The sequence below is a fragment of the Mytilus galloprovincialis genome, chromosome 6 (assembly GCF_965363235.1).
Source record: "Mytilus galloprovincialis chromosome 6, xbMytGall1.hap1.1, whole genome shotgun sequence".
Lineage (NCBI taxonomy): Eukaryota > Metazoa > Mollusca > Bivalvia > Mytilida > Mytilidae > Mytilus > Mytilus galloprovincialis.
In genome coordinates, this window is record NC_134843.1 from 99,942,792 (window position 1) to 99,996,124 (window position 53,333).

Consider the following 53,333-nt stretch of genomic DNA (forward strand, 5'->3'; position numbering starts at 1 on the left):
TAAAAAATATTTGAATTGTATTGCAACTGTGTTTCGAAAATACTTATAACTGTTTTTAAGAATAATTTCAAAATCATATTTTTGTTGCTGTTAAACATGAAAATAAAACTAACATGTCATGAGCCTACACATAGCTTGGTGGTTGGATATTGATCATGTGTTTATATCATGTCGTATTTAACACATTAGAAAATTATTTAAATCTTATTTTGGCTGTTCAAAAGATCAACTGAAGCCGAATGTAATTTCACATACAGTTAAATCATATATCTATCTTCATTTAAATCAGTGTTAAAGTTTCTTTCGATAATGAACAAGACTATGTTGAAATAATTGACAGCATTGGGGGAATAGAGGACAAAAGGTTTATGTAATTGCAATGGCAAAGTTATTTTGACCCCTTATACTAGTAGATAAAAATGTCTGGGTATCGAAAATAGCATATTTAGATTTTTTCATACCATATATTTTATATATGTGTTGACGTGAATATCAACAATATCAATAATGTGATCATTTTATAAATTTCCTGTTTACAAAACTTTGAATTTCGTATAACTAAGCATTTACTTTATAAATATTTTGATATGAGCGTCACTGATGAGTCTTATGTAGACGAAACGCGCGCCTGGCGTACTAACTTATAATCCTGGTACTTTTGATAACGTTTTACACAACTGGGTCGATATCAATGCCACTGCTGGTGGAAGTTTCGTCCCCGAGGGCGTATCACCAACTTCGGTGTTGACATGAATATCAATAATGTGATCATTTTAGAAATTTCCTGTTTACAAAACTTTGATTTTTTCGTAAAACTAAGGATTTTTTTATCCCAGGAATAGATTACCTTAGCTGTATTTGGCACAATGTTTTGGAATTTTGGATCCTCAATGCTCTTTATTAAGACGACTTATTGAGAAGGGATATAGTTACTATACTGTTGTCAGGTCATTAAAGATTGCATATTTTGTCGTTAATATTGATTCACTTATAGGGTCTTTGCATCGGAACTAAACCCATTTATCTAAAAACCAGTTGTTGGCATGACACGGGTTATGTTCTTTATATATCTTATGATGGTATGATACTAAACCCCTTACGGGAAGAACTGTGCCTTATATGCATATGATGAAATCATAATCTTTCAATCAGTTCAATTGAAGTCTGGAGCTGGCATGTCAGTTAACTGCCAGTAGTCTGTTGTTATTTATGTATTATTGTCATTTTGTTTATTTTCTTTGGTTACATCTTCTGACATCAAACTCGGACTTCTCTTGAATCAGCAAAACACTTTCAGTCGGATTTGAGAACGTGCTACTTTGAACAGATTAAAAAATTAAGGCCGATCGAAAACGTTTATAATAAATCCATGCATATTGCAGCGACCAATCCATATCATGCTATATTGAAGTGACACACCCTTCAATAAAATGCAAAGAAATTCAAAATAAAAATGCTCTTACTAGAAGAATACTGTTGCACCGTATTGTCATTTTTTTTACTCAAGAATATCTCATTCTTAACTTTTTCAATGAGAAAATATAAACGTCGCAAAGTTTTAGCCATGGCTGAATAACTCTTAACTGATACAATTGCAATTGTCCAACCCATTAACATACTTTTTTCCCATAATTTTCACTCAAACGTGGTGTTATTCACGCTATATTACAATTATGAAATATTTACTAATATCAATTCATTTTTCAGAACCAAAGTACTATTATGTGTCCTTTAAATGATATCGTAAATGGTTTGTTTCGCCTTTTACTTAAAAATTGCTATGCGTATAAGCTGAAATAATACAAACTTGTGCGACGCCTTTTAGTTTTACTGAAAACTGCGCAGACTATGAAATGTTTTTACAGGTGAAAAATATTCTATGATAGATATCATTTTGTCAGACACTTTTCTTTTTTTTTTTTGGTTCTGATAAAATCAAAAAAATCTGTATATTGAATAGCGTTTAACATAAGATTGTGCGTTTTACTCTTAACAGACGTATAAACTACCAATTCAACAGACCAAGCGTCCATATAGCAGCATACTCAATATAGATTAACCGACCAATCTCTCGGTAAGCCGAGTGTCGGCCGTGTAAATGATTTATTAAAACCGGCGTTGTACCTAAGTTCATGCAACAATAGTTTACATGTGTTACAATTTCGTAAAGGTAAAAAAGGGAATCGAACGTAATTTTAAAGAAGAGAGATCTCGTACTTCGACAGGACAAGATTTGGATAGATTATTTTTTCTCTGTCTATTATATGTATATCATGAATTCGAGTTTGTACTCGTGTGTTGGTACTTTCTTATCAGTAGTTATGCTCAAGCATAAGACTGAAAAAACATGAACAGTATTTAATTACATCATATAACAAATATCTAGATTCATTTTTCGATAAAAATATCCTCAATTTTATTTTACCAGCACATTTGTGTTTGTAATTCTATTAAGTAAATTTCAATAGCTTTTAATTATTCAACTGTCATTTTGTACTCTTTGATGCCGACATTTCAGAATTTTCCGACTCCCATCTTCGTTAACATATAGTTTAGAAAAATCGAATCCACTATGGTCTAAGAAACAGTTGTGGTGTTCTTTCTGTTGTTTTTGTTTTCTTAACCGGGACTCATAAAGTTTATTGACTCTTTGTGAGGGTTGCACTGATTGCTTGGCGATTTCACTCTCTTGGAAGACTTCATGTTGTACAATTGTTCCTTCATGTGGGTATATTTTACGGTCACTTTGTGATTTATTAAGCATCATCCACACACAGTAAGATAAGATGGTAAATAATAATCCGATTACATAGCCTATAGAACCTAGCAACATTTTCTTCGATTTTTTTGTGTGCTTCGACTGTTGAACAAAACAGGAACACTCAGAATATTCTAGAACGGAGCAGCCCTGGAAATAGAAAAAAAAAAACGTTTCAGGGTGCACGCGGGTATAAATCATTCTTTTGAAATATAGGACTTCGCTATTTTTTCTCTAAATAAAATTCATCCTATACTTAATAGAAACGTAAAATAAAAATATGGTGTCAGCTCACAATCTGCCTTTGAAAGAAGCATGCGTTTTTGTTTAGGCAAACTTTTTTCTGTTGAACAAATATGAGAAAAAACGTAATATGGAAATAAAACAAAATAAAAAAAAGAAAGAAATTACAGAAATCGCTGAAATTTTACAATAGTTAAGTTTAAGTAAAGCTTATTAGAAAAATATAGGTCGCCGATGAGTTAAAAAAAAAAGGTAGTTCAATCTTAATGCAACAAAATGACAATTCCTCAACAAAGGGAGATAATTTGGCGTTTTTTCGGTGATATAAACATTTTAAAAATCACCCCTGGCCGAAAACCACTTGATTTTTTTGGTTGATGTTTTTACCATAACTAGAAGTAACAACTAATAGTGAGTTAAGCATAAGCTTTAATAAAAAAAAAAGTGATTTTCTTTGCTGATTTTTTTGTACACTAGAGTCTCATTTAGGTTAACACAATCAAAAGGGACAAACAAAACAACATCCCCACACGCAGAACGATACACGTAGTAAACACGAGCAAGATCTTACTAATATATACTGATAACATGGATAAGGAGAACACACTAATTTACTTATATCAGTTTGAATTTCTGTACTTATAATAACATTTCAATTTAACCGTTATGAGCAATGTTTTTGGTGAATTATAAAATCCCCTGACGGTAAATTCAAATCAGGGTTACACAACTATCTGGAAAGTATGGGTCTTTCTGTTCAAACTGCGTGATTCCCCCTTTCAATTCTCAGTGATAATGATACACGGATTAACATGTGTATACAATTATAAATCTTTACGACTCAAATGTATTTCTTTACAATTATAGCAGTCCATCATTCTGTTCATACTCATATTTTAGCATTTTCCAAGTTCTTATTATTCAGAGGATATTTCTGATGTTTTTACACTTTTAAAACAATTTGGATGTGCACTGTTTAACGTTTTACATATGGTTGGTACTGTATTTTTTTCATTAGTAGTTAATGTCTCTGAACTTGTTTCAGTAACTGCAAATACTGTAAGATCAATAATATGTTTTTTTGTTTTTTAGCTATCTGTTGTTTTGTTGTGGGCTTGATATCGATTTGATGAGTCAGAAACTTTTCACAGTTTGTTTGTTAGTTCAGGTTTTGGTGCCCACAAACATGTTTAAACCCATTACATTTTGTATGCACCTGTCCAAATTCAGTAACCTATAATTTCGTGGATGCAGTTTGATGTTGTAAATATAATATTTGTTTTTCGTTTATTTGTTTGACCATCAATTGGTTTTACTGTTTGCATAGTTTTAAATTTAGTCATAAGGAATTCGCAATCATAACACATTTTGAAATTTTAATATACACTCTGCATCTCCTGTTTAGCACATATGACTTTACCTCAGATTCATTAGTTTGTCTTTCCTCGCATATATCACCGAACCAGGAATCTATACATTCACATTTAAATCCATCATAATTGTTAATACATACACCATCATGTAAACAGGGGTGCGAGGAGCAATGATCCATTCCTACAAACAGCAATATTGTTTTATATTAAAAAAACAAACGTATTAAAAACAATTAAAAAACAAAATTGATTGTTGCGTTCCATCTATGATCTTTCTTCACTCTTATGATACAGATCTTATTTACGAATTCCTATTCAATACAAAATAGAAGTAACATTTTATTACATTTGAACTATACGTTATGGTACTAGATGGTGTCGTTTCATTGATAAATTCATAGTATACATATTTTTATATTTGAGACACTGATGACTGCATCTATCACTTTTACCTAAAATCATTGACATCTAAAACTAGCAAGTTTTTTCTTCATATCATGAATACCATCAAGGGTTCATATGGATACGTTTTGAACTATTGATTTAACGATCTTATTCGGAACTAAAAATAATTCGACTAACTATTTTAGTGTTATTTTTTTGACTCGTTATTTGGTTTACTTCAAAGGCGACTGAGCCCTCCGGCTTTCTTTTCAGCTTTTTTTTAAAATGTTTTGTTGATAGTAGTTAACGCTTTGTCTTTTATTTATTGTGGCTATGGAATTCTGTAATCTTGATCGACTTACAATTCTTTAAGCTTATTTAATGTTTTGTTTTACTTTTAATATGAAAGGAAGGGATTCCCTTATGTTTATTTCAAGTTTTGTTTATGATATATCACATGATAAATGGATTCATATTGTAACTCTTTACATGTTATGTTACGACTTACGATGTTCACAATGTTGTCCTGTAGAAGCATTTGAACAGTGACAACTGTACCCATTGATAAGATCTATGCATGTTCCATTATTCCTACATGGATTACTGGTGCATTCGTTTATAGCTGAAAGTATACACATTCGGCATTTAGAATAAATTGTAATGACCTTTTACTAATTTTTCTACGTTAAACAATCTTTTTTTTTATGTGGATACAAGACGAATGAGCTGTACTAATACATGTATGTCAAAATAATAAAAGGAATTTAGTATAGTGAACTTGTTTTAAATGAAGGCTTTCATTAGCCTGGAAACTTTTCATAACACAACTCTTTTTAATACACTCACTATTGTAAATTAACCAAAACTATGTCACTACTAAATCTAGTCATGTAGGGATCGCTGTTGATATTATATATTTTATTTTGTAAAATACCTATTTGACATTGATTTCCAGTAAACCCAGGTAAACAGGCACAGTCCCATCCTGGTGTTCTATCAATACATGTAGCATTGTTGTAACAAGGATCGCTTTTACATTCATCTATATCTGAAATTCAATGACACTGAGATAATTAGAAGGTCCGTCGCTACGATCAGCATATACATACTATATATATTCAATGTTAAAGTGTATTAGAGAAATTTCAAAACAATGAATGATGTTTGATTTTCGATTCAGTTGATGTCATATGATTGTAAAGCTATCGAAACAAAATTGTGGCTTTTATTTCACAGAACATCTTTCCTTACTCAATTTATTTGGACATTTTGTAGATCTTGTAAAGCCGATTATTTTTCTGTTTTTGAGCTTTTCGTTTTAACATATATATTATTCTTTGTGAGATTATAGGAAAAACTTAAAAACTAATTTACATTTTTATTTAACGACAAGCCATTCAGTTGTTTCGATACTTGGCAATGTTTGTCCATTTTTGTTAAAAAAAATAATAAAAGGGTATCTCGAGAATTAGTCACAATTGTCATGAGGTAAATATTTTTTTCTAGCATTTTTAACACTCATCATGACCTGTGAACGCCAGACGTGCGTCTATAAAAAGCTCATCAGTGACGATAAAGACAATAAATATGTTTCACCCTTTTGTACTATTTTTAGCCACGGTAGGGATATTGGTTGTTTGGCAGGACCAACAATCATGAACCTTAAGGAAAATACTATATTCAGTGAATTGACAAATGTCAGTACATTAGCAATGCATTTTATAGAGAAACATATATACATATAGTATACAAGTACAGCCTTTGTTTGATGTAAATATGAGGACATACCGACCTGAAAGAAATATTATATGTTATTCAGGTCTCAGACAGGGTATATACTGTGACATTCCCGGCTTAGAGTTTATATCCCCTGAGCCGAAGGCGAAGGTGATATACGCCCTAAGCCGGGAATGTCACAGTATATACCCTTTCGGAGACCTGAATTACACATATATTACGGATTACCCCTGACTTAATGTTATTTTCCAGTGCAGGTATTTGTTGATAACACATATATTGAAAAACCCAACCTGATATGTTCAGCATACGTGAAGGATTTTCTAATTTGCTGTGAACATAATTTTATCGTGTATGTAATAATTTATAATAACACTTTTAAAATTAAATTTAATTATCAAAAGTGTAAATTGCGTGATTTTGTATGAAACATGTATTATTGATAAAAGCACGTCATTATTTTCCCTCTCTGAGCCTCTGACAGTCTGATAGCTTTTGACTACGTCACATAGTAACCGGTGTTATGATGACGTTTTTGAGGTTCCAATTGGGGATAAAAACGTCGTATATACCCCGGCAGTTTCCTGAATATATACTGACATCTCTGTGTTGTTATTCAATCACAAACCTCGACACATTTGTAATCCGTAATATATTGATATATTTCCTCATATTGACCAGATACAAAGGTTACACTTGTTACACATATATTTTTGAATATATGATCAATTTCAACATGCCTGTAATAGAGATCGGTCATTTAAAAACGTATCAACAGTATCGTATACTTTAACGTATCCGCATCTGCAGATATATCAAAACATATTATATGATCCCGAGCTTAATTAAGTATAGGAAGATGTGGTGTGAGTGCCAATGAGCAACTCTCTATCCAAATAACAAATTATAAAAGTAAAACATTATAGGTCAATGTACGGCCTTCAACACGGAGCCTTGGCTCACACCGAACAACAAGCTATAAAGGGCCCCACATTTACTAGTTTAAAACCATTCAAACGGGAAAACCAGCAGTCTAATCTATATAAAAAAACGAGAAACACGTATAAATTACATAAACAAACGACTACTACTGTACATCAGATTCCTGACTTAGGACATGTGCAATCATTTGCAGCGGGATTAAACGTTTTAATGGATCCAAACCGTCTCCTTTTTCTGAAACAATAGCATAACATCACAACATAGAAATACACACGGTAAAATATTAATTGGAAGACCATTTATACGTTTTGCCTTATTTTTTAAAAATCTAATTGGAATCTTTTCGGAAAAATCAAACATTCACTTTCAATATTTGCGATAGTGGTGTTTTGGAGGTCTCAGAGGCATATTTTCAGGAGGCACGCCCTCCCCCCTTTGTGGGAAAACTTTGTGGTTGTTTATATAGGGAATTTCTGAACCAAGACTGGAGTGGGCCCCCTCTTTGGCAGTCAGTGGGTCCCCATCTTATGAAAATTTCTGGATCCGCCACTGGGACTATCAACTACTTTTACATGCTCTTAAAAAGGGCCAATGTGGGGCAGGTACACGAATATTGTACACAATCCTTTAATATTCTAGTTAAACAATATTTCAAGATTTTACATGAATAAACACAAACTAATCAAATGTACTATCTTATATACACATGTAAGGAACTTTGAATATTGTTCATTTGCAATTTTATCATAAAAGGTAATAGAAACACGAGTTGTCTTCAGATGTCATGTAAATACATTTAAAAAAGAAATGTAATGAGTATCACTCTATTTGTCAATTAACAATTTGGTTCTAAGTGAGCACAAGTTAATACCCAAACAAACGATTTTACCGTGTTCACTCCTATCATGCGTGTAAACTGTTCCTAATATCCAGAATATTTTAAAAAAAGGAATGACATGTTCCATAAAAAAATTGGATATTTCCTAATTGTTTTGTTCTTTTTTTTGCATAAGAAATAAATCATCTGCCTATTTTGCATTATTGAAAGTACATAAAATTAGAGCTCCAAAGTCGGATCCAGGGGAGGGGGCCTGGGTTCCCGCTCCCCCTTACGTTGGAAAAATTTGGTTGATTATATAGGCAATCACTGAAGCATGATTGGAGCGGCCCCCCCTAATGTCAGTCAGAGAGCCCCCCCTTAGGAAAAGTTCTGGATCTAAGCTCGGGAACACATACTGTTTTTCGGTATACCTGCAGATGCGGAAACGTCAACGTATATTATACGGTTGATACGTCTCTAAATGACCGACCTCTATTAGAGTACAAAGGATTTAGGTTTTAAAATTTGAATATAAGGTAGTTGTCAGGATTATAATTTAATACGCTAGACGCGCGTTTCGTCTACATAAGACTCATCAGTGACGCTCAGATGAAAATAGTCATTAAACCAAACAAATACACAGTTAAAGAGCATTGCGGACACGAACTTCCAAAACGTTGTGCCAAATACGGCTAAGGTAATCTATGCCTGGGATATAAACATTCTTAGAATTTCGAAAAATTCATACTTTTATAAACAGTAAATTTCTAAAATTATCACATAATTTATATTATGTCAACACCGAAGTGCTGTCAACTGGGCTGGTGATAACCTCGGGAACGAAGCGTTCACCAGCTGTTGCATCGACCCAGTGGTGTAATTAATCATCAAAGGTATCAGGACGCGCGTTTTGTCTTCATAGGACTCATCAGTATATTTCAGAAATGATTGTGCAGTATCAATTTTAAATCTGCTGTTTGTATTCCACCTTTGAAAAACAGTTTAACATTCATCCACAAAAGTTATATTATATAACATAACATATGTATGACAGAATACTGTATCTTTACCTTTTAAAACAATAATCTCAAGAAATCTATTCCACTTTTTTAATTTCTAACATTTCGATTTTATATATATGTTTAAAAATGAATTTTGTGACACTCGTATTGTTTCGTGTATTATCTTTATATTTTGTTTTGTTGATGACAAACGTTAAAACGAATGATTGTAAGCGTTCACGTTAACAAATCTAAATATTCTATAATATTGTCATGTGTTATATTCTTATTCTCTTTTGTTAGTGTATAAACCTTTTAACAGGTTAAATGAAATACAAATTACTCACCTATCTGACACTTATTTCCGGCATATCCTTGTTGGCACTCACAGGTATATGAATTATTCTTGTCTCTACACGTTCCTCCGTTCATGCATGGGTTACTCTGACATTCATCGATATCTAAAAGACAATTGTAATAATCAAAAGTATATCATACGAATTAATTTAACCTCTAAATCCTAAATATGTAAACACAAATATATTGTAATTCAAATGTTTGTCACTGGCATACACATTAAACGACACAATCTTTTCATTCAGTTTCAGACGTTTGATATGCATCAACATCTGATAATTTAAAAGTTGAATCATTTCAATATATGTGTAATAACAAAGAGAAAGAAGGGATAATAATAAGGTTTATTTCATTTTGCTTTATCCGTATTCCCTTTTTTTCGTAAACTTTATATAATTAATTATTTTGTGTTTGATACTGACCGATCTGACAATCATTTCCAGTATAGCCGGCCTTGCAATGACATCTATAGTCATTTACTAAATCCAAACAATGTCCATGGTGCTGACAGGGAGAGCTATAACATTCATTAATATCTAAAAGTATACAAAAGTGTTCATATCTTTACTTTTCTACTATGATATACAATGCAATTGTTGACCACATTTATTTGAAAGCATATTTAAATCATTATATGGTCTGATTCAAACTGAAAGACTTTTCACTTTATAATATAAAATACCTATTTGACACTGATTTCCGGAAAATCCAGGTAAGCAGGTGCAATTCCATCCAGGTATTCTATCAATACATGTAGCATTGTTGTAACATGGATCGCTTTGACATTCATCTATATCTGAAATTCAATGACACTGAACAGGTATATAAAGCCCAGTCAACATGAATATATAATGTATATTAATGTTAAACTAGACATAATAAATAAAAACTAGAAAATAAGTATAAGTATTAGTAAACATATACACGTTTTTAAAATGCCAATGACTTCTAAAAGAAGCCATCCGATGATTTCGATAAAACAGGCCTTTTTTCTGATTTTTGCAATGTTAAGGTTCTACTTAGTTTTCTAGCGAGATAATAGGCAACAATTCGAAAATTAAAAAGAAAATTATCTTCTAATAAAAGCATATCAATTTTACTGACTATAAAATATACATTTCTTTCGATGAACATTTGCTGTCATAGAATTTACGATCAGATTTTATTTATGAATATTTATATTCATCTTGAAAAGTTCTGATTCCTTGTCCAGATTTGACGATACTTTATGTCCTTTTTTGTTTGATTAGCTTTATATCGTCCGTGTTTGTTTTGTTTTCGTTGAAATATTTTGACCTGGAGCATCGCCGAAGAGACATTAATGGTACTTTCTAATTGGTCCAGGTATTCTAACAATAGATGTTACATTGTTACTTACCTGTCTGACAGCTGTTTCCGGTATATCCAGGTAGACAGAAACAGCTCCATCCAGAAGTTCTATCAATACATGTAGCATTGTTGTTACATGGATCGCTTTGGCATTCATCTATATCTAAAATTTAATGAAACTTGGATAATAAAAAAGTCTGTCGATAAAGTCAGTATTAACGTACTATTCATTTGTTATTGGACACAATTAAAGGTATCTTGTTATAATCGTTGCTAACCTGTTTGACATTGATTTCCAGTAAATCCGGGTAAACAGGTGCAGTTCCATCCGGGTGTTCTATCAGTACATGTAGCATTGTTGTAACATGGATTGCTTTGACATTCATCTATATCTGAAATTCAATGACACTGAACAGTTATTGAAAGATCAGTCAGCATGGATATATTATTTACATAAATTTACTGTTAAAGTAGAAAAGAGTACATGCTGTTTACAGTTTCTACCTATTTGTTTTATAACCGGCATTACACACAAAAACTAGAAATTTAGTAAAAATATACACGTTTCCAAAAGTCAATAACTCGAGATAAAAGGTAACATTTCTGAAATTAAAAATCAGATTATAAGAGGACATTTATCTTCTGATAAAAGCAAATTGATTTTACTGACTGGAAAAAAAAATTTTGCTGTTTAATCATTTTTGTTCAATCATCTTTTATTAAGAAATATGTATATTCACCTTGAAAATTCTGATTCCTAGTCAAAATTTGGTTATACTTTGTGTTAAAAAAGGACGCAGACCCAGTGATAAAAAATAGTATATTACACACAACATAGAAAAAATCAAACTGTGCACCACGAACCCTACAATATCTTTGGAAGGAAATCCGGTGCTCGAAGCAAAATCGTCAGTTAAGATCAAAATCTCACATACAAAGTGAAAAAACACTGTCTTAAGTTCATACGTTCAAAGAGATTTACTTAGATTTGCGTCATCAAGAACGACCAAAGACAAATATAAGAACAGAAACAGTTAAAAAGCTTTTGAATGACAGAAAACCTAAAGTGGTATTTTTGGCGGAATATATTTATAAAATATAACAATATACAAGCATTTTACCATGATAATCTATCTTATCAAGTAGGACTATGTTGGATATTTAAAAAGAATCAACATGCAAAACTCAATTAAATATTCAAAGGATCATCTATTTAAAATTTGAATAAAACTAGGTAGGTGGTTTTGGTTTGACGACTACAGCATAGAGGCAACAACAGTATACCGCTGTTCAATTGTCATACATCGAATGAGAGAAAACAAATCCGGGTTACAATTTAAACCCGAAGGAAATACATCAACTATACGAGCGTGCGACGACGACAACGGTAGAACGGCAATGCATTTAATAGCTTAACTTTTAAAATAAATCATAAAAAAACTAAGACTTCAACTCTGGAAAAGTTTTTTTGTCGTAGCTGTACATAAGAGGGACAAAAGATACCAGAGGGACAGTCAAACGCATTAATCGAAAATAAACTGACAACGCCGTGACTAAAAATTAAAAGCACAAACAGACAAAAAATAGTACACATGACACAACACAACATAGAAAACCAAAGAATAAACAACACAAACTTCACCAAAAACTAGGGGTGATTTCAGGTGCTCCGGAAGGGTAAGCAGACCCTGCTCAACATGTTGCACCCGTCGTGTTGCTTATGAGATAACAAATCCGGTAAATAGTTTGATTCGGTAGGTCACATTTATGAAAGACAAGGGAGTTGTAGTTACGAAGAAAGGAACATATCCAATATCATTTGAATATAACGGTCAACCAACTCAATCGTTTCGGTTCTTGTGCATCCTTGGCGTGTAGATATTCAGATTTGAGAGTTTCTGATAAAAGGTAGATTCTTCTCTCTAGGATAAGCTCAAAATTATCTTACTTCAATAATCATAATTGTGAGTACTTTTCTGCCTGCAATATCACAGCAAGAGTATGTTTTATTACAACATACCATAAGACAATCTTAAAAACAATCGAACTTGGCTGACATATATAAATATGACCTTACCTTTTTACGGGCATTGATTGCCAAATTTCAGGAAAAATAATAACTTAAGCATTATTAGAAATTTGTTCGTTTGTTTCTCTGTCCCATTTCTCTGTTTATTTATGCAGCCCTGTCGTGTAATGTTGTCATTGTAATGTTATATTTAACACTGTCATTAAAGCGAGAGGTTTGGCATGTTACAAAACCAGGTTCAACCCACCATTTTTTTCATAAATTGCCCTGTATCAAGTTAGGAAAATGGCCATTGTTACATTATAGTTCGTTTCTGTGTGTGTTACATTTAAGTGTCGAGTCTCTGTTGTCTCGTAGTTCTCTTATATTTGATACGTTTTCATCAGTTTTAGTTTGTAACCCGGATTTGTTTTTTTCTTTTTCGCTTGATGAATTTTGAACAGCGGTATACTTCTTTTGCCTTTAGTTATTACAACCTCTGCTATTACCCCTTTTCTAGAAAACTGAAAGTCCTGAAGGGGGTATTACAAGTCATTATGCCAATACGTCTATTCAGTAAGAAAATATTGCATACATAATATTTTAAAATTGTTAGATAAAGACATAGATCTTTCTCAAGTACAGCTCTGATGCTTTACGCCTTATCTTCAGACTAGAAATAAAAGTAGCCATTGTATTTGTTGCAGAAAAAATTGTACCGTTTAAACAAGCCATTTTCTTGTCGTCTCCTTATCATTATGTGTAGGAAGAGGGGAAATTGTAGAACTTGAAGAACTTTTAGTTCTTTTTTTACTATTTAAAAAGAATACGCTCCATGATACATGTTCTACGTTGTGGGGATCGAGGTTTTCTTATTATTTTGAGATCTTATGTTAAAGTTTGTTTCTAACTTTTTTATAGAAAAAAAAACATATTACTCACCTATCTGACAATTATTTCCAGCATATCCTTGTTGACAATCACATGTATACGAATTATGCATGTCTCTACACGTCGCTCCATTCATGCATGGGCCACTCAGACATTCATCGAGATCTAAAATAGCAGTTTTATATCATTCATAGTATATTAAACGAATAATTGTATTAATTTTCCAAATAATAGAAAAGTATAGGTTTTTTTTGTCATTGTCGTATTACCCGATATATATATTTGTACTAGCTGTTCCAACAAACAGTTTCATACATTTATATGCATTCTTATCTAATAAGTTAATGGTTGGTAAATCATTTAAAGATATTGACAAGAACTACATGACATTTCTAAGCGAAAGAAATCTATGATAAAAATAAGATGTTTTTTCCATACTTACTTTTCAATTTATTTATATAATGAAGAATTTTGTGTTTGATACTGACCTGCCTGACAGTCATGTCCAGTAAATCCGGCCACGCAGTGACATTGATAGTCATTCGGTAAATTCAAACAAATTCCATGGTGCTGACAGGGAGAGCTACGACATTTATTAACATCTGAAATAATGACACAAAGCAATCAAATGAGCACATAATAGTTCTGTTCTTTTGACGTCTTTAAAGTTAATTGCAAGGAACGAGGAAGCTATCGACTCAAATGTTTGTAACGGTCATGTTTTGCCATCGGAACATTTAAAGATGCCGTTATGATTTTGTTGGTTTTTTTTATAACTGTTTCATAGCAGACATGTTATAATTTAGTTATCACACAGTTGTCTTCTTCGCCGCGTGACACAAACCTGACTGCTACGTATACATGCGAGAGGACGTGTACATTCAATGAACCGTGACACGGATGCAGATATTCAAACAACCCTTCTCTGAATACAAGATGAAAATAGATAACGACCACATGTTTCCGTGAGCTTCAAGCAGTCAAATCTTAACTTACATGTGTAGTTTTAGTTGGTGTAACTGCCGATATCATCTAATAAATTTAGTATATGAATTTCTGTCAGATATTGTAAAAGTCATATCAACTATCAAGTTTTAGAGCCAGCCATTAAAAAAATGGTCATTATATTCTATTGAATCGATGACACGATTTTAAAAATATGCTTCAAAATACACTTGTCACAGGATACATGTATACATTGTTATATTTGCACTTTATATATACTTTTAGTCCGCAAAATCAAGGGAAGATAAATCTGTTAAAACGCAAGTTACCTGTTTCACAAAGTAAACCAGTAAATCCAGAAAGACAATTACAACGCCATGTTGACAATCCAACTGAATCTTCGCATGTACCATGGTGAAGACAAACTTGTCCATCACATTCGTTCACCACTATAAATATAACATAATTGAATAGTCATCAAGCTTCTTGTCATGTTATACAGCTTGTTATGGACAGTTATAGTTTTTATTTAACACATTTAATGTAGGTGTGATTATTTTCCAATATAAAAAGATATATTCATAAATTGACGAGCATGCCTTTCATCATACATGCATGCATTCAGAAAAGGGAACATGTTGATAGCAAATTCCATAGCACATGGGAATCTTTTATGACAAATGGCAGAAAAAATAATCTCAATGTTTAGAAAATTTGTACAAAAATACAATTTCTCTCATCTAATCAAAATACAGTATTACTACATAATGTGAAATCATTTTTATAATTTATCTAGTATATGAAAGAAATTGTGCATTGTTTGATATCAGACGTTTATCTGAAAATTTTATTTCAGACAGAAAACATATTAAGGAATAGGTTTAAAACAAAAGAAAAAACTCCTGCATAAACATTGATAAACGGAATTTCAAATGAGGAATTGATCACTTGTACGAACTTTTGATCTTTTCTTGTTAATTCAACTTATGTAATATATGATATGATCCCATAGAAGCTGTAACCAAGGCTGGTACAAGCTGATTCTAACACGCTATCTCTTATTGAAAATTGTTATTTCACATTATAAATAAAGATTGTTAACTGAACGAATAAAATGTATCTGCAAAAGCATTAATAAATTGCTATTTCTAACTCAGCAACAATACAGCCACCGTGTTCGTATGAAAACGAAAGAATAAACAAACTAAGAAATGTTTTTACAGGTAAAAAGTAATTAAAGTGATTACTTATGTTCCAATGGGTTTAATTTTAATTTTTATTGTTTGTATTTCATTCGGGGATGGATTCGTTTGGATCAAGAACGAACGGATAATATCATGATACTATTTTGAAATATAATTTTAAAATGCCGAAACTTACAAGGAGACTGCTCGAGAAAAGCAAGGTCAACATGGAATATATATTTTCCTGGAATTCCAACATTAGACATGTGTGTTATATTGATTATTTCTGGTGTACGGGAGCTGGGTATAGCATAATAATGGATTCCATCTCCAGCATCGAATCCAACCTTTTGAAGAAATTAAAGAGGATTAATAACACATATACGGTTTGAAAAAAATAAAATCACCAAAATCGTGGAAAATTGAAAAAGGAAAGTTCCTAATCAAAAGACAAAATGAAAATCGCAAACACATCAAACGAATAGATAACAACTGTGATATTCCTGACTTGGTACTGGCTATTTCATATGTAGAAAGAAAATGGTGGATAAAACCTGGTTTTAAAGCTAGCTAAACATCTCACATGTATGACAGTCGCTTCAAATTCCATTATATTGACAGCGATGTGTGAACAAAACAAACAGACAAATTAGGTACAAATGTCAAAATAAGGGGTGTATTGTGTTATAATCTTAACATAAATGATATACATAGTAGAACAAGCGTTCTCTTTGTTTTAGAATGCCGTATGTTCATGATGATTGTCATAATTTAAATACCGCAATCCTAAACTGAAACTAAGAATCACCATCAAAATAACATATGTAGAAATATGTTTAAAAGTTATTTTTTTGTACCTGTGCAGGTATGCCTCCTAGACCGGTTGAGGCGTCTCCCGAATTTGATGTTCCAGTTGTCCATTGCACCTTGTAATAATTCAGTATCACGAATGAATGTTCTCCGTCAGTAACTAGAACACACTGGAAAGTACACCGCTAAAATAACAAAACGGTGTATATAAATTAATTATTACTGCCACTGCAATTCTCATCTGAGATTGAAAAAGGGAGGTTTATTGCACTATGATATAATTGATTTATATAAGAAGTAGAAAAAGACAAGGATACAAAAAAAATTCTGAAAGTAAACAGTAAATGAGGATAAACATTTAAGCACATATATTTCTGTAAGACAGGATGTTTAATTACACAAATTTAATAATTTATATCTGATTGGTTAAATTTTGTTAAAACAAATAAAGGTTGGTTTATTACTTAAAATTGTAAACTCCGTACACTCTTTTCGCCTGGCGCTCGTTTTAAAACAACTCCATAAACACATTAAATTGAAATTGAAAAGAATATTAAAAAAAAACCGCACAGTTATGCCAATTTTTACATCTTACAAGATTTATCCCCATCAAGAAAAATGATAAAAAAAGCTATTCAAGATGTAAAAATACGTGAGGAGCTAAATGAACAAACGGATCACGAGATAAACAAGTTAACGCATGTACAGTTAACTTTGCATGAAGAGGTCAAAACGCTCAACAGAGGTTTCCCGATTTGCTACGTATCAGGTACGGTTGGTACTTAACACAACCGTTGGTGCTGTTTTGGAGGTATCATTTAACGCATGAAATTATTTTATTAATGAAATTTAGCGAATTTATTTACGTATCACCAAAAAACTAGCTTAACGATTTATTTGAAAGCGATTTTAACGTTTCTAGAACACTTTGTTTATGATTCTAAATGGAATAACTCTGACCTTATGATTCTTAATGGAATAATAAAGGCAACAGTAGTATACCGCTGTTCAAAACTCATAAATCCATGGACAAAAAACAAAATCGGGGTAACAAACCAAAACCGAGCGAAACGCATTAAATATAAGAGGAGAACAACGACACAACACCGAAACGCAACACACACAGAAACAGACCAATCATCAGACAAAACACCACGAGAATAACAAATGTAACATGAAAACCAAATACATGAATTTGGGATAGACAAGTACCGTGCCACGTCTTATCTCAATATCTCAAAAATAAGAGAAAACACAAACGACTCAACGTTAAAATGCAACACAAAGAGAAACGAACAATATTATAACAATGACCATCTTCCTGACTTGGTACAGGACACTTTTAAAGGGGAATAAAAGTGGTGGGTTGAACCTGGTTTTAAGGCATGCAAAACCTCGCACTTTAATGGCAAAGTTAAATAATAACTTTGTTATCCACAAGTGCATGAATCAAACAGACCTTAAACGAACTGAGTTGAAATTGACACGACCTTTAGATTCTAAATATAGATTTGTGTTTCTGTTAGTTATACGTATTTTGTTTTGGTTCTTATTTTTATATAGACAAAAAGATTGTTTTCCTACAGACAAATGAATTATGATTAAAATAATAACTATAAACTACTGTGGTGTAGTTGTTAGTGCATCGGACTACTAACACAAAAGTTCCGTGTTCGATTCCCGTCTGGGATGAAAATTCAGGGACTGATTTGATTGAAAAATCAGTATTTACTATTCGGTTGTCAATAAAAAAAAAACATTTCTTTAATCATCTAATTCCATTGACAAGAATAATTGTCATATGATTATAAAGAGGCGGATTTAGGGAGGGGACAGGGGGCACGGGAAAGGGGGTCCGCCCCCTTTTCTAGTAAAAAAAGATTAATAATAAAGGGAAGCATGACAGGAGCAGCCCCCTTTTTGGGAGTCAGTGGTCCTCAACTTATGAAAATTTCTGGATCCGCCACAGTTATCATGACTAAAATACAGTTGTACTGACACTTGTGTTCTTTGAATATTTTATGTGTGTATCGTTTATTTGATACTTCCTACTTTTAACTTTTGGTAAAAATTCTCATACGTCTGAACGATGATTTTTACAACTTGCAGAAAAAATATAAGTATGGTATAAAAAATAATGAATTTGAACAACTAAAATAATCTACTGTATCAATTTGAAATTATATCAAACTGGAAAGAAATTCTCCTGTCAACTTATTAAACACAAGTTCCTTCATGAAAAGTTGTTCCTACGTGTTTGTATGTATTCACTCTGCAGTATCTTGCATACACTTTCTATAAAATTAGCGACCTCATTACTGAAACAGGTTTTGTATTTAACTTTAACATTTCACATTTTGAATGGGGGCAATTTTGAATGTAAAAATAGCTCTTATTCTATTATCTTTTCTTAAAACCTACCCCTAAAATATGCCCCCAAAAAAGTACATTGACATTAAGGACATATATGAATTAGTTTGAAAAGATCAATGCTGGCTCCCAGTTCGTAATACGGCGGGTACGGTAGCAAATTGGGAAACCTCTAACAGCCAATGTCTGCAATTTATACTTTAAATTATTATTGTGACAAAGTACAGACAACAAATATATCTTTATGAACTGACAATTCCAAATCAGTGGTAGCTTCCAAAAACTAGTACATTAACAAAATATCTCAAAATTGAATATCCTAAATTTCAATGAAACTGAAATACAGCGCTTTAGATAATAATTGATAGGATCCAAAACCAAAATGTGCAACCAACGTTATATTTTTTTTATAACAAATGATTTCATACAGCGATGATGCTAAATATATTCTTATAATTGAGATACATACAATCTTATATCTTTAACATTTGACCAAGATTTTGTTCACATTTGCACTTTCTAAACAGAAATAAATGTTCAGTTACAAATGATTCTGATTTGCAGCACAACACATATTCATACCTTTCTCTTGCCGGTGGTATCAGCTCCGTAAAATGCAACGTTACTCCAAGTTGTTACAAATGCCCAGCTTGCATTGAAACCTGATTGTCGAGGGAAACTCGAATGAATTTCGGTTGAGGCTTTCTGAAGTAATACCGAGTCTTGTGTTTCCCTATACCACACATCTCCTCCTTTTGTGGTATCAATATCTCCCCAGTAAATAGCAACTATCTGGCTGTTTTGTTGGTATGGAAATGGAGAAGGTGTATAACTGCTTAGAGAAGACAGAAATGTCAAATCTCCGTTGGTATTTACCTAATAAAAGTAGATTATATACCTGTCAATAAGTTTTAAAATGATTTGAATTACATTTTTCTGCAACATAGATACAAAAGTATGTAAAGAGAGCCGATAGACAAGCTTGATAAGTCAGGAATATGACATCTATTGTTATTTAATAGTTCTTTTCCATGTATGTTGGATTCGTTTTGTTGCACTTAAGTGTTTCTTTTGATCCGTTGTTTTCAGATCCACGAGAGTTTGATTGGTTACGATTTCAGAACATTTTTGGCGTACAAGAATCTAGCTGAAGAACTTGACAAGGAAGATAGAGTCAGACAATTGGCTACATTCATAACTTATAGTTTTCCATATTTCATTCAATTTCTACCAAATGAAGAAATTTTAGACAAAAAATACTTCTGTAAATGGTTTATCTTAAAATTGGTTGACATAGTTACCAATGAGAATCACCGTTCACTGTTGTCTTTTTAATGTCAATATGGAAATGTTTCTTCTTAGAATGTTGTGTGACTCCAAGGAGTCAGAGAAAGTTTATAGAATTTGCATCATTGCTTGTGATGATGAAGATAATGAATAGACAAAAGAAAACCTTTGAAGAAACAAAGAGGTTTTCCATGTTTATGAAGTTATTCAGGCTGATCTTTGGACAAAGTGGACGCATGAATTGAGTTTACTGTGTACTGAGTACTTACAAAAAGGGATCTGTGACTGGTGTTGAAAAACGGAAAGGATGAATTGATGTGAATTTCACTAGAACTTCCGTCGTCGTTCTGAGGTAACGGTGTATCATGAGATGGTGTGTCATACGGATAAAACATACTAAGTGGAATACTCATGCATGCTTTTAGCAGAGCAACTAAGACAAACCAAACACGTGCGAGTTCTATGGTATAAGAGTTATGAAATGACCGTATTACCTCAATATATTCATATATAACGGAAGTTTAAGCCGAAAAACTAAAAAAAGAACGAATATAATGCACCAATCAAAAAGAAATATTTTTCAATTTTATGATTAAACTTTAGTATACAAAGAAATATACTATATACGTGACTGTGACTATTTGACCAATACCATATTTCTTCCTGTATACAGTCAGTAGAAAAATAAATATATGTATTGTTATTGATCAATATATAGTGCGAAATCAAACAGAAGTTTTGTAAGTAACAAGTAAACGAGTGGAATGCAGTCGTTTTGTCAGAATGATTTCGTTCAAATTAGTCAATTTTTGAAGATTAATCTTTTAAAAAATCAATATATAAGTTTGCACTTCGGGTTGTTAGAAATAAACTACGCATACCGTTTGATAATGAATTATTATAGATTGTTAAAATATCGCACTGCAGGTGTTTAGTGAGTGAGTAAATCGTATTAATTATTATTATGAAAACGGTTGCGCTTTTATTCGTACCATTACATTGTTTTTACGTTTTAACAACTTCAACTTGCAAAGTGCGCAGAAAAAAAATATTTTTGTAAATAGTTTTCTTTCTGAAAATATTAACTAGCTTAAGTTCAAAGGGAATCAATTTTAACCTATTCATTGTTTATGTATGTGTCTGGTGAACTACATTAGACAGGTGCCACATGCAGGGCAGGATCTGCTTACCCTTCCGGAGCACCAGAGATCACCCCTTGGTTTTGGTGGGGTTCGTTTTGCTTAGTCTTTAGTTTTCTAGGTTTTGCCTTCTGTACTTATTTGTCTGTTTGTCTTTTAATTTTTAGTCAACGCGTTGCCAGTTTATTTTCAATCTATGATTTTGATTGTCCCTCTTGTATCTTTTATATTCCTGGTTTTTGATGAACGTCTATTAACACGGGTGCGATTCACTTTTGGTGGATATCTTGTAACGGGGTTTCATTATCTTAGTAGTCAACTCTTTTGTATTAATATAAAATATCATTGATATGGTCAGTTTTTGTTGAGTCATTGTTTAGAAAATATTAATATAAAACTTATTCATAACACCCATATTTTTCTATCCTAATGCAGATTTGGCTTTTTTATCATTTGAAAAACCTGTTTGGAACTGTATGTTGTTATGATATTGTAATTATGTTATATAAATGATATTGTAATTATTGTATTTATTTATGTTGGCCTGATTTGTGTTGTGTGGCCTGATAGTTGTTTACAGAATAATCTTAGAACTGTGCAGTTTAGAAATCACTGGAACAATTACAGAATGATTGGAACTTTCCAGAATGATCCTAATAAAAGATGCGTTATATAAACTTCTACATTTTACTAGAAACTTCTGTTGTAACTTTCTAGGATGTTCCATTATAGACTGTTCTAGAATCTTCCATGACAACTATATATATATACAGACACTAAAGTTAAACTCTCACTCTTGGACTTAGATTTAGACATCGATAGACATTAATATTCATAGCATTTGGATTGACACTTTTATTCTACAAACAACATCATACTGGATCGTGACCTTAGTAGTGAACGTAATATTCAGATTGGATTCCTAGAAGATTTCCGAATACAGATAAAGATAAAAGATTGGACTCATATTTTGACAGTTAAGTTGACAGTAATATTTGTGTAATACTTCTTGTAAACTTTTATATAATAAATATTGTTAAATTTTACTATTGATTTGTGTCTTTTGTTGGCTACAATTAAAAGGTAATTTCTGGCCGTAACAGAAATTGGGGGCTCGTCCGGGAGCTTGAAAATATCATATTCAAAATTTGTTTAGTAATTTTTATTATAACTAGCCAACAAAATTCTATAAAATGGCATTTGATGCCGGTAAATTTTTGAAAACGCCAGACCTGGAGGGGTTTGATAATTTAAAGAAAGAGGAATTAGTGTTGCTTGCTCAACATCTGAAATTAGATTTTAAAGTATCTATGAGAAAACAAATTATAAAAAATTTAGTTATAGACAAATTAGTTGACGCAGAAATTTTAGGTGAAGAGGCTCTTGAACTTAAGGTCGAAAATATTGACGCCTTTAAATTAAAACAGCTTGAATTAGAACATGAACTCAAATTAAAAGAACTGGAGATAAGAAAAGAAGATGAACTTAAATTAAAACAAGATGAACTTAAATTTAAACAAGATGAACTTAAATTAAAACAGGCAGAACTAGAAATGAAGGAAAGGTTGGAAATGGATAAAAAGGAAAAAGAAGATGAATTAAAATTAAAAGAACTTAAAATGAGGGGAAGGCTAGAGATGGAGAAACTAAAACTTGAAATGGTCAAAGAAGAAAGCAACACTAAAGTCCAGTTGAAATCAGAATATTTTGATGCAGCAAAAAATATACGTTTGGTTCCCAGATTTTGTGAAAAAAAACAGTCGATAAATATTTTCCACAGTTTGAGAAAATTGCTCATAATTTGAATTGACCAAAGCCATATTGGACTACAATGCTACAAAGTGTTTTTGATGGTAATGCCGCTGAAATATACTCCGCACTTCCATCAGAAAAAAGTTCCGATTATGACACGGTGAAACAGGAAGTTTTGAAAGCTTATGAGCTAGTACCAGAAGCATATAGACAGAAATTTAGATCTTATAAAAAGTTTGATTCGCAAACCTATGTGGAACTTGCTCGAGAAAAAGAAGATCTATTTGACAAATGGCATACTTCAAAGAAAACAGATAACAATTTTGATAACCTAAGACAATTGATGTTATTAGAAGAGTTCAAACAATGTGTTCATTTAGACTTAAAAACACATTAAGACGACAAAACTGTTGGGACAATACATGATGCAGCTGTAATTTCAGATAATTACACCCTTTCACATAAAAGAAGTTTCAAGGGTCAAAATGTTAATTCTTCAAGTGGAAATTACAAAAATCAAAGCACTGAGCGTACTAATAGTAAGCCTGTTGCACAGAATAAGAGTCAGTCCAGTTATAATATGTCTAGTCCAAAATTTGATACTTTTGAGAAGAAGTCACTGATTTGTGCTTATTGTAAGAAAAATGGTCACCTGATGGCTGATTGTTTTAGACTCCAGAAGAAGAATAAACGAGATAATAAGCCAAAGTCCAGTGCTTGTACGACACCTTATATTACCAGTACGTTGGAATGTCCTGCGAGTCAGGCTTTTAAGTCCAGTTTTTGTGATTACATGGAGGAATATAAACCCTTTATGTCTGATGGGTTTATTTCTATTGTTGATGATACCACTCAGCCTATTAAGATTTTACGGGACACTGGAGCTTCTCAGTCTTTATTGTTAGAAGGTGTGTTGCCTTTGTCCGAGAAGATTTCCGTTTTGTTACAAGGTGTAGAGTTAGGTTGTATAGATGTTCCTCTCCATCGTATTTATCTGAAGTCAGATTTGATAACTGGACCAGTTGTTGTGGGTGTTCGTCCTAATCTCCCTGTTGAGGGTGTTACATTATTACTAGGAAATGATCTAGCTAGGAACAAAGTGGTTGCTGAATCAATTGCTACCAGTGAACCGGTGGTGGATGTTAAATTACCTGAAGATGATGCTGAATTCTATCTAGACTGTTGCCTTTGTCCGAGAAGATTTCCGTTTTGTTACAAGGTGTAGAGTTAGGTTGTATAGATGTTCCTCTCCATCGTATTTATCTGAAGTCAGATTTGATAACTGGACCAGTTGTTGTGGGTGTTCGTCCTAATCTCCCTGTTGAGGGTGTTACATTATTACTAGGAAATGATCTAGCTAGGAACAAAGTGGTTGCTGAATCAATTGCTACCAGTGAACCGGTGGTGGATGTTAAATTACCTGAAGATGATGCTGAATTCTATCCAGCTTGTGTTGTCACTAGAGCGATGGCTACAAAACAACAAGATGAGGATTTGCAAGAAAACCAGCTTGATTACATGGACCTTTCTGACACTTTCCTAGCCGCCATTGAAGGTCCTGGTAGCTCAGAAAAGGCCATAACAAGACCACCTCATGTTAACAAGAACGTTATTATGCCATGGCCAGACATAAACAGCCATTCATTAAACAGAAAGAACCTTTCCGAAGAACAAAATAAAGACCCTGAGGTTCTTCAGCTCTGCAAGAGGGCTCAACCACAAGAGGAAGCAGACAAAGTGGCTGAATGCTATTTCCATCAGGACGGAATTTTAATGAGGAAGTGGAGGCCTCCTGATGCTACCCCAAAAGAGGAATGGAGAGTGGTATACCAAGTGGTGGTGCCTAAAGTTTATAGGCAAGAAATTATTGGTCTTGCCCATGACACCCCCTTGGATGGACACTTAGGTATAAGGAAGACTTGCCTTAAGATCTTGCAGCATTTCTACTGGCCAAGACTTAGATATGATGTTGCAGAATACTGCAAATCATGTCATATATGCCAGGTTGTTGGTAAGCCTAACCAAAAAATACCACCAGCACCACTTCTGCCTATTCCAACCTTTAACGAACCTTTCAGCAGAGTTCTAATTGACTGCGTTGGACCTTTACCAAAGACCAAAACTGGAAATGCGTATTTATTGACAATCATGTGTACATCCACTCGCTTTCCTGAGGCTATTCCGCTAAGAAATATCAAGACACCTACTATTGTCAAAGCACTTATCCAATTTTTACATTAGTAGGACTTCCTAAGTCTGTACAGTCTGACCAGGGATCAAATTTCATGTCAGGTTTATTTCAGCAAGTCGTGTACCAGTTAGGGATTGCTCAGTATAGATCAAGTGTGTACCATCCAGAATCTCAAGGTGCCTTAGAACGTTTTCATCAAACATTGAAGAACATGATTAGAACTTTTTGTCTTCAATTTGACAGAGACTGGGATGATGGAGTTCACTTTCTACTTTTTGCAGTCCGAGAGGCTGTTCAAGAATCCCTTGGATTTAGTCCCTTTGAGTTGGTATTTGGCCATACTGTAAGGGGATCGTTAAAATTGATTAAGGAAAAGTGGCTTACTGAACATACTGACTTGAATTTTCAGACTATGTATCTAGATTTAAAGAAAAAATGTATACTGCTTGTCAAATTGCTCAGAAAAACTTAAAAAAATACAGAACAAGATGAAAATTTGGTATGATAAAGATGCCAGGGCTAGAGTTTTTGAGCCTGGTGATAAGGTACTTGTATTTTTGCCAGTCCCTGGACATCCTTTACAGGCTAAATATTGTGGTCCTTATACAATAAAGAGTAAAATCAATGATTTGAATCATATTGTAAAAACTCCAGGTCGGCGTAAACAAAACAGAGTGTGTCATATTAATATGTTAAAACCATATTTTGAGCGTACTAATGAATGTGAGAGTAAACCAGTTACCACTTTAGGCATGGTTAAATTTGAGAACAATCATGACAAACCAGATGTAATTGAACCACCTTTTAGTTCTAAAACTATGGAAGAGACAGTTAAATTGAAAAATTCAGAAATTTTGTCAAATTTAGACTCAAAAATTGCACATCTGTCTTTTGATCGTAGAGAAGAAATAAAAACTTTGGTATTTTCTTTTCAAAATCTTTTTCCAGATGTGCCAAACAAAACCACTGCTGTTTGTCATGATGTTGATGTAGGAGATGCTTCTCCCATTAAGCAAAATCCTTACCGGCTCAATCCACTCAAACTTGAAGTTATGAGAAAAGAAATTAAATATATGCTTGACAATGATATTATTGAGCCGAGTAACAGTGAATGGAGCTCGCCTTGTCTCCTTGTGCCAAAACCAGATAAAACCTTTCGTTTCGTGACTGATTTCAGAAAAGTAAATTCAGTCTCAAAATCTGATTCCTATCCGATTCCAAGGATAGACGATTGTATTGACAACATTGGTCAAGCAAAATTTGTGAGCAAATTTGATTTGTTGAAAGGTTATTCGCAAGTTCCATTGACACAGAGAGCTTGTGAAATATCAGCTTTTGTTACACCAGATGGCTTATTTCAATATACTGTAATGCCATTTGGCATGAAAAGTGCACCAGCTATATTTCAAAGAATGATCAATAATGTTATAAAAGATTTAAACTGTTGTTATGCCTATATTGATGATCTAATTATATGTAGTGATAGCTGGGAACAGCATTTAACACATTTGTATGATACTTTTGATAGATTGTCACAATCAAATTTGACTATTAATCTTGGTAAAAGTGAATTTTGTCAGGCCACTGTTGATTATTTAGGGCATACAGTTGGCCAAGGTCAAGTGAAACCTATTATGGCTAAAGTGGAAGCCATTTCCAAATTTCCTCCTCCTACAAATAGAAAACAACTTATGAGATATTTAGGCATGATTGGATTTTACAGAAAATTTTGTTCAAATTTTGCTACTGTGGTTCAACCATTGACTCATCTTTTACGAAAAGATTCTAAATTTATCTGGAGTGAAAATTGTCAAAACGCTTTTGAAAATAGCAAATCACTTTTAATTAATAGTCCAGTTCTGATTACTCCAGACTTTGAAAAACAATTTAAACTTGCCGTTGATGCAAGCGATGTAGGAATTGGAGCTGTTTTATATCAAGAGACAGATGATACTGTTGAGAAACCTATATCATATTTTTCCAAGAAATTAGATAAACATCAGAAAAATTATTCAACTATTGAAAAAGAGTGTTTTGCAATGTTGTCAGCACTTCAACATTTTGATGTATATTTGAAACCCACTGTATATCCTATTCTTGTTTGTACTGATCATAATCCTCTCACCTTCATACATAAAATGAGAAACAACAATCAGAGGTTGACTAGGTGGAGTTTGTTGTTACAGGAATATGATGTAATTGTAAAACATATTAAGGGTAAAGATAATGTAATAGCAGATGCTTTATCTAGAGCTTATTAAAACACTTTGTATATACTATGTATTTTTGTTCATAATATTCATGATCAGTTTTTGTTACACTAAAACTTCTTTAAAGGGGGGAGGTGTTATGATATTGTAATTATGTTATATAAATGATATTGTAATTATGTTATATAAATGATATTGTAATTATTGTATTTATTTATGTTGGCCTGATTTGTGTTGTGTGGCCTGATAGTTGTTTACAGAATAATCTTAGAACTGTGCAGTTTAGAAATCACTGGAACAATTACAGAATGATTGGAACTTTCCAGAATGATCCTAATAAAAGATGCGTTATATAAACTTCTACATTTTACTAGAAACTTCTGTTGTAACTCTCTAGGATGTTCCATTATAGACTGTTCTAGAATCTTCCATGACAACTATATATATATACAGACACTAAAGTTAAACTCTCACTCTTGGACTTAGATTTAGACATCGATAGACATTAATATTCATAGCATTTGGATTGACACTTTTATTCTACAAACAACATCATACTGGATTGTGACCTTAGTAGTGAACGTAATATTCAGATTGGATTCCTAGAAGATTTCCGAATACAGATAAAGATAAAAGATTGGACTCATATTTTGACAGTTAAGTTGACAGTAATATTTGTGTAATACTTCTTGTAAACTTTAATATAATAAATATTGTTAAATTTTACTATTGATTTGTGTCTTTTGTTGGCTACAATTTAGAGGTAATTTCTGGCCGTAACAATGTGTTGAATTTTCTTTGATTTTGTTATTCAGTTAGTCTCTTACAAATCATCCACAACTGATGTGACTGATTAGACGAATGCGCGAAATGTGTAATTTATCTACAATTAGGTAACTCTGATAAAAGAGTTTTGTAATTAGTTGATAAAACCATAGAATTCAACATAGTTCTAGCTACAATATATTGTGTTTTAAAAGCATTCTGTTAAGAAAATATCATCAATTTATTTTGAATTGTATGCTTTTAATTCATTGGCTTAAAACTATCAATTTTTTCAGTATTGTATTGTTTCATCTTTTGCATATATGTTTTATATGTATTGTTATCCCCTCTACGGCACATTTTTGTTTTCATTGTTAGTGGTCGTTCATTAACCTGCAATTGTTCACATTATTATTTTTAGAAAGACATTTTTGTGATAATCATACCACAGCTACTGACTTAAAAAAGTAAAACAAGTAAAACAAATGTTATAACATGATACTTTGATTTATTTGATTATATTATGTCATTTCTAAAAGGACAACAACCTTGAACGTAAAACAAATAAAAAAATATAAACCATGCCTTTGCACAAATGTACGTGATTTTTACGTCTCGAAGGGATTTTAATGAAATTGAGAATAGAAATGGGCATATGTCAAAGAGACAACAACCCAACCAAAGAGCAGAAAACAGCCGAAGTTCCCCATTTGGTCTTGAATTTAGCGAGAAAATCCCGAACTGGGGGCGGGCCTCAGCTGCCCCTAAATAATAATGTGTAATAGTTCAGTGAAAATAGACGTCATACTAAACTCCAAAATATACAAATGAACTAAAATGAAAAAAAAAACCATACAAGACTAACAAATACCAGAAGCACCTGACTTGTAACAGACGCAGAAATGTAATGTCATGTTGCTTCTTAGATTGTTTTGGCTATCATTGTTATGTCCTCTTGATGGTCGTAAATCAATTTAAAAGAAAAATACCTGCACTATTCAATTTGACACATCAAAGCATTTCTGCGTTACTGACCATTTAGATGATAGGACTTCTATTTAACTTGCATTTGATAGGAATATCACATATGAGCATCAACGTTTGTCACTGAATATAATTACCGACACATCACTAAATGTAATTTAATAATTCCACACTTCTTACTAACCAAACTAGATTGAATATAATTGTATCCAGATAATTATCATAAAATATGTAAAATTGATGGAAGCATATGAACAGTAAGGACGGGCTCTTAAATAGACTGAAGTAACGTGACTGTCCAAGACAGTTGATACAAAGTTTTATATTCTTCCGGTTGGAAATAAGTACAACTACAAAATGAGTAATGAAACATGTGTCGCGTCGTGAATCAAGGCAAGATAGCATATGATCATGCATGCTTTTAGCTTTCTTTTAACTTTCTTTTGAAATGAACGCGTCGGAATGCTTATTGATATCATTTGGTTATTCGATACTAATCGCACCCTAACGACTGCTTGTTATATCCTGTAGATAATTGCAATACACAGAGGTATTTCTACAAAAAACAAAAAAAATAGTCCTTTAGCTACTGTCACAGAAAAGGACATGTCACAAAATATTTTAACAACCTGGAAGCAATCAGTTACTTCCCCTTTTGCATATACTATGGCTACTACAATACATGTATATCAATAAGATTTTTTATTTTGTTAACATATTGGCTACATTTAGAAGGAATAAAATAAAGTACAAAATCGACCATTTTAAATTGTCCATCGAGAATCGACTAAGTTCATTTCTATACTGTAGTAAAACAATCAGTAGAGAACAAAACCATTATTAGGTCAGAGTTTTTCCATTTCTAAAACTCGGCACTGTATGTAGCCAAAAGGTTAGACTTAATTAATATAATTACGAAGTCTTGTTAATAAAGGCAGCAGTAGTATACTGCTGTTCGAAATTCATAAATCGATAGAGAAAAATCAAATCCGGGTTACAAACCAAAGCCGAGGGAAACACATCAAATATAAGAGGAGCACAACGACACAACAGAAAGGAAACATTAAAATGTAACACACACAGAATCGAACTTTAATATAACAATGGCCATTTTTCTGACTTGGTACTGGACATTATAATAAAAAAAATGGTTGATTGAACCTGGTCTTGTAGCAATGGACATTCAAACTCTTAAGTCGAAAAAAGCCTACAACGCCATGGTTAAAAAAGAAAAAATACAACAGACACACAATAGTACTGATCATTGGTATAAGATGTATAATATTTGTAAAAATCCGATGTTCCGTTTACGCTGTACGAGCTTTAAAAAGTTAGTACGGAACACATTGGAGGTATTCAACACGTCGATTATTGAAGACAATTTTGTTTCGAAGAGGAGATGATATTTACAGCATTACTCTGAAAGTCTCTTTGAAGTTGAACAGAAAAAAACACACATACATAGAAACTAAAGATACAACATGAACATTCAAACGCTTAAGTCAAAAATAAACCGACAACATCATGACTAAAATAGAAAAAATAAACCTACAACGTCATGGCTAAAATAGAAAAAAAATAAACCGACAACGTCATGACTGAGAAAGAAAAAATTAACCTGCCAACGCCATGGCTGAGAAAGCAAAAAAAAACCTACAACGCCATGGCTGAGAAAGAAAAAATACAGACAGAGCCATGGCTAAGAAAGAAAAAATAAACCGACAACGTCATGACTGAGAAAGAAAAAGACACACAATAGTACACGAAACACAACACAGAAAAGCAAAGGCAGAGCAACACGAATCCCAAGTATGTTCTTTCTCATTTGTAGAAATTTCCCTAAACTCGGACTATTGAAGGCATCAATTGAATATACTACTAGTATCAATGGTGTATTTAATACTTACAAAAAGCGACCTATGACTAGTGTTGAAAAATGGAAACGATGAACTGATGTGAATTTCACTTGAACTGCCGTCGTCGTTCGGAGGTAAACGATTGTCATGAGATGGATTGCCATATGGATAAAACATGCTAAGTGGAATAGCGGAGCATGCATTAAAAAAGGCAAAAGATATCAACCACACACTAGTGATTTTCATTGTGTAAGAATAATAAGGTGACTGCTTCACCTCAATATATATTCAATTTTTGCGGAAGATAAAGCGTTAAAAATCTAGACCAAATCAAATGCACCAATCAAAAATATTTACTTTATTTTTATGATTAGTCATTACGTGAATTACTTGACAGTAGATATTTGACCAATGTAACAACTCTTCCTGTACATGTATACAATCAGTCGAGAAACAGAACCATTTATCAGTATATATCAAGGAATAGTGCAACAAGTTTTGTTAGTAATTACTGATCGAATGGAATGCAGTCGTTTTCACGTAATGTTTGGTCCTAAAATAGCCGATTTTGGTACATTAATCTATGCCACTAAGTTAGATTTACTGATCGTTTTACATAACACACATTAACTGTTTGATTAACCTTTCTTATACATTGGATTAATTTCACACCGTTGGTCTGTTTGTAAGTAAGTAAACCGGTCTTCCTTGTAAATACTTCGGCAACTGTCATGAGTGTATTGTTTATAATTGCAATGTTTATGAGTTTGGTAATTTACTCCTTGGTTTTGATTGTTATTGTATTTGGTAAGTTTAAAATAATAACATAAACTGTCAAAGTGTGCAATATGAATTATTATTATCAAACATTTAGAGATAAAATCTGTCAAACACATCATTGTAATGAGAATATTTTTAATTGACGACTTTTTAACTATATGGCAGTTGTTCTTGGCCTTATATTTGTACTAAAATAATTGTATAGAGATGTATTAATGTTCATCATAAATTAAGTCTGCGAATTCAAGTAATATTTTTGATTTGTTTGTACTATTTCGAAGATCTAAAATGTTTCATTAACAGAATTAATCAAACATTCATATACATTTTGTAAATACAATATCACAAAATACCTGTGATATTATTTACAGCATGTAGAATGAAGTTTCTGATACCTTTCTATTTAGGTTTTTTTATCCTGTTTCACTGTGATGGTACAACGATCAGTACTAACAATTCAAAATTCTTATACCAGGTATAAACTACCTTAGCTGTATTGGGCACAAATGTTTGGAATTTTGGGTCCTCAATGCTCTTCAACTTTGTACTTGTAGCTTTTAAACTATTTTTATCTGAGCGTCACTGAGGAGTTTTACATAGACGAAACGCGCGTCTGGTGTGAAAAAAATATAAGCATTTTTCCTTCGATACCTATTTGAACTCTTCTCCAATATGATTTGCAATTAGTTAAACGGGTTTGAGGTACCGTAGTATAAGTCTGTTATCTTTAATGAGCGTCTATAACGACTGATTCGGTGCCACCTAATATGCTACATGTTTTGACTCTAGGGCTACATTTTCCCAGTAGTCAACAATTTTGTTTTGACAAAAGTTGGTCAAGAACTTCTAACTCGTCATGCTATTCACATTAGTTTTTAATTTACACTGCAATTCCTATGATTCGATAGCAAATATTGATTATTGGTTACTATATATCAAGGCTGGTTACTATTTTCTCCTATCTCATCTCAAAGAGACACCGAAATTATACTACCCATCATGAACTAAAACAGGTTCTTTATACAAAGTTTAACTGAAATACCCAAATCCAAGTGTAAAACATATTTGGGAACTAGTTATCCCAATTTAATCTGGATGCTGTGTAATATGGAGTGAGTTCATCATCAAATTCTATTTTTCATTGTAGGCTCTTTAATTGTAGGTCTAAAAAAATGTTTAAACACCGGGACAGTTTTGACTGACTGTTTGAGTAGTAGTACAGGTTCAATACAAAACATTGCACTTTCAAATTTCTTAGAGTAGTTGACTAAATGCACATTTGAAATAGGGTATATGTGTTGGATTGCTAATATAAACAAGCAATTCATCTTTAAAATGTAAAAAAACACAAACAGTTTTGCATCTTCAGTATATCATCATCGTAATCTATATAACTGATCTTTCATCCTGTCAGATTTTTTTCTGGCCAAATGACTTGACAAACCTGTATACATGTATAAAATCTCAACCACTAGCATTTATTTTGGGTCGGAATAACAGTTAGGACATGAACAACTGGATAACTGTAGCATTGCCAATTAAAGATAGTCCTGCTTACTAAATACAATTTTCCGAATTGTTCAATACAAATAAATAATAGTCAGAATTATTTGCACATCTGGAGAAAATAGGACTTCAATGACATACTCCTAATACAGATCATTTTTGTTTCGATACTTTGGTTCTATTCTCCTTTATCGATTTACAAAATAAGTCAACGATAAAACCACTATTGCCTTATGTTGTTAGTACAAACCTAGTTCACTAAGTTCGGTGTTATCACTTTTAGTGTTAAGTACTAGTGTAATGAAATAAATCTTTAGAACCACACTTTTTATGTAATTATGTAACACCACTTACGCAGTCTCGAAAATCTGTAGTCTACTGGTTGTCGGTTTATTATTTTAGCGCATATTTCATTCGTTGTTGTCGTAAACATAATAAAGTCTTTATTGTTTTTCTTCTGATTATTTTTTTTTTCTTCCGCCATATTTTGTTCTTGCGATAAATGTTTGTTTCGCAATATGTCGCTTAAATATTTCTCATATGGTATCGTATAGTTTATGCGCTTTCAAATTTCACCCTGCTAAGGCAAACCATTTTCTTTGTAAGAGTTATCTCCCTATTCACTGTTTATCATGTGTGTGCATCTCCTTCGTAACAAAAAAAGAAAGCGACAAAATTTCTTTTACAAATTGTTCGTTACATCCTCAGAAATTTTTGGCTAATTTGGATCGAAGCGATTCGATGACATTTTATAGGAGTTATCTACCTTTACAAAATAAATTTGTCGGTATGTTTTTTTAACTCATAAACAGTTAACCGTATAACCCTGTAATGTTTTTATTTGATGCCCCTAGGTCCTAACTTAGAAAATGAGGTCAAGGTCAAAGGTCAAAGGTCAAGGTCAAGTTCTCAATTGTGACTTTTGCTTGTTTTTGCATTTTTTCCGACACTCTGAAAAATACATATAAAAGAACGAGTGCAAAATGTCTGCTTTATTGTAATGAAGATATGCTACATTTAGCCTGCTACAATCTAATGGCATCTTATAGGAGTTGGTGCCCCTGAAATGTCTTGATATGAGGTTATTTGATTATAACTTCAACTAAGTTCATTATAAAGGCATTTGACCTTGTACAAAAGGTTAGGTGACAAATGACCTTGAAAAATGACTACCGGAAGTGACCTTGAATAAACCGGAAGTAGCCTTTTCTGCAATTTTATCATATAAAAGTACTCAGAATCCATATATTTTGTCATATAGATACATAAACTGATTACTGAAGACTAAAAATGACTTCCATCAAACCGGAAGTGGCCAATTATCTCCCATTCTATATACAAAAGTATATAGAAACTATATATTTTTGGAATCAGTGTGAAAAAAGCTATCATATGAGACCGGAAGTGACATTCATTTCACCAGAGGTAGCATATTATCTCCCTTATATCACACAAAAATATAATTAAACCATTATTAATCGCATCAGTATGAAAAAACTCTTCTTATCCAAATTTCTTTGATGTGGAAAGACTTTCAATTGTTCTCTGAACAATTGGTTTTTAATTTATGTCTGTTTTTGTTTAGTACTGTTTCAAATTTGGTCACACCTCTATGTATTCTTTATTGCCAACTTTACGTCATTGTGTAGGTTTATGTGCAAGGTTGTGTCATTCCAATGGATATTTTATAGTGTTTCTTTCTGTGTTGTATTGTTACACTATTGTGATATTGATTGCGAGTTGTCTCATTGGCACTCTTATTAGTTTTTCGTAGGGTTCGTGTTGCTTATTCTTTACTTTTCTATGTTGTGTCATGTGTACTATTGTGTAACTCGAATAATTCAAGCCCTTACCGTCTCCGATTCTCTCCACCTTACAAGATTTAGAAGCTAAATATGACTTTATATTTTAAGAAAAACAAAAGCTCGCATCGGCAAGTCCAAAATTTACTCACATTTGCCAGAATTATAGGAACTTGTAACCCACGCCAAAGGGACAGTGCTTGTTATATCACCTATTCAAGCCCTAATGATTGACCAGGTTACTTGAAAACAATGGTGTTAGTGCTACATTCCTTGGGGAAAAGCAAACAGACAAAAGTATTCCGGCACAAATTATCGAGGGTGAATTCTCCATTGTGTTTTCCTCTCCTGAAGCAGTATTGAATAAAGGTCCATGGCGGAGATGTATTACACAGGGTGTATTCCATGACAATTTGAAGGCAGTTGTTATAGATGAGGCTCACTGTATAACACAATGGTAATTTTTACGATATTATTTATATAATGTGTATTTACATTTTGTATCTAGTTTTTTGTTATGAACATGTTAACCTGATTAAATTATGAAGGCAACAATTTTGTATGTCACAAAATGAATAAGGAGACGTGGTCATGGTATGTTGGCCAATGAGACAACTATAGCTATCCACAAAAGTTCAGATGATATGGATATTAGAAATTAAAAGCAACTGTACAATTTTCAACAATTAGAAAATACCCATGCACTAAAAGACAGCTATAAAAGAAAAATATGTCATCTGAACAATTCAATTGAGACAACTAATAACTAAATTTAAACAGAACAATTATGAAAAACAAATATCATATGACAGACATGAACATGTCCACACCGCCTGCTGGAGGGACATATATGTCCATGATTTATGAAAGCTAATCATCATTGCTGTACCTCTTTTCAAAATAAGAAAAAAAATAAAAAGTGTAATATGTTTCTACATCAATTGGCTTTCAATGTAACGGTCATTACGGTATGAAGTCACTGTTTGACATGTAACGTCACTAATGTTGAGTGGTAGTATTTTCTGGCATATGAAATGCAATCCTGAAAAACACCTGGCAGCAAAAGGGTTAACAGATTTAAAAAAAAAAATAAAAATAAAATAAAAACTATAAAATTTCATTGAAAAACCAATAATTAAAACACTTCCCGATATATTGGTTGTCGCGAAATGGAAAGAAGGAGATGTGTGTATGCTTCAATTAATGCAGTAAGAAGAACGTCAGTTTATTTATTTACATTTTATTTATCTTTTTTGCTATTTCAGGGGTGGTGAATTTCGCAAGGAGTATAGTCATCTTGGAGAACTTCGATCTGTTGTTCCAAAAAAAACAACTTTTGTGACTTTAACAGCAACTGCAACAAGATCAATAAAGAAAGACATTATGAAAACACTTGATAAGGACATAAAAACAAGCATTATTTCCGTTATACCAGAAAGACCAAATTTATCATATTATGTGCAAAAGAGTAGTAAGAATTTGGCAGATTTAGACTGGTTAATTAACGACCTACTTAAATTTGAAAAATCCACCAAAAAGACAATCATATATTGCAGAAATATTGTATCTTGTTCCAATTTGTATGAGTATTTCAGACTTTCATTAGATGACAGAAGTGAATCTCTAGATAATAGATTGATAGGAATGTTTCACCGTTCGACTGCTGATATCAATAAAAGTCATGTGCTTGATGAGTTTCAGAAACTTGACAGTTCTCTGCGTGTTGTTTTTGCTACCATTGCGTTTGAAATGGGTATAGACATACCCGACATTGAGCGTGTCATTCACTGGGGAGGGCCACGAGGTCTAGAGCAATTCTCACAAGAAAGTGGCAGGGCAGGCAGAGATGGTCGCTCAGCCGTTTCAATTATCTACTTCAGTGGATATGACTTGGCTAAGGGAAACTGTTCAGAAGAAGTCCGAGAATTTTGTAAGACTGAAAACTGTTTAAGGAATACTTTGTGTGCGTACTTTCAATTAGATACTAGTGGTTATAGTGTTATAAAGCCTGATCCTCCTTGTACATGCTGTAGTAACTGCAAATTAAAGTGTGTCTGTGGATTCTGTAGTGAAAGCCAATTTCTAGGTAGGGAATTAGATAACTCATCGGTTCTTGATGAAGACTTTAACACTGGTATTAAAAGAGCTCTTACTCTTGAACAACGACGATTACTTCGTGAAAACTTATTAGACTACAAAGAATGTCTTATTGAGGAAGAAAGTGAACTTTCATGTGAGTTAGAGGACTTTGCTTTAGACCACATTGTAAAAAATGCACCATATTTGTTATGTGAAAATGATGTGATATCTCTAGGACTTGTTAGCCCTGAGCTTGCTGCAGATATTTTAACACTTATTGAAGAAGTCGAAGTACATACAGTGATGTAGGGTCATACAATATGTACAATGTATTTTCAAAAACTCAACCAATTCAAGTTCTAAATTTTTTTGTGTCAAAATATTGCATGAATTTTGTTGTTGAAATGCAACATACAATATTTACAATGTATTTTCATAAACTCAACCAAGTTCTATTTTTTTTTATCGTGTAAATCTACATGTCTTTAGATGTTCAATTTTTAATGCTCAGATAAAGATACCTACAACTGTATGCATGGTATGTGTGGGATTTCATAAACTCAACCAAGTTCTATTTTTTTTTTATCGTGTAAATCGACATGTCTGTAGATGTTCAATTTTTAATGCTCAGATAAAGATACGTACAACTGTATGCATGGTATGTGTGGGATTTCATAAACTCAACCAAGTTCTATTTTTTTTTATCGTGTAAATCGACATGTCTGTAGATGTTCAATTTTTAATGCTCAGATAAAGATACGTACAACTGTATGCATGGTATGTGTGGGATTTCTGACATTAAGGAAAATCCTGAGTTGATAAGTATTTTTTTGAGTACAATGTAACATAAATATTTGTCATACATATCCACAATGTCATGATTGTCTTGTGTACTTTTTAAAATAAAGAGAAATATTATACAGTTATTTATTTGCACTGACTTTTCATTGCCAAAATTTGTTGTGTGCTTGTTTGTTTGATTGGTACAAGGTGTCCAATAGTAAACATTAATTCAAGAATATAAAATGATATAAAAAAGAAGATGTGGTATGATTGCCAATGAGACAACTATCCACAAAAGACAAAAATGACGCAGACATTAACAACTGTAGGTCACCGTACAGCCTTCAACAATGAGCAAAGCCCATACCGCATAGTCAGCTATAAAAGGCCTCGGTAAGACAATGTAAAACAATTCAAATCAGAAAACTAACGGCCATATTTATGTAAAAAAATTAACGAAAAACAAATATCTAACACATAAACAAATGACAACCACTGAATAACAGGCTCATGACTTGGGACAGGCACATACATAAATAAGTTATCAATTAGTCCAGACATTACACATGGTACAGTAACTTCTTCTAGGATAACTCCAGTTATTTGTTGTATTTCAGAGTTTTTAGTGTTATTTTGTCTGCTGTTTGTCTTGTTTAATTTCTCAATGGCTTTAAACATATATTGTGGTATGATTGCCACCGAGAGACATGTATTTCATTGACATTGTATTGAATTTGGTGGATTTTAACAGGTTTGAAATTGATGGCACCAACCTAACCTTGGAGAGTGTTGTTGTTGGTTTTCCACCTTATGAGTGGATTGTCCCATTTGGTATGTTTCTACTTTCTTTACGCTAGAGGTTTGTAAAGTTTGTTATGGTACACCAACAAAGGGTATGGAGAAAAACCAACAGTGGAAATTAGCTGTACTCACTGGATCATCAACCACTATACAAAAGAATGACAAGTTTCTGAATTAACAATCATTAAAGACTTATATTTGATAACTGAAACTGACAAGTATATAGAATCAAAACAATGCAAGTTGTATTCAAATTTTATTTAAGATCTGAATAGATCAAAATAAATTAAAATGTATCATGAATAAAACTAAACACACACATGTACAATGCTAAATAAGCAAAAACAATACACATGTACATGTATATATGATAGGAGGCATGGTTCAATGTTTATATTTACTTAAAACAGATTTCTTCTTTACTAGAAAGACCTTAACAAAATTTCTTTAATACATAAGTTTAACAAACAAAAAGACTAGTGTTGCCTCAAAGTAAAAATCATTAAAAATAAACATGTAAAATAATAATTATCCAACCAAAAAATGAGTACATGTATCAGATACTGAATTTAATATAAATTCAAATGTACCACTTAATTTCAAACAATTCAAATTCATGATTTTAATTTCTATTCAAATTAATATTATTTTTTAGAAACTAGTTAAGTACTCCAGAAATCAATTACCAATTAGATTGGAAAAAAAAGCATACAACTGATAAGAATTCATCGACATATTTACATTTTTAAAGAGGACCATAAACACGATATTAATGTCAAGGGGAAAAAAACCAAAACACATCAATATAAAAAAGAAGTACACATCAATATAAAAAAGTAGCATACATGTTGTCTGTAGCACACACATCAATCTATACATGTAGCACATTTCAATATGCACAAAAAAGCAGTACACAAAATAAGTCAAACAGTAACAGCAAATATGTACGAACAAAAGCAGCTCACATCAATGTAAACAAGAAGCACACATCAAAACACAAGTAGTATACAAACAACACACATCAATACAAACAGACTCAGCAGACAGCACTCTTCAATATGTACAATCAAAAGCAGCACACAAATCAATATAAACATGTAGGACACACATCAATATATACATGTAGCACACTTCAATATGTACAAAAAAACACAAAATAATAGACAAAAAAAAGGTAAATATGTACAGACAAAAGCCACTTTTATCGATATAAACAACCAGAACATTAACTTGAACACAAAGCAGGACACATCGATACACTAAAGCACTAACAGCGCATATGTACGAACAAAAGAAGCACACATCAATTTAAACATAAAAGAAGGACACATTAAAAGCACTTCTAAAAAATATGAAACTCATCAAACAAGAAATAAAAAATGTACATGTTCGGTAAAATATGTAGCACCATCATACTATTTATAAATCAAAGCACTAAATTTGTAATTAAACTAAATAAGACCGTAGTCTTTGTGTTTTTGAAAATTCTTCTTTTTTGCTGGTGAGCCAAGAGTTCAATTTTTGTCCATCCAACTTGGTTAAGCAATTTGAGTTCATACTGTCAAATGTCCTGTGACATCTTCCTGGAATGTCTTGAAAAAGTTCTTCTGGTTGTAAATGTTTTACAAGAATGTCAATATCTTTCTGAATTGATGGCTTGGTGTTTGAAGGCTTTCCAAAAAATTGGTTTAATCCTGTTGTATAGGAATCTATGATGTCATTGCAGCCTTGGAGACTTCTCCCGCACCTTTCAATTGAATCACTTGTCATGTTGCCTCTGAGAGAGTTTAACACATCTTTTGCCCTCATGTTCATAAACTCGAGAGCAAGGTCTCCTGGAACATTAGCACCCTTTCCACCATGTATGTTAACAGTTCGATTGTTTTTCAATTGAAAGGCTTGTTTCGGAGGCAATATTGCTAACAGCTGTGCATGTAATTTAAAAGCTAATAGTCTGTATTTTACATGATTGTTTAAGGCAAATTTTAGAATGTCAAATCGCCACATTCTAACTAAACGTTCACCATCATTTTCTCTCGCAGCATCTTCTCTACACCAGTCAAAAAGACCATCCCTCAACAAACTGCAGCTATAGTTGCGTTTAAAGTCTTCCTTCTTATCTTTTTCGACCTCAATGGTGCTTTGGACATTATCTGGCTGTATAACACCTTCAAACTCTTTATACGGACACCGAAACCTGAGTTTGGATCTACATTTCCCATCTACAGCAAAACTTTTCTTGCACCCCGGATATCCACACATATGTCTTCATTCTTCTTGTGTATTGGTTTGTTTAAATGCTTCTAAATCAAATTTTTCTGTAGCAATGTACTTGTCTACTATGTCTTGGGACAGTTTTTCCAGGAATTCCTTCTTTGAGTGTCGGAAGTATGATTGAGGTCTTTAAATTTATCTAAAGAATCAAAACCTAACAAGTGCATGGCTCCAAGAATTATATATCCTCTTGTTACAAATCTTAAAAATTCTCTACAATCATTTACTGCACCTTTCACCTATAAAGATAAAAAAAAAATTAATGTTGAAATATAAACATTACATTTTAATTAAAAGTTGTACAATATACATCAACTTCAATTGTGAGAATAGTTGTCTCATTAGCCAGCCATCATACCAAATACAAGCATATGGGTAGGGGCTTTGCTCATTGTTGAAGGCCGTTCAGTGACCTATAGTTGTTAATGTCTGTGTCTTTTTGGTCTTTTGTGGATAGTTGTCTCATTGGCAATCATACCACATCTTCTTTTTTATATATAACATTCAACAGAAAAGAATCTTTATGAAGATAAAATATATCAAAATCAGACTTTGTAAACTGTCATGTAACTAATTATGATAATCTTGAAACAATCTTCACTGTTTCAATACATTCCCACTTTGGCTGTAATTTTTGCAATGTTAGATAATTTGCTTTTTTTTTTATCATGTTTGTTATTGTTTCACAAAACTAACATTTGTAAATGGAAATAAAATCATGTATATGTACCTCTGATTTAACACCTCTTCTATCAAATTTATTTTTCAATTGGAACAACGTTCCCATTTCACCAGATGAAGAACCCTTGAAATGGAGGTTAAAGGTATCCTGAAAATAATAATAAATATTTAGAACAAATAAATTTATTTGTTACATGTATACATAATTGTTTAAGCATTGCCTGAAATAGAACAAATAAATTCATATGACTCATGTAAATGTATAAATAATAATGATGCAAAGGGTTTTTGTATGATAAATATATAAGAGGTTCATTTTCAAGTTGTATACTTGATACTATTTTCTGTTTTGTTTATCGACGAGTTACAACAACTAGACTTGAGATTTATCGAAATTCCATTGGGATATAATATGATGATAAATTAGAGTTTAAAATTTCATAGTAATTTCCTTTATTTAGTAGCACTTACAAATGTATAGAGGAACTAGGAACTATATATAAATGTATATATATATATATACCTGTAGTGATATAACATGGCCATGCCAATCTTCGCTTTTCCATATAAAGCCATCTAATCTGTCTTCACATGTCACTGCATCAATTCTGGCTTTCTGTGCAGCTTCACCCCTCTCAACACTCAAGGCATCGCCACCCAACAATAATGGCTTTAATTTCTTGTCCCTCTTTGGCACATACTGTTGTAAATGTGTAATTACATCAATCATTTGTTCCGTGATGTTTTCATCCTTCTCAAGAATTCCTAATGGTATCTGGAAATAAAAGCAACATAATATAACTAATATGTTAAAAAAATAACAGAAAACACCAAGAACTTGTTTTGATTAAAATCAAATTTTATGTAGAACACATTGGCAGTATTTTTTTTCTCATTTTTAAGTTGAACAATTTTCAATGTTAATATAATAACTTTTTTTCTTCAGCAATATTTCTCACTTTTATTTAATGCATTTTCTTAGTGTATGAACATGATTATTATTTACACCAAAAGCATTGATCGTCCAAAAAAAGGGGTGAGATCGTTTTACAATGTTACATGCAAAATGGTACAATTATAAAGACTCACAACTGTGCTCTTCTTTTCAGCCTGTTGCGAAAACTCATGTAGTATATGGTACTGCACAACTTGTCGGTACTCAGATAGTCCTGGGATGTTGTCTACTAAAGCTCTTTGGATCAAACTTTTAAAATCTTCATTTAGATGGTGTATGTCATTGTCACTTGGAATGAACAATTCATTAGATAGTGATAGAATGTCAGCTTGAGGGTGTATCTCATCTAGCGGGTCGGTTGGTGTTGCTCTATCATTAACTGCCATTGAAAGGACCGAGTTGTGCACCTTGTTGCTGGTATCTTCAGTCTTGTGTCTAGTCTTTTGGTTCATATTCAAGTTGTCCATAATGATTTGGAAAGAACCTGTTTCCTGAATTGCTGCTGACGACTTAGTTGTATATGGAGAATCTTCTTCGCATGGTACTGATGGTTGCATTGGTGTGTAATAAGATGTGTGGTTTTCTATGCTACATAAAGGAGTTCCAGATGGAACAGATGTACCTGTAAAATAAATTCAAATTTGATACACAGAACATATATAAGAAATATAAAGCAATTGTTTTGAAAACAATTGTTAGGCAGTCTTTCCCCTCTGATGAATGGATAATTGATTTTTTTTTTATTGATTGATTTGGAAAAAGGGGGTGGGGTATTTGTTTATTTGTTTGTTTGTTTGCTTTGGTATGGGGTCTATATTATTATGTTACCGGAGAAGTGTCACGTTTAGTTTGGAAAGTTTTTCTTTTATTTTAGATACAGCGCGCGCGCAAGATTGAGGAGACATCACGTGACGCGGGTTTATATTAAGAAAAACTTTTTAGGTCGGGACCTTGAACAGACAACAAGTCTAGAGATGGAATGTACACAATGTAATTTCTTTTGTCATTGTAGGAAATTGACATTTTGATCACAGTTCACCAGCAGTGCATGTTTTGGATTTAATCGATCCGGTGTAACTTTAAAACACATTTAATGATTATTTTTTGATAATGTCCATTTTTCAGCACCTGTTTGTAACACAGATTAGTATTTCAATCTCGGAGCGGACATTTTATTGTAGGTTTTTACTGAGATTGACGGACCTAGCAAGCGATTTTTACTGCATTGCCATTTCTTTTTTCTAGGAAAAGTCTTGAGAGATATCTGCAAAAAGTTTTTTTATGAACCTTCAGTACATGTATGCCCTGCTGACTGCAAATTTTCAGGTCGATTGGACTTGTAGTTTCAGAGAATATGTGGATTTTTTTTCAGAAGAGACGTAAGAACAATAATAAAATAAAAATTTTCTTGAATAATTGAGAGTTTGTTCCTTCAATAAACTGTCATAAATAAACAGTCATACATATTGATTGATTGATTAGTTGGTTGATTGATTGATTGGTTGGTTGGTTGGTTTGTTGGTTGGTTGATTAAACACGTTTGATAGGGTCACTTAGAACAAGGGGAAAAAACCTCAAGAGACCTTGCATCCCGTATTAAACGCATGACACGGAAACATACATTAAGTGATTGATTGGTTGGTTGGTTGGTTAAACACGTTGGTTAAACATGTTGGTTTAACACGTTGGTTAAACACGTTGGCTGGTTAAACACGTTTGATAGGCTCAATTTAAACAAGCGAAAAAAAAAAACATCTTGGATCCCGTATTTAACACATGAAACGGAAACATGCATTGATTTATTTATTGGTTGGTTGGTTGGTTGGTTAAACACGTTGGTTAAACATGTCGGTTAAACACGTAGTTTAAACACGTTGACTGGTTAAACACGTTTGATAGGCTCAATTTTAACAAACGAAAAAAACCCATCTCGGATCCCGTATTTAACACATGAAACGGAAACATGCATTGATTGATTGATTGGTTGGTTGGTTGGTTGGTTAAACACGTTGGTTAAACACGTTGGTTAAACACATTGGATAGGCTCAAAATTGGATCCCGTATTTAACACATGAAACGGAAACATGCATTGATTGATTGATTGATTGATTGGTTGGTTGGTTAAACACGTTGGTTAAACATGTTGGTTAAACATATTGGTTAAACACCTTGGTTAAACATATTGGTTAAACACGTTGGCTGGTTAAACACGTTGGATAGGCTCAATTTAAACAAGCGGGGAAAAAAACATCTTGGATCCCGTATTTAACACATGAAACGGAAACATGCATTGATTGATTGATTGATTGATTGGTTGGGTGGGTGGTTGGTTGGTTAAACATGTTGGTTAAACACGTTGGTTAAACACGTTGGCTGGTTAAACACGTTAGATAGGCTCAATTTAAACCAGCGAAAAAAACCATCTTGGATCCCGTATTTAACACATGAAACGCAAACATGCATTGATTGATTGATTGGTTGGTTGGTTGGTTGGTTGGTTGGTTGGTTGGTAAGTTGGTTAAACACGTTGGTTAAACATGTTGGTTAAACACGTTGGTTAAACACGTTGGCTGGTTAACACGTTAGATAGGCCCAATTTAAACGAGCGAAAAAAACCATCTTGGATCCCGTATTTAACACATGAAACGGAAACATGCATTGATTGATTGATTGATTGGTTGGGTGGTTGGTTGGTTGGTTGGTTAAACATGTTGGTTAAACACGTTGGTTAAACACGTTGGCTGGTTAAACACGTTAGATAGGCTCAATTTAAACGAGCGAAAAAAAAACATCTTGGATCCCGTATTTAACACATGAAACGGAAACATGCATTGATTGATTGATTGGTTGGTTGGTTGGTTAAACACGTTGGTTAAACACGTTAGTTAAACATATTTGTTAAACATGTTGGTTAAACACGTTTGATAGGCTCAATTAAAACAAGCGAAAAAAAAGAGACCTTGAATCCCGTATCAAACACATGAAACGGAAACATTGATTGATTGATTGATTGATTGATTGATTGATTGATTGGTTGGTTGGTTGGTTGGTTGGTTGGTTGGTTGGTTGGTTGAAATTCAAACACACATAAAACTGTTTAAATAGTGCCAAAACCACATAATTTGATGACCTTGACCTTTGACCTTGTGACCTTCGTCAAGGTCATTGCTCCACAAGGTCATTGCAAAAGACCCTATGGGTCAAGGACCTTTGTTTAAGAGTTTTGCCAAAATATGGCTTTTTAAAAACCATCGATGGGAGTTATGTCCCTTACATGATGGTAAAATCAATATAGTCACAACGTAAAAAAGTTGCCCCTTGAAGTACTTAACATTTTTCACTGCTTAAATTTTCTGTATCTATAACCATTCAAGAATTATAGGGAAATCAAAGACATATGAAAATCTAAAATATGACCTTGACCTTTGACCTTGACCTAATTTTCTAAGTTAGGAATCAGGGGACTCAAATAAAAACATTCCAGGGTTATACGGTTAACGGTTTATGAGTTAAAAAAACATACCGACAAATTTATTCCGTAAAGATAGATAACTCCTATAAAATTTCATCGAATCGCTTCGATCCAAATTAGCCAAAATTTTCTGAGGATGTAACGAACAATTTGTAAAAAGAATTTTGTCGCTATCTTTTTTTGTTACGAAGGAGATGCACACACATTATAAACAGTGAATAGGGAGATAACTCTTACAGAGAAAATTGTTCGTCTTAGCAGGGTGAAATTTAAAAGCGCATAAACTATACGATACAATATGAGAAATATCAAAGCGACATATTGCAAAACAAACATTTATCGCAAGAACAAAAGTTGGCGGAAAAAAAATAATAATAATAATAATAATAATAATAATAATAATAATAATAATAATAATCAGAACAAATACAATAAGTCTTTCCACAGAAAAGTGGAAAGACTTAATTAGATAGGTAAATTACAACTTGGCAAGATACACATGTATACAAAATATTAGTGTCTCAACGAGACGCCATGAATCAAAAATAAGCTGTTCTCTCTTAAAAGTCTCAGCATTTCCCCAATTCAGTTTTAGATAAAGGAAAGGAACCAATATAAATGTACACCACACTTAGACCCTCATATTAACAAAATTACAATACTGACAGTGACAGCTTTGAAGTTATTTTTGACAGCTATTTCCTTGTTCTTCTTAAAATCTTCAGTGGTTCCAGATTACCGGTAGTGTGAGTTACTCTAAAAAAATAAGGAATCCACACAGAAAAGACACATTACATGTGCTTACCATTACCCACAAAGTCATACTGCTTTTCCATAGGAGAGTCTGTAGTTGGAACTGTCTCTTGACATGTATCTAATGAGGTAAAATCTGAAGTGGTACATGTATCTGTTATAGGTTCTGCTATGTACATTACTGGTGGACTTTGGATGTGTAGAATGTTATCATCTGTGGCAATGTTCTCTACATTACTTTCATCACTGGTTGCTGAATATGTATGATCACCTTAAAAACAAAATAATACAAATTATATCAAGATTTTAATATAATAAAATGATTTATACATGTATACTGGTATATACACTTCATGTAACCTTTGTTTGGCATCCATATCACATCTTCTTACTAACGTTCATGTACTATATATAATAGTTTTCGTGTATATATATTTTCACTTAAGTAATGTATCATATAATATATAGATATCATGGATATAAAAGCATTTAAGCATCTTTATTAAGAGAATTTGTCTCCCTTCTACACTTTCATTAAATAGTTACAGGCCTGTAGTTCAGTGGTTGTCCTTTGTTTATGTGTTACATATTTGTTTTTGGTTCATTTTTTGTACATAAATAAGACCATCAGTTTTCTCGTTTGAATTGTTTTCCAGTGTCATTTAGGGGCATTTTATAGCTGACTATGCGGTATGGGTTTTGCTCATTGTTGACGGCCATAGGGTGACCTTTACATTTGTAGTTGTTAATTTCTGTGTCATTTTGGCCTCTTGTGGAGAGTTGTCTCATTGTCAATCATACCATATCTTTTTATATTGCATGTACATGGACATCATGTACATGTAGGTAAAAATGAACATGCCTTATATATAATTATAATTAATAATTAAGTATACCTAATGAAGTGTTCTGGTCTATTGTTTCACTGCTGAGTTGCTCTGTCCATCTCTTCACAGGCTCATCAAATTTCTCACATAGCTTATCAATTGTATTCAGTGTGGACTTGTAGGAACTACTAAGTCCTGCTCGGTTGAAGGCAGTATAAACCTGAAGAAATAAAATAAACCATTGAGATTTGCTGGTCATGTAATGTATATTTAATAATGTACAGTAAAACTGCAGATGTTGTGATAATTAAAACTCAATCACGGTGGAAAGCAAATAATATTTGAGAACTGAAGGTGAACAAAAAAATGTTGCAACATAAATATTTTTTTGAAACACCATGTTATTGCGAATGGACAAAGGGAATGTGTCAAAGAGTCAATTCAAAACACAACCTAAGAACAGAAATATTTTATAAAGTGCAAACTCTTATACAAATGCTCCCAACAAATATAAGTACCACACCAACTAGTTGCATGTGAAGAAGATCAATGTGTGCCGAACAGATTTTTTCTTATTACATATATATATGAAAAATTATTTTGATTTCAAATTACCTAGTACATGTACATATATATCTTGATGAACTGAAAATAATAAAGAAATGTTTTTTTTATAAAACATAGTGCTGAAAGGCCCTCTAGGAAAGACTAAATTGGTATTTAAATGAAGTACTGTACATGATTTATATTTATATAATTAATTCTTAAAATGCTTACCTTTGTTCTAACATGTCCTCGGAACATTAACACACTGTTTATAGATTGAACAGTGTTCATTTGCTGATTTCTGGTAAACAGAAGGACGGCCATGCTGGTGACAAGTCTCGGTTCATTTTTTTTCTTCTCCCCACATATTGTCTGAAGGAGGTCCATTGTCAAAGGACATTTATTCTCTAATTGTCTGTAGGCGGATTTCCAGGAGAAGGAAGAAAGATTTGATGACCTTAATAAGGAGTCTTTGTTTTTTACTATTTCTGTTATTTCTTTATTAATTTTCTTTTTGATGACAATGCCAATTTCTTTCTTTACATCTAATGCGAACATGTGATATACAGCTGTTTTGTACTGCTTCATGACTAAGGCACGACATGCCAACTTCTCATGTCCTTTCAAAACTGTGTTCCTTGAACTTCCACGATACCCTATGTTCACCTGAAAGATAAATCTCAACAGTTACTTTTATTGCACAAATAAATGTATTGTGTACACATGCATTGTACAACCATGACAACATTATGCAGGTTGATGCGCATGCATTAAATATAAATGAGTACTTATATACATGTACATGTATATATATTTTGTATACATGTAATCGTTTTCTGTCTGTTTGCTTTAGAAAAAAAAAGTTGTTTGGACAAAATACTTTTAATGTAGTTTGTAACCCGGATTTGTGTTTTTCTCAATCGATTTATGAATTTCGTACAGTAGTATACTACTGTTGCCTTTATTTTTAATTACTTTAGATGATTTATTCATTTTAATGACACAAATAGTCAACATCAAATTATTATAAGGCCAGCTTAAATTATATAACACAAAACAATCAACCAGACATCATAAAGAGAGCACCACAAATAGATATAACATGTATAAGAAGATGTAGTATGAGTGTAATGAGACAACTCTCCATCAATGTTACAATTTGTATAAGTAAACCATTATACGGCAAAGTACGGTCGTCAACAATGAGCATTGTCTCACACTGAACAGCAAGCTGTAAGGGACACCAAAAATTACTAGTGTAAATCCATTCAAACAGGAAACCAACGGACTATATACATAATGTAACGATTTCGCCCCTTAAACCGAGTGGTAAGTAAAATTGAATAAGGAGGCTCGATCGAACATAATTTGCATGGATCCTTTGAGTTGGTATATGGTTGATATAATAACAAAGTCAGGTAACATTTCATAGGTATTTTATATAATATCTATATATAATCAAATATTTACAATTGATCATAAAAAGATACATTCATATTTATAAACAATGTGCCGTAATAGTCTATAACGATTTCATCTCTGCGAAAATGAAAGTAGATTTCCTGAAAACATCTCTAATATCGTATTTATAGAAAGTTGACTAAGTGGAACGACAGCCGAAGGGACTTTCCCGTAGGTCTTCTTCTTCCAAACAAACAATTGTCATGTGTAAGAAGGTTTAGTTTTCTTAAAACCATTAAAACCTTCACACTAAAAGAGCGACGAAAGATACCAAGGGAACAGTCAAACTCATAAATCTAAAACAAACTGACAACGCCATGGCTAAAAATGAAAAAGACAAACACACAACAGCACACATGACACAACATAGAAAACTAAAGAATAAACAACACGAATCCCCAAAAAAACTAGGGGTGATCTCAGGTGCTCCGGAAGGGTAAGCAGATCCTGCTCCACATTTGGCACCCGTCGTGTTGCTTATGTGATAACAAATCCGGTAAATAGTCTAATTCGGTAGGTCACATTCATGAAAGGGAAGGGGATTGTAGTTACGACGTAAGGAACATATCCGATATCATTTGTGAAACGGTTATTCCATAACGGTCAACCAACTCGTGATGGCGTCCGTAAAATTTACGAAGGGATGATTTCAACTTCACCATTTGGAACTCTTGGTTTAATATCTTCCTTGTGAGCAGCAACCCTCTATCAAGAAAATCATGATAGGAAATGCAAGCACGGGAATATCGTATCAATTGGGAGATATATACCCCGTATGCAGTTGCTGCTGGAATGTTGCTACTTAGAAATGGAAGGTTTACAATTGGAAAGCTGAAATCATCTTTTTTTGTCGTAAAGTTTTGTTTTCAACCGACCCTCATTGTCAATTTCTAGATGTAAGTCAAGATATGAAGCCGACTTAACTGTATCTGTGGTATCCTTTATTTCTAGCTCGATGGGATAATGCGTTCCACATAGTCACCAAATTTTGAATTATTTAGTGAAAGAACATCATCTATATAGCGGAAAGTAGAGTTAAAGGATATTGCTAACTTCTTATCTTTCTTCATAAGAAGTTCCTGCATGAAGTCAGCCTCATAATAATAAAGAAACAAGTCGGCAAATAGAGGGGCACAGTTGGTTCCCATTGGAATGCCGAAAGTCTGTTGAAAAACATGTCCTCCGAAAGTAACAAATATGTTGTCGATCAAGAAATCAAGCATCTTGATAATATCAGTTTCAGAGAATTTTTTGTAAGAATCAGAGTGGTCCTTTACAAAGTAGGATTATCCCTCCCTAAGACAAGATACTTTACTTGTTTCTACGTTGGTCATTCTTTTTTATAAAGCAAAGCAATACCAACTCTTTCAATTTGTCTCTTAGTTTGGAATGTGGAATACTAGTGTAAAGAGTAGAAAAGTCAAATGTTTTAATACTGTTACAAGATGAAAGATAGTTAGATTGTATGTACTCTAAAAGATCTTTGGAATTTTTAAGTATCCACATCTGATTCACGCCCCCTCTAGAATAGGCAGTTTCACAATAACTTTGAAGCCCGTCTTTGATTGCTGATAAAATGGATGTTAATAATTTAGAAAGAGGTTTCGTGGAGCACTTGGAAGACCCAGCAATATACCGTTGTTTGTACGGACACTTATGTAGTTTAGGTATCCAATACAGTGATGGAAGATCCAGTTCTTCATCTTTGGTTTAAATTCCAAAGGAACACAGAACAGACCTATGATTATCCAGGATTTCCTCTTTGATAAGTGTCGTGAGGGTATATGTTGAGTTTCCAAGTGACTTGTCAATACCTAATTCGTTTATCAAGCAGTTAATGTAATGAGTTTTACACACAAAAACGATGTTGTTTGGGGCTTTATCTGCAGGGACAACAACATATTTGTCATGGAGGTAGAACAGGTGTTTTGCAACATTTGGGTCTTTAAAGATTGACGTAGCATGGGCATTGATAGACCCATTCAGTTTCTTAATTCTGATTTGTATCAACGACCTCACTGCCTTAATCCATTCGGAAAGAGTGTCTACGTCTTCCTTCTGCCTGGCATAATCCTCAACTGAATCCATCAAAATTTTAAAGTTGTATTTCCAATTGATTGATTTAGGCTCACGATATTTCGGACCTTTCGATAACACATTTCAGGAGGTTTAGACTTGAAGTCGTCAATATCGAGATCCTACAAAACGTGTTTGTAATTGAAAATTTTAGTTGCAATAGGTTTGGTATAAGTATAAGAAATAATTATAAGGACATCAAGACAGCATAAATTCCGACTGCTCTTGCAGGCGGTGAGATGAAATCTAAAGTTCGTTTCGTCAACCTTCTATTGATAATTTTCCGGTCAATGGATCGACCAATCAAAACGTTTGTTATGTTCACAGACAATCTCGTGTCACGGACCGCCAATACACAAACAAATATGGCTTCTCTTGTAAATAAACTATGGCACTGCTGGTATTTAGACGATTACGGTTAAACACAAGTTATAACATTAAGAAAGTAAATAAGCAAATAAGGTAAACACATTATCGCATCATGTATCATTGAAATATATGCCAACCAACCGTGAATATTCTGTACGAGGTGACATTCCATCGTAAATATAGCGTTGCGAAAACGTAAACAAAAACAGCTGACTCATAAAATTACTACTGTAAACTATGGATTACACGAGAACCATTAAGTTAATAATACGATCACTAAATCGTAACACAGCCCCCTAACCACTAGGCGTTTGTCCTCAAATGCACAGAAACTATACATTAATTAAATTAATCCACTAATTGATTGGTTGGCTCAAAACTTGAAAACAAAATCCAATAACTCATAAGACAACAACTGTCTTACAATATACATTTAACCGAAAACTCATGTATTCACATAGAACTATTTAGGTAACACACATATAAATATATAACACAATGTTCATTTCTTCCAATAAATGTTCTAGGTTGACTGTCCAACATCTTCTTCTGTACCGCAAGCTCCAGGTGTGTAGTTAAACCAAACAGGAACATCTTCTCCTAGATATGGCTTCAACCTGTCTTGGTACACTACCCTAGGTTTGGTCTTTGGTCCCTTCTGTATTCTATATATAACATCATTAAGTTTATTTACAACAATATATGGGCCTTCCCAACTAGTTTGTAACTTTGGACACAATCCTTTTACACGACGAGGATTGTGCAACCATACTGGATCTCCTGCATCAAATGTTTGCATCTTAGTTCCAACATCATAAATTCTTTTCAGCCG

The 53,333-nt window shown here is 32.8% G+C and overlaps 3 protein-coding genes across 4 annotated transcripts; 1 reads left to right on the plus strand and 2 right to left on the minus strand.

The window, feature by feature from the left end:
• Positions 1-2,343: 2,343 nt before the first annotated feature.
• LOC143080941 (uncharacterized) lies at positions 2,344-31,594 on the minus strand. 2 transcript variants are annotated; one of them, XM_076257133.1, is made up of 16 exons: positions 31,388-31,594; positions 19,735-20,028; positions 16,830-16,967; positions 16,169-16,319; positions 15,118-15,237; positions 14,332-14,445; positions 13,895-14,008; positions 11,223-11,336; positions 10,994-11,107; positions 10,298-10,411; positions 10,038-10,151; positions 9,606-9,719; positions 5,693-5,806; positions 5,267-5,380; positions 4,422-4,555; positions 2,344-2,908 (listed from the first exon to the last, which is right to left on the minus strand). In XM_076257133.1, exons 1-16 carry the CDS (start codon positions 31,580-31,582, stop codon positions 2,480-2,482), a joined length of 2,487 nt encoding a protein of 828 aa, XP_076113248.1. In that variant the 5' UTR covers positions 31,583-31,594; the 3' UTR covers positions 2,344-2,479. The 2 variants fall into 2 exon arrangements, with proteins under 2 accessions (XP_076113248.1, XP_076113249.1); XM_076257134.1 differs by lacking the exon at positions 10,994-11,107.
• Positions 31,595-35,799: 4,205 nt separating this feature from the next.
• On the plus strand, positions 35,800-37,827 carry LOC143078458 (ATP-dependent DNA helicase RecQ-like). The gene is made up of 2 exons (XM_076253319.1): positions 35,800-35,881; positions 36,690-37,827. The coding sequence occupies exon 2, from the start codon at positions 36,808-36,810 to the stop codon at positions 37,810-37,812; it is 1,005 nt and encodes a 334-aa protein (XP_076109434.1). The 5' UTR covers positions 35,800-35,881; positions 36,690-36,807; the 3' UTR covers positions 37,813-37,827.
• Positions 37,828-41,426: 3,599 nt separating this feature from the next.
• LOC143081092 (uncharacterized) lies at positions 41,427-43,595 on the minus strand. The gene is made up of 4 exons (XM_076257328.1): positions 43,132-43,595; positions 42,566-42,817; positions 42,092-42,190; positions 41,427-41,600 (listed from the first exon to the last, which is right to left on the minus strand). The coding sequence occupies exons 1-4, from the start codon at positions 43,552-43,554 to the stop codon at positions 41,427-41,429; spliced, it is 948 nt and encodes a 315-aa protein (XP_076113443.1). The 5' UTR covers positions 43,555-43,595.
• Between the last annotated feature and the right edge of the window lie 9,738 nt (positions 43,596-53,333).

Coding starts and splice junctions, on each gene's coding strand:
- LOC143080941 (XM_076257133.1), bottom strand. CDS start 31,582: ATGAAAATCACTAGTGTGTGGTTGATATCTTTTGCCTTTTTTAATGCA. Junction 14,446..15,117: donor TGGTTTACTTTGTGAAACAG/GTAACTTGCGTT, acceptor TCATTATTTCAG/ATGTTAATAAATGTCGTAGC. Junction 5,807..9,605: donor CGGAAATAAGTGTCAGATAG/GTGAGTAATTTG, acceptor ATTGAATTTCAG/ATATAGATGAATGTAAAAGC.
- LOC143078458 (XM_076253319.1), top strand. CDS start 36,808: ATGAAAACACTTGATAAGGACATAAAAACAAGCATTATTTCCGTTATA.
- LOC143081092 (XM_076257328.1), bottom strand. CDS start 43,554: ATGCAACCATCAGTACCATGCGAAGAAGATTCTCCATATACAACTAAG. Junction 42,818..43,131: donor CTGAAAAGAAGAGCACAGTT/GTGAGTCTTTAT, acceptor TTTTATTTCCAG/ATACCATTAGGAATTCTTGA. Junction 41,601..42,091: donor GAAGAGGTGTTAAATCAGAG/GTACATATACAT, acceptor TTATCTTTATAG/GTGAAAGGTGCAGTAAATGA.